Source organism: Amblyomma mixtum, chromosome 3 (genome assembly GCF_055824585.1).
Source record: "Amblyomma mixtum isolate Tamu chromosome 3, ASM5582458v1, whole genome shotgun sequence".
In the NCBI taxonomy this organism is placed as follows: domain Eukaryota; kingdom Metazoa; phylum Arthropoda; class Arachnida; order Ixodida; family Ixodidae; genus Amblyomma; species Amblyomma mixtum.
This window is the reverse complement of record NC_143014.1, coordinates 386112262-386184350: the sequence shown is the minus strand read 5'-3', so window position 1 is coordinate 386184350 and position 72089 is coordinate 386112262. Positions and strand designations below refer to the sequence as shown.

The following is a 72089-nucleotide window of genomic DNA, read 5'->3' as shown; positions in this document are numbered from 1 at the left end:
CCACGAATGCCGATCACCATATCGCTGCTTCAGAAAAAAGCCGCATGATGCCGCCACCATCGCTGGAATGACCGGCCCTTGTTTCTTATTGAAGGAGATGCCTCTGTAGGATGTGGGCGGTGCGGCTAAACGGCGTTCCAGAGCATGTCACCCGCACGGCTGTACGCATCAACGGCAAGGTTTACTCGTTCGACAGCTGCCACACGGCATGGAACTTGGTCCACGTGTTCATCTTTGACCCCGCATCGCTCCGGTGGGATGTGGTGCAGACGTAACTTCCCGACGCCGGGCCGATTACCATTTCCCTCCCCACAGTTGTAGCGTACGGCCACTGCGCGTATCTGTGGGGCGGCCCGCGCAGCTGTCCATTTCCAAGTGTTCTTTATCGCTTCGACCCAAACACGATGACAAGCAGCCGCCTGGCGATGTCCGGTGAGGTACCCTCATCCATGTACGGCAGCACATCTTGGGTTCTGGGTCACCGCAAATATATCTTCAGTGACTGTGATCCTTCTGCATATATGCGGGTTGTCGTGACCGTACTTCTAGCCACGTGGGCCCGACCAGCAGCAACCGTGAACAATCGACGTGGCCGATAACCTCGCGACGGCGGTGGTGAAGTGGGGTGCTTGGAATGCCGCCCTCCGAGCCTAAATGGATTAGTGTAGCGGAGCGCAGGTGACCGCGGCAGCAGCGGTGAAGGCAGGAGCCAATGTCAGCAGCAACCCAGCGGACGCGGAGTGCAGGTGACTGTGTCAGCAGCGACGAAGTAAGGAGATGCGCAGGGGCTATTGTCAGAGCAACCACAGCGAAGCGGAGGCGACGTGGCGGCGCCAGTCACGCTGGCTGTTAATTGAAGACTGCTGTGTTCCCGACTCGAGTTCTGGACAACAGGCGGGGAGGCAGGTTCATTCACCTGCTGGAAGACTGCAGGAGATTCCTTTCCAGCCGGGCTGGATGAGTAAGCATCTCCCCCTTGCCATCGACCCAGCTGCGAGAGAGTGGAAAAGCCCGCACCTGCCCGGCCGTGGGTGGTAACACCAGCCTCTACTTCGGTCCATCCGATTGGACAGTGCTCTTCTAACATTATTCCCCAGCCAGGGATCTGGGGAATCCGAACCATATCTAACTCGGCTGTGAGTGTGGCCGAGAGAAGCCTGCTAGCTCCAGTCGACTCCGGTCGACGAAGACGTTCCCTTCCGCTGAGAGTCATTCTCAGTCACCCTTTGTAAATAATGTGAATAAGTGTATAAAGTTTTTCGTTACCTTCCTCTAAACCCAGTCTCCCATCCGCCTCGTCCCATCACCGGTCCCCGGCCATGCTACCCGGGTCGCAACAACTGGTTGGCAGCGGTGGAATCGTCTGCGTGGTGTCCTGGCTCCGGTCTTGTTGAGTGTACTGCCTTCTCTCCTTGAGTATTGCCAGGCTTAGCATTTGTGCTGCTCTTCCTGGTAGTGTAAGTTGGTTGCAGTAGCCTGTTCGGATTTTGAACCTTGCTTTGCACCAACATCCTTGAGAGACTTGCGATCACATTGTTACCGAGCATTTAAGGGCAGTCATGGACTGGCGAAAGCTGCGTAAGATGGACCTGATCTCCTTATCTGGGGAATTAGGGATTCTTTTTGGGTAAAGTATGAAGAAATTGCAGGTTGTCAGTGCGATAGAGGACCTCGGTCTTGAGGATGATGAGATAGTGGAGCACTGGGAGGAATTGGGGGAACAAAAAAGAAAAGAGAAAGTAGCGGAACAAAAAAGAAGAGGGGAGCAGGAACGGCGTAGGCTCCGAGAGGAGCAAGAGAAAAGAGAACTGCTTCAGCAGCAGGAACGACGAAGGCTCCGAGAGGAGCAAGAGATAGAATGGCAGGAGCAATGTCGTAAGAGACGCGCTGAGCTCGAGGAACTACGTGAACGACAGCAGCAGGAGCTCGTACGTATGACTCGGCTTCTCAGATGGCGAAGGGCCCGGTATCGGTTGAGGACTTTTCGAAGAGGCGAGAGCTTCAGAACTTTTGTCGCGAGTTTTCTCGCGAGATGAGGGCGAATGGTCAATGATGTTGCTGGCTATCCTCCCTAGTGATGTCGCCGCCGTATTAGCGCGGCTGTCCGATTGATGCCCGCAACTACGACAAAGCGAAAAGTGCCCTCTTCCGATACTTCAGAATTCGTGTAGAGACCGAGTCAAAAGGCCGAAGTGATGGCAGCGGGCAGCGCTCCCATCAGTGCGTCAGCGACCAGCCAACGAGCCCCGCTTGGTCAGCTACGCACAAAATAGTTGCGCAAGACAGCAACGACAAGGCAGGTATAAGCGTAGAGAGAACTGCCAGTTCAGCAGAAACGGCAACAGGATCTGTCAATTTAAAGGCAGAGGAAAAGAATTGTAGCAATACCAGCCATAACAAAGGCACAAGCGATGATTTGTTTGAAAACGCTGGAAACGAAGAAATTTGTCACAGGGCAACATCGAACCCTCAGAGTAATGCCGATTGGAAAGGGAAGGACGAGGCAAAGGCAGCTCAGGGTCAGATAGACTGCGAAAAATCTCATCTGAATACAGCTGGTGAGACACCCGAGAAAGGTCCTTTGAAGGTAGAGGACGACAGAACGCCAGACAGTAAAGCACCGATCTCAGACAAAATCACTGAGGCGTGCGAATTTTCAGTGAGGCCGTTACCTAGCACTGACTGTAGGGCTCAGGTAGTTTTGTTATGCGAGGAAAATTCCGCACGTGACGAGCCTCCGGGAATTACTCTGTTGGCTTTTGACGCTGCGGCGAGGGCCGGCACCTTAACACGTGACGGCACCGCAATACCAGAAAGCAGTCATGCGGTGAAAGCGACGGCTGAAAGATCGATTGTAAGCCAGGAATGCGCATCAGCGCTGCATCAAAACAAAGGTCATTTCAAGGATGAGGGAACGACGGCCGCTCGCGACCGAACACCCGAAAACGAGTTGTGGTTGAATGAAATCGCAGGAGCGGAGGATTTTTCGGAGAGACCGTCGCCTAGCACTGCAAGGAAAGCGCAATTGGCTTCGCTGAACGGCGAGAAAAATCGTGAACACGACGGGCCTTTGGAAATTGATGCTGCGGCGAGTGCCGGCAGCTTAACACGCGACGGCGCCGCGATAACCGCAAACGCACGAAAAAGATGCGCTAGGGTAGCCTCGAGAAAGCGTCGGCGCGCAAGGAAAACAAAGGTGAACGGTTGCGCTGAAATGAAAAAGGTACGGGTCACAAAGCCCGCTAGTTTGAGGACCGGCCAACCTTGTAACTTTGCAAAATTGCAACCGCGGCGCTCAAGAGTTCATAGGGGTCGCATTAAAGCCAAGGTAACTGGGCGTGCGCAGTCTGGGTGTAAACCACCTGCTCCATTGTGGGACCGCAGCAGGGTTTGTCAGGAGACATGTGAACACTGCTGCTGCCTGAAGAAAGAAGCGCGCGGCTGCCGGACAAAAGGGCGTCGAAGAGCGCGCGCGGGTCAGACAGAGACGAGACATGCAGGGAACCGGGAGAGGGGGAAGCGCCTCTCTCGTGTAAAGCTTTTTCAGCGCTGCCCGGGCTTTGCATGCCAGTCGCAAAGAGACGGAACTAATCAGGCCCGCAGCTTTTTGGAAACCTTGGCTGGTAGAACGGCAGCCCGACCACGCCGGGCGCGACTGAAGTAGGTGTATTCTTGGAATACTTCTTTCTTGTATTTGATGTTTGTTTTTTTATTCATGTACGGCAGAAAGACGGAAGCGAAGTGTTGAGCTTTTATGCCTGTGCGGGATTTTGTACTTCGTGTTTTCTAGCCGTAATGATGTAAAAGAAGCTTGTTAATTCTCTGCGTAAAAGAGTTTTTTGTATGACAGCATTGGAGGTTTTGTAAGGGAGAGTTGCAGTGTGTAGGTTATGTATGTTGTTTGTTAGCCATAGATTAGCGCTTGAGAATACGTGAATAGTAGTGGAGCTCTACTGTCTCCTCCTCTAATCTATCGAGGGCCGTTGGTCTGTGAATCGCAACGGCAGCTGTAATTTCTCCAGAACAAAACCTGTTTCAAATTTGAAAAATGCGAAGGCATTTAATCGTCCGCATAGGTCCCGTCCGCAGCTCACCCAACCAGACCACCTGAGGGGGGGAGCCAAAAAAGGGAGTTAATTGAGCAGCACAGCTTGAGGCCTTGTTCTTAGTTTTGCCTGGCACGACTCGGGAGAAGGGTGGTGCTCTTGCCTTGCCGGGGGGGGGGCATTGTGCAGATTTGACCACTAATGCTCGACCTGAGACCCTTGGCCTGCAGATACCGACCCTTGGATCACCCAGGAAACAGAGGACCTGCCTGGCTGATGCGGCCTCTTCAGAGGACAGCGAGGAGCTGTAACCCCTTTCGAGGCCTCTACCTGGCGGCGGACGAGCTGTCGTGACCGTACATCTAGCCACGTGGGCCCGACCAGCAGCAACCATGAACAATCGACGAGGCCGACAACCTCGCAACGGCGGTGGTGAAGTGGGGTGCTTGGAATGCCGCCCTCCGAGCCTAAATGGATTAGTGTAGCGGAGTGCAGGTGTGACCGCGGCAGCAGCGGTGAAGGCAGGAGCCAATGTCAGCAGCAACCCCAGCGGACGCGGAGTGCAGGTGACTGTGTCAGCAGCGACGAAGTAAGGAGATGCGCAGGGGCTATTGTCAGAGCAACCACAGCGAAGCGGAGGCGACGTGGCGGCGCCAGTCACGCTGGCTGTTAATTGAAGACTGCTGTGTTTCCGACTCGAGTTCTGGACAACAGGCGGGGAGGCAGTTCATTCACCTGCTGGAAGACTGCGGGAGATTCCTTTCCAGCCGGGCTGGATGAGTAAGCATCTCCCCCTTCCCATCGACCCAGCTGCGAGAGAGCGGAAAAGCCCGCACCAGCCCGGCCGTGGGTGGTAACACCAGCCTCTACTTCGGTCCATCCGATTGGACAGTGCTCTTCGAACATTATTCCCCAGCCAGGGATCTGGGGAATCCGAACAATATTTAACTCGGCTGTGAGTGTGGCCGAGAGAAGCCTGCTAGCTCCAGTCGACTCCGGTCGACGAAGTCGTTCCCTTCCGCTGAGAGTCATTCTCAGTCACCCTTTGTAAATAATGTAAATAAGTGTATAAAGTTTTTCGTTACCTTCCTCTAAACGCAGTCTCCCATCCTCCTCGTCCCATCACCGGTCCCCGGCCATGCTACCCGGGTCGCAACAGGGCCCTTGACTTGGATACCCTAGAGTGGCATCGTGTCCCCACCAGCGGAGAGGCTCCGGTTCTACGTCCCTGCTAACCTGCGTCTGTCATCGGGACCCGCATGTATGTGTTCGGCGGCAGCCCAGAAGACCGTTCCCTCATCCTATACTATTTTGAAACGACCAACTCTTCCTGGGTGCGCCCACAGGTACAAGGGGTTCCCCCTGTGTACCGGCGAGGACATTCAGCCTTCCTGTTCAACGAAGAGCTGTACATTTTCGGAGGGTACAGCGATGTGCTCAAGACCTTAGCAGATGTGCACAAGTACGACCCCGCGACGTCGTGTTGGACCGAAGTGAACCCATGTGGCTCACCACCATCTCCCAGGTACTGCCATGGCTGCTCAGTGATGGGTGAAAGAGTGTTTATCTTCGGTTGCTTTGGGCCGGCACCCGACCAGGATGAGGAGCAGGTAGTTGAGGAGCGAAGATCGCTGACGGATCTCCACGTATTGCACTTGGCACCGACACTGAAGAACCTGTCCTTACTTGTAGTAATTGATGCACGGCTGGATCCAAGCCCTTTACCACCCTTCATTAGAGAAATGGTCCACGCCATCACTTCTCACCCATCGTAATCGATGGTTGATGCTGCATGCCAACCAAATGGAGTGCCTTCGGCGTAGCCAGCTTGGGGCTGCGGCGATGATGCAACTTCGGCGCCGCTAATTCACCCAGCAATAAAGTCTTTTTTATACGCAATGAATGCCTTCCTTCAGTGCTGGATTTTCGTGCAAGCAAGAAAGTCGCTAGTGTTTTGTTTATTTCATGCCAGTCTCAGGCGAAAGTTTTTTTGAAATATTACTGAGAACAAATTTTCCGAAAGAACGGTTCTCTGCAATTGTTTCCATTCCAGCCTGGTGGTTTCTTCAAGGGAATCGCATCAAAATTACTTCGGCGTGAAGCTCGCTATGAAGTCTGGGTTGCCGTGAATCCCCTGGTAGTCATCCTTTTCAAAGCAGTAGGCAGATTGAGATGCTGAATGTGGCGGTAGGCGTCGATTTTGAATCTTCTCCGGAAACAACTCTCGTCTTTTGTGATTACTTTAGAAAGCCGGACATTTATCATTTATTTCCGCATGTCTGAGTTCAGTTTGACGCTGCTTGAAATGTTCACTGATTTTAAAGCCTGCTAGTTATGGTTTAGTTTTCCCGATATACATTTTAATTTAAATCTGGAAGCACTCGAGCGGTATCTATGTCTTGAACATGAGCCGATAGAATTCATCAAAACTTGGGTAACTGATCGTTTCAGGTGGAGACCGTATTGAAGGCAATCGACTACATGCTGGCCAATATTTGAAGTTTTTCGGCAGCTTATCTATACGGATGTGAGAGCGCTCCGGCGCACCGCGCACGTCACATACCCTCTCGACGAGCGATCCAACGACGGCTGGGGTGAAATGTTCGGGAAATGTGTCGGGACACCAACTTGAATAGACAAAGCAATTTTGTGCCATGGCGCTCTGCAGCCGTAGATAACCTCGCGCCGTAAACATTCATCACAGTCAACAGTAAAAGCGAAAGTGAGAGTATAAAATGTGATATTTGTGAATAAAGTGTGAATTTTTTTAGACGAGCATTGGTGTTCGATTTTTGCTACATTCATTTGGCAGAAGTCATATTCTCTGAACACCGGACACTGACGAAAAGAAAGAATTGCGATAGGCAGATGGCTACGAAGCTCTCACGTTGTAAGGCGAAACTTTCGCCTTTAATGACTCACCGTTGGCAACACAAGGTTGCCAGCCGAGATGTCACGCTTTTCGGTTGGTCGAAATGGTTATGACGTTAGAGTGCGCGGATTCGAAGTAATGAGGTCACCCGTGGATGTCTGACGTCCCCTTTTAGAGCGCTAGACAGCTAATAAAATAGTTTTCATCCGCTCTGACAGCGGGCGTAAGGCGTCCGTGACTGACCACATTACATACCTCATTACTGCGAACAGGGCCATGGATACAACCGAACTCGTCGAATCAGAGAGAGAGTCGTGCCAGAGAAGCAGTCAAAGTGTGTACTTGTAATCTGTAGTCAAAGTGTGTAGTCAAATAAAGCACTAGTACACCGCAGATAGTCTTGCAGTCAACGCCAAACAGTGCGCCAGGAAAGGCTTTCGCCTTGCAGCACTTTGAAGATCCAAAGTGCCCCTGAATTTCTCACCTTGTTTATAAGATTTTGCTTGAGCTCTCTCAAATTGGCTACAACTTTCAATGCCTACTTTGAATGAACCTCTCCAAACATGTGGCTTAATTTATTTTATTTATTTATTTATTTCAAAATACTGCAAGCCAATAGATTGCCCCATGCAGGAGGGGCTATACAAGGCATTGAAAATGACAAATACTAAAAAAATACATGGGGTCACAAACAATGAGCAGAATAACAAAATACAACGCTCATTCACTCGAGAAAATGCTTCTCGAGAGCTTTACTAAAATTTTAGGACTGGAAAATGGCCTCGGGAAGAGAGTTCCAGTCGGAAACAGTCCGTGGAAAAAAACTGCGCTTGAATGAGTCCGTCTTTGCAAAAATGGGTTCCAGCGAATGAATTCGTGAATGGTGTGTTCGGCGCGACAATTGTTTGAGAATTACAGGGCGGGGTATGTTTAGTTTATGTGTTAAAAGGTTATGCATAAACAACAGACGGGAAATTTTTCTGCGTACTTGAAGTAATGGAATATGGTTGGTTTTCATTAGTGTTGTAGGTGAGTCTAACCTCCTGTATTTGTTATAAATAAACCTAACCGCATTCCTTTGCACCATCTCTATCTTCTATATGTCTTTCTTTATGAATGGATCCCATAATACCGAAGCGTACTCTAATTTGGACCCAATGAATGTTGAGTATGCAAGGAGTTTAACTTTACTTGGGGCATCTTTAAGCTTCCGCATTAAGTAGCAAAGCTTAGAAAAAGACGAGGAGCAAATGTCTGCAATGTGTGAAGTCCATGTTAAGTCATGAGTTAACGTTACCCCTAAATATTTATATTGTTTAACCTCGTGTATTACATGATTTTGCAGGGTGTAAGAGAAAGAACTAAAATGTTTTTTGGGCGAAATGCGTAAGAGAACAGTTTTAACAAGGTTTAGTTGCATATCCCATTTTACGCACCACTGATGACCAGCTAGAAGCGCATTTTGCAAGATGTAGTGATCATTTTGGTTATTTATGGTCTTAAAAAGTATGCAATCATCTGCAAAAAGCTTTACAGAGACATTTCCGGGGATGGAAGAGGACAGATCGTTTCTATAGATTAGGAAAAGCAGTGGCCCTAAGACGCTGCCTTGAGGTACAGCTGAAGTAATTGGAAGATTGTTAGATCTGCAGCCGTTAACGTCTACGTATTGTTTCCTATGTTTAAGATAAGCACGAATCTAGTTGACAAAATAAGTAGGGACGCCAATACCATCTAATTTAGAAATGATTTTGCCATGAGAAACAGTGTCAAAGGCTTTGCGGAAGTCTAAAAAAAGAACATCAACCTGCCCGGATTTATCAAGAACAACTTGGAATTCATTAACCGTAGAAACCAACTGCGTCACGGTGGACATACCCTTTCTGAAGCCGTGTTGCAAAGGGGATAAAATGTTATTTTCAGCTAGAAACGAATTAAGGTACGCAGAGACTATGTGTTCTATTAACTTACAACAAGAAGAAGTAATTGAAATCGGTCTGTAGTTAGAAATACTTAGCTTATCTCCTTTTTTATGGATTGGTAAAACGCGGTTCATTTTCCAGTCCTCCGACACATCACTAGAAATTAAAGAGACTTGAAATATCTGTGTTAAAAACTCGGATAAATCTGTTGCAAAACGTTTAAGAAAAGCATTTGCAAGCCCATCAGGACCAGAACATTTCTTACCATGAAGTTTACGCAGCATCGATAGAACACCATTAACAGAAATAGCCGGTACGTTACCAAGCTCTTCACCTCGAATTCTAGCTGTGGTTCCCCTCCCCGTCAGAAATACGCTTTTAAAGTAAGAGTTAAAACCTTCTGCAATCACTGTGCAGTCGGTCACAATGTCGTCATTAATTCAAACCTTACTCAACTGCTCGTTCTTTCGACCTAAAAAATTCCAAAACTTTTGGGATTACTTCTGATAAATTCGGGGAGCGTCATGTTAAAATAATGAAACTTTGCTGATTTTAACCTTAAGGCAAGTTTTCGTTTCAGTAGTACATGGTGCGTACCGTGTTGAAGTATTGCTGTGGTGCTCACGAACAATTACACAGGTGCAAATCGACCCGGCAAAAGGCATTTGATCGCGTGTGTTTACCGTTTCTTTATTCTGTTGTAAACCACATCAATCTTGGTTAAGGTCTTCCGACTGGGATGCGCCTTTGCCACAAAAACTGTTCTTCGTGTTTTATTGAGAATCGCCCTCCCCCACAAACAGTCCGCATACGGTGCTCTCTGAAACAAGCTTGCCCGTTCTCCCTGCTCCTGTTTGCAGAAGAACTGAGGATTGGGCGAGTTGGTGGTGATCCATCGTAAAAAACCAGCGCCTAAGAACACGGACCGATGACAAGTTGAAACAAACTGACGGCGCTGTACTTACAACTGAATTTTATTCACACATAGGCAGCCAATTTATACATTTACACAAACATGCGCAAAGGCGTCTTGTTTGGTTTGGTTTGGTTTATGGGGTTTAACGTCACAAAGCGACTAAGGCTATGAGAGACGCCGTAGTTTAGGGCTCCGGAAATTTCGACCACCTGTGGTTTTTTAACGTGCACTGACATCGCACAGTACACGGGCCTCTAGAATTTCTCCTCCAAAGAAATTCTAGCCGCCGCGGCCGGGATCGAACCCGCGTCTTTTGGGTCAGCAGCCGAGCACCATAAGCGTCTTGTCCAACCCAGATACAATTATGGCACTCACAAGCGTAAAACTAGAGAAAATAAAGCAGCACCAATTATCCATTCAAGGCACGGGTGCCATTACCTCACCCTCCCTACCCAGAATGAAATGAGCTTGCTTCATTCTGGGTAGGGAGGGTGAGGTAATGGCACACGTGCCTTGCACACGTGCCGCAGTAATGGTCCTGCTCTCGGGTCCGGTATGTACGCCACAGAGCCGCCCCTGGCAACACCCGTAGGCAAAGGGCTGATGTCAGAAGTCTAGAGAGCATGTTATCCACCGCTGATACTAGTCATGTCCGAAGTCCTGGTAGCATTTTACACGTATCCTTCGCGGACGTGAGGCTTTATCTCATGGCAGTACATCAGAGGAAAAAGAGAAAGCGCAGACTACATACAATGGTTTCAATTAAATATAATATATAGTGTGGAAATATTGCATATTCGTAACACTATAATCAGCTGTTAGAGCACTTGTAAACGAATTAATATATGCTATTGGAACTAGCGCGTCATTATAGTGGTTCCAGTCCTGAATTGAACTAGGCAGGAATGAGCGATAAAAAGCATTCGTGTATCATTAAAAAAGTGCCAAGTGGCGCGATGTGTTAATGGGCCGCTGAATCAAAATATCGTAAGTTTTTTCTCGCAGTATATTTTATGGAGAAAACATAGCCGCAAGAGTTTGATTACGTAACTACAATAGCGGAAGGTACAAATTAGTTTTCATATTAGGGGTACTAGTGGTACGATGACAGCAGTTGAGAATGTAACGAGCAGACCAATTCTTATTATATTCGTAGCTTACTATAAAATCAAGACCAGGGTGCCGTGCTGAGGCCGCATTCTCACCTTTAGAAGGAACAAGTGATTTGTAACGTTGGAGGTAAAGGAATATAGAGACAAGAAATTTTGTTCCAAGTAACCTAGAGAACAGTTAGCATTACTAGTCATCAGCTAATGTGGCGATTCGAAGAAAGGTTAGAAAACACACAGAAGCCTAAGCAGTTATACGATGCTAATATAGTGGCCCGTGTAATGTGCGATAACTGTGCACTTTAAAGAACGCCAGGTGGTCGTAATTTCTGGAGCCCTTCTCTCCGGCTTCCCTCATAGCCTGAGCCGCTTTGGAGCGTTTAACCGACCCAATCTTAATCTTTCACTCCCACCTTCCTGCCTTCCCTCACGGCGCAGTTTCGGTGTCCACCTAGAAGAAAATTTCCTTTCCTCCAAAGCAACTTATTTAGAGGTATATATGGAAGGCACAGTGAATAAAAACATATGTTTCCAGTTCATCAGCAACAGCTGTAGGAATTGACCCACTTTAGGCAATTCTTGCTAGAAGATGAAATGCAAAGGTGAAATCCCGACCATCCACACCACATTTTCATCATTGTGGCCAGGTCGGTGGTTTGTCGGTTTATTGGGGTTTAACGTCCCAAAGCAACTCAGACTATGAGGGACGCCGTAGTGAAGGGCTCCAGAAATTTCGACCACCTGGGGTCTTTAACGTGCGCTGACATCGCACAGTACACGGGCCTCTAGAATTTCGCCTCCATCGAAATTCGGCCACCGCGGGCCGGGATCGAACCCCCGTCTTTCGGGTCAGCAGCCCGAAAGACGCGGGTTCGCGTCTTCGGGCTGCTGACCCGCAAGACACGGGTTAAACAGAAGGGTTGTTCCTCACGATGTGAATTGATGACACCGATACTACACACCGCTAGACGATAAGGCGGCAACCAAGCACGTGCTAAACGAAAGAAAAAATCTACAGAGGATTTAAGCAATATATATTTCACGTATCTTTTTAAGGCCGCAGTCCCTATCGATGAACTGGCATGTGCGATCAAGTAAACGATATTCTCGATTGGAAAGCGTTAACCACGTATATCGCGGCGTCAAGAAGGTAATTCGCTCTGAAACAAACCCGTAATGGCAGACTAGCCTCTTGACCACTTACGCGCACTTTATAACGGCTTTTTGCGCTTTTAATCTTGGTGACAGCAACAGTACATGTTTTTTTTTCGAACATTCATTGGTGTGAGTGTCATAAAATGACAAACGTATTCCACAATCTAACGAAAATAGTCACCCGTCGACGCACTATGTCCGCTCACGCAGCGAATGCAGATCACCATATCAAGCAGCCGTATGACGCCGCCACCATTGCTGGAATAACCGGACCTTGTTTCTTACAGAAGCAGGTGCCTCAGCGGGATGGGGACGGTGCGGCTAAACGGCGTTCCAGAGCATGTCACCCGCACGGCTGTACATATCAACGGCAAGGTCTACTCGTTCGACAGTTACCACGCGGCATGGAACTTGCTCCACGTCTTCATCTTTGACCCCGCTTCGCGCCGGTGGGATATGGTGCAGACGCAGCTTCCCGACGGCGGGCCGATTAACATTTTCCCCCGCCACACAGTTGTAGCGTTCGGCCACTGCGCGTATCTGTGGGGCGGCCCGCACAGCTGGCCAGCCCCGAGTGTCCTCTACCGCTTCGACACAAACACGATGACATGCAGCCGTCTGGCGATGTCCGGTGAGGTGCCGCCATCGATTTACGGCAATACAGCTTGTGTTGTGGGTCACCGCAAGTATATCTTGAGTGACTGGGATCCTTCGCCGTATATGAGGGTACTTGACTTGGATACCCTGGAGTGGCGTCGTGTCCCCACCAGCGGAGAGGCTCCGGTTCGACGTGCCTGCCAACCTGCGTCTGCCATCGGGACCCGCATGTATGTGTTTTGCGGCAGCCAAGAAGACCCTTACCTCATCCTATACTATTTTGAAACTACTACCACTTCCTGGGTGCGCCCACAGGTACAAGGCGTTCCCCCTGTGTATCGGCGAGGACATTCAGCCTTCGTGTTCAACGAAGAGCTGTACGTTTTCGGAGGGTACAGCAATGTGGTAAAGACCTACTTGGCAGACATGCACAAGTACGACCCCGTGACATCGCGTTGGACCGAAGTGAAGCCATGTGGCTCACCATCTTCTCCCAGGTCCTGGCATGGCTGCTCAGTGATGGGTGAAAGAGGTTTTATCTTCAGTGGCTTTGGGCCCGCACCCAACCAGGATGAGGGGCAGGTTGCTGAGGAGCGAAGGGCGCTGACGGATCTCCACGTGTTGCACTTGGCACCGACACTACAGAACCTGTGCTTACTTGCAGTGATTGATGCACGGCTGGATCTACGCCCCTTACCACCTTTCATTAGAGAAATGGTCCACGCTATCACTTCTCACCCATCGTAGTCGGTAGTAGATGCTGCATCTCAAGCAAATTGCGTGCCTTCGGCGAAGCCAGCTTGCTGGTACGGTGATGATGCAACTTCGGCGCAGCTACTTGAGACAGAAATAAGCACTTCTTTTATACGCCAGCAACGCCTTCCTTCAGTGCTCTATTTTCGCGAAGCAAGAAAGTCGCTAGTGTTTTGTTTTTATTCACGTCGCTCGGGGCCTCCTCGTTTTCGTAAATAATGAAGGGAACAAATTTTCTGAACGAAGAGTTATTCACTGAAATCGATTCACCTCCAGCCGGGTGGTTTCTTCAAGCAAGTCGCATTAACGCCACTTCGGCTTGAAGCTCGTGATGAATTCTAGGTTATCGCGTAGCCACTGCTGGCCATCCTTTTCAAAGCAGATGGTAGATAGAGATATGTGGTGGTAGGCATCGATTCCAGCTCTTTTCCGGAAACAATTTGCTTCTTTTGCGACGACTTTTGAAAGCCAAAAAGTTATCACTTATTTCCGCATGTCTGCTTTCACTTTGACGCTGCTTTAAAGGTTCACTGATTTTATAGCCTGCTAGTTATGGTTCTCTTTTTTCCTCTATACATTCTAATTTAAATCTGGAAGCATCCGATCAGTATGTATGTCGTCAACTTGAGCCGTTAGAATTCGTCAAAGCTTATGTAACTGATGGCATCAGGTGGAGATCGTATTGAAGGCAATCGACTGCATGCTGGCCAGTATTTGAAGTTTCCCGACAGCTTATTTACACTCATGCGAGAGCGCTCCAGCGCACCGCGCACGCTAGATACATTCTTGACGAGCCATCCCACGATGGTTGGGGTGGAATTTTCGGGAAATGTGTCTGTACATGACACCATCTTGAATAGACAAAGTCGATTTGTGCCATGACGCACATTAGCCACACATTACCTTGCGCCGTGAAAATTTGTCACCATCAGCAGCAAAGGAAAGATGAGAGGGTAAAACGTGACAGCCTCAGTGGACGGCCGAATGGGAAACAACGACCAACAGGAGTAAAAAGGCGATGATGGAGGATTGAAACATTAGATGATAGGTGAAAATAAAAGCAAGCATGACAGGAAGGTAACAAGGAAAAGCGTGTGTATGGGTGAAAGGAAAAAAACAGAATTATGGATTATAACACTGCCAGAAACGCCCTGGAAAAATTATTTTGCTCGTAAAAAGGAAACAAAAATACAATCAGCAACTGCAGCGCTTCTGTTCCACTACCGAGCGGAAAGAGACTGAGAAGAAAGAAGCGGTTGAGGTCATGCCCTACATTCATCGCGTTTCATGTAACGTCGAGGGGTCAGGATTGTTTTCTCTACGCTGCGTAAACATCGCAGTATGTGCTCGTTTGGTGATTAATGTAAACAGTAGGCCGCAGTGTACGAAGGAGCACGATAAGAAGTTCGCGAGTGTTTTTCAGGATTTGCGCAGAAGGTTGCCATCACTTCCGACAGGTTCTACATTGGACAGACTGGTGTATGTTTAAATGAAGGGGCATGTGAACACAGGCCGCAAATGCAGAATAATCCAGGAGGCCATTTAGCACACCATTGCGAGAGATTTAGAGGCAAAGGTGAGGGTAAGAAAATGTTTCTTGCAAACCTGTATTTTAAAACATGACCTTTTCTTCCCAACTAAACAGAATACAAGAAGGGTAGTCACAGAATCGTTTCACGGTATTAAAACGTGTGACAAGTGTGTCAGCACGCCGCCTATTTCGATTCTGCCAAAAGTTAATCTGATGTACGCAGTTTTTCTTGTGTTTTAGAATGTTTGCTACCAGTATGAAGCAACTGTCAAATGCGACGGGACACTGATTGCGTTAGCTAATCGTTCCCCCTCCGATAGCACCAAGAAATTCATTGAATATGCGAGTGGTGTTCTTCAAAGTGTTTCTCTTTTGAAACACAAATTTTAGTCAAGAGAACGGCAAGTTTCAAACGAGAAACATACTGAGGAACACCACTCACGTATTTAATGAATTTCTTAGTGTTATCAGAGGAGATAATCCAATCAGTGCCCCGTCGCATTTGAGAGTTGATCCATAATGGTAGCAAACATGATGGTGAGTAAAATCCTTGCTAGCCACCAGGGGAATGCCTGTGCTTTCAGTTGCGAAATACATCTCCGACATCAAAGGTCCTGTGAATATCCAAGCTAAATCTACAGGGTGCGAATGAAAACTTTTAGTTGCAGGGACCTGGTTTTGGACTCTTGTCTTAAAACCCAAGTACGCTTGCGTTCGTGCTATACCACTTTCCTAACTTAAATATGCGTGCCAATGTTCAGAGGACTATGATAGTTGGTAGAATTTTCTCGAGTATGACTTTTATTTCTTCAGTTCTTGATCGTGGATGCCGAATTCGTGTTCAGGATCCCTTGCGATTGGGCCCATTGGAAAGTATTATTTATCTGTTGCGCCACTCAGAAGTACAAAACTCGGGCAAGGGTAAGGGGAAACTGACAGGTATAATAGCGAGCACCTGATTATAGGCCTCCTGTAGGTAGCTAAGAAACGCATTTCCACTCTCGCGAACAAACGACGAAAGCCTAAAAACGGTCGCTGGGTTGGAAGACAAAAGGCGGTTCATCTGCTTAGACTACTACGGTCCTGTAGACGTTGATTGCTACTCAATCTGAGTGGGTCGGAAGGTTGGGAAGACAACGATCACGCAGCTCTCGAAGTTGCAGTATCTGATGACTTCTCCGACGTAGCTATGGTGACAACGAAGGTGAAGGTAAGTTCTCCTAAAATGGAGGATAGACATGAGCCGGTGACGACCTTGTTGCATGGTCCGCTTTAGAAATTCTCGGCTTGATCTGAGGGGGGCGCTGAACAATTCTTTTCGTGCGCAGAAAGATTGTGAAGTGAGCCGTGGCACCGAAAAGGCTTTTGGTAGTGAGCTTTTTGAAAACAACCATAAGATGGCGGAATAATTTGCTTTGAAATACAAGCGTTCGACCACTTTATCTCGCCTCCTCCCTCCCCTCAGCGTTCACACTCGAGAAAGTAAGCTCTCCTGTATCGGCAGCTACAGACATACATTATCCCGACGCCACAGAACCGACGAGCCAGCCTCTGCGCCCACACAACTCCAACTTGTAGCTTATGCGCGGGCTCCCATACTCCCTGCAACATGGTCTGGGAATGTGTGAGCACCCCTAACTCACCACCCATCCACTGAGCCTCGTGGAAGCAACGGCTGCCCCTCCCCCTGCCCAGACATCAACTTCTGCTGGCCCGCCGCACGCGCGAGATTATAGCCAGCGTGGTCCTTCGAAATAAAAGCCCTAACTTCGAAGGCCATAGGCCACTGCAATAATTTTTTTCTCTATCCGGTCCAAGTAAAATTCTAATTCCATATAATAAAAGCCCACAGAGGCATATCCCGCTCATTTGTTTTTTCCGTCACTACTTTAATGTTTGTTTGTTCCTTTGTGCCCGCGCTATTATGTGTCCTTTCCTTCTACTCTAGATCTTCTTTCATTAAATTACTTTCTCTTTCTCGCTTCTACTCGCTGTGCCCATCTCGCCTTCGTAGTCTTCTCTTACGCCGAATATCAGGTCACTATACAACTATTGTGCGAAATGTGTTCTTCCTTTTATAATTCGCGTTATAGTACACAGGCTTAGTAAGAAATAGTGCGAACAACGAAGAATTCGTGCCAGAAAATCTGTTCTGGTAATGTCCATGTCTCGTGACAGAAAGAACGCGGCTTTTATATCAGGCAGAGAAAGTGAATGATAATGAGGACGGTGGCAGCTCATGCCACGCGCAAGCCGCGCGATCCACGCCCAGAGAACAACATCGCAGTGGTCCTGGAAAGACGCACATGTCCAGTCTGCTATCAATGGGGACCACGGTGCGAATGTCATCACGTACGGCGAATGACAGGAGTCGTTCGGCGGAAGGCCGGAACATCCCCGAGGCCGCGAACGCCGGAGGAGTCCGCCGACGAAACGGAGCTGCGACGAGAGCCGCCGCGCAGTGGAGATGAGCCCCGCCGTTCGCCGCAGCCTTCCACCCCGGACGGCGTATTCCCTTCTGTACGGCGGGACGCGGTGAGCATGCCGCGGGCGTGCCTCATCTTCGCCGTCCTGGCGCTGATCGCCGCCACGTGCTACATCGTCGTGTAGCGACTGATCTTTATCGCACAGTGGCTGTCCACGAACGGCCTCCCCTCCTACAAGAATCACTGAAGTCCGGCCGCCCCCGGAGCCAAGTGGGGAGCCCCGCGGATATAGATGCCGGGCTTTCGGCACGGTACCGCACCAGGTGCCTTGCAAGGCGCCACCGTTTGGAGCCGCAGGGTCACGGCAGCCGTCATCGCTATTTTACGCCTCGTTCCTACGACTGGGACTGCTACGCTGATAAGCACAAAAGATGCGGTGAATAAATGTTACTATCGTACGCAACAAAGTTGGTACCGGCATGTGATTTGCACATAGCTACGCACTTTTGAGTTTGAAATGCTGAAATACGTTCTAAGGATGCCAAGTTAGCAAATATTTTTGCAGACCCAGTTTTGCGTCCGTACTGGAGCTCGGCTGGATGAGGCAGCGCACATTTCATATCATCTCGCACTACAAGAGAGCGAATTTCTTATATTAGATAGCCTTGTGTGACATAAACAGTGTGAATAATGCGGCTGCGAATAATGGGTGCGAACATGCGGCCATTCGGAAAGAGGTCAACGCCCTAGAGAAAGGCGACATCAAACGCGCTACGCGACAAGATCGTTCACATCCCGAGGTCCAAAATGCTTGCGCCCTCAACATCTGGGCAGAATGACGCAGACGCGAGTCCTCAGCTCGGCGGGCAAGTCAATCTGTCGCTGCAATTTCCGTTACTAGTGGTAACTGTTCCGCCAGTTTTAGTGCAGGAGTGCACTTTCGGCATGATTAAGGATTCTTACTTAAGAGGAAAAAAACTTCGAGAAACTTATCTTCACCTTAAGAGTATGTAACGATATCGTTAAACGGTCCCTACGGTCGGTAGGGTGTCTCCTGGCGCACCGCTTTGCAGACATCGACACACTTGGTGAAATCATACACTGTTTTATTGCACATCATCGTCCACATTATTTAGGTACGATAATCAGTAACCCTAATTAGCTATGTGGTTCTTTCATGTATTTTACCTGCTGTCAGCGGCGAGGGCAGTGGTGGCTTAGTTACGCAACGCTGAGCACTTTCCTGCTTCTTCACTGCAGAGAGCCTGTCTGGGAAGCTGCAAGCCGGACCCACCACCAGTAGAGCTGTTCGCACGTGCTCACAAGCAACTGACCTGGTGCGATATCAACAGTCATCAGGCGGCGCGGCCGTCAGCGATTCCTATCAACGGCATTGTAGACGGAAACGTCACAGCTTCGCAGCTACAAAAGGAGACATCCATGGTCCCACCGGTTCACATCGCAGCGGCGACGGCAGCGGTGGCTTAGTTACGCAACGCCACCGGACCTCACCTGCGCCACCAGGCGCCAACTGACCTCAGCTGCGCTTCCTGCAGATGTCAGGGACTTCGGCTGGCTGCCAGGCTGGCGGGTCCTGCCCACAAGAGACCGCCTTGCGGCATGGGGCGTGGCGCCCTCCGCCCGATGCCCGCAGTGCGGTCTCCTTGAAACTTTGCAGCACGCAATGTTTGAGTGTGTAGTTGCGCGCACCTTTTGGATATTAGTGTCACGCATGTTTTTAACCCCCTGGAAGCGCGCACTAGTTCTCCGGAAGTGTTTCAAAATATGCTCCTGTGTGTCGGCATGTCCGTTTTGTGGCGTCAGCGTGGAGCGGCTTCCTTAAATGGGCGTCCTCAAAGAACAATGTTTCCAATGTTGCAGCGCCTCCGCACGCGCCTCTTTGAACAAGCATGCGTGGACGCTCTGTCAATGAGCGAGGCTGAGTTCCTGCGCAAATGGTCGACATACTTTATCGTCCTGCGCGGCGGTCGAGTGTCGGCTTTCTTACTGCCATACTGACATGCTCAGTGCTGCGTCACTGCGCATGTGCTTGAAAGATCAGACTTCAGTTCAACTGTGTTGTTTCGTATTTTTGTTCCTTCAGAAAAAAATAAACTTCTCTTTCCACGCTGAGCACTTTTCTGCTTCTTCACTGCAGGTTGGTTATTCTTGATAACTTATCTTGTATATTTCTGGTTATCATTCTGCCGTCGCTGCTGCCAACTTTTTGTACTGAGTGTGTTATATTTTGATCACTTTTTTTGTACCGAGCATGACGAAAGATCTAGCGAAAATGGAAAAAGAACTAAAGGCAGAATTTGCTCGCTTTAAGGAAGAATGCAAACAAGAACTGAAATCCTACAAAGAAGCATTAGAAAGAGATCGCAGAGCTGAAATCCGGGAACTTAAGACCGAGATAAACAACATGAAAGACAGTTTGGAGTTTGCTTATACGTCAATTAACGAGCTGGAAACTAAGGTGAAAGCTCTAGAATCAGAAAAACAAAAGGTAGTACTTGAAAACGAGGCCCTGGAGGCCAAGTTCTTGGATCTGGAAAGCAGGCATCGAGAGCATGAATCTCGCATTGTTCACATGGAACAATACAGCAGAAGTAAGAACCTCGAAATTCAGGGCGTAACAAAGCTTGAGGATGAAAATGTTGTTAGCATTGTTTCACAAATTGGCCGTGCCATAAGTGAGGAAATCACAGAAAGTGACATTGAGGCATGTCATCGTGTGCCCACTCGGAACCCTGATAAGCACAACATTTTAGTTCAGTTTAAATCCCGGTCAAAGCGAGATGCTGCATTAACAAAAGCGAAACGCCTGCGTTTGACAAACGAAGACATCGGCATTGAAAGCAAAGAGCCATTTTATGTCAGTGAACATTTATGTCCGTCGCTGAAACGACTTCTAGGAACGGCAATACAGAGGAAGCGTGAACATGAATGGAAGTCAGTTTGGGTGTACAATGGCCAAATTTTTGCAAGGAAGTGTGAAGGCGCACCTGTCATTAAGATTCTGCGTAACGCAGATATCTACAAAATATGCTCTGTTACTGCGTGTAAACAATCACCATGAAGTACACTGAATTTGTCTTTCCCAATCATCTTAACCTTCAAGACCCCTCGCATAAGTCTGTTTTGCATTTCAACGCCCGCTCAGCTACAAACAAACACGACCAGATAGTATGCTTCCTAAGTCAATTCCAATTTTGCTTTGATATCATGATATCAGAGACGTGGTATCAAGAAAACTGTAATCCACTCCTCCTTGATGGTTACAATCATTATTTCATAAATAGAGAAAATAGGAGAGGTGGTGGTGTGGCAATTTATGCTAAAAAATGGGCGAAATGCACTGTGATACCAGAATTTAGCCTTATCACGAATGAATATGAGATACTGACTTTGAGGAGCAGAGGTGAAGTGATATCTCTTTTATACCGGCCCCCTGATGGGAATACTAACGAGTTCTTGAAGTTTTTCGATGTTTTTCTGCTATGTGTTTCACTAAACAGCTTCCATCTTATTTGTGCTGGTGACTTTAACATCAATATCCTTGAAGACAATAACAGAACATATGATCTTGTAACTACGCTGCAGTCATCTGGTTTTTCAAACGTCATTACGAGTCCCACAAGAATTACTGCCAGTTGCTCATCTGCCCTTGATCTTCTCATTACAAATATGGAAACCAGTATTTCTGACGCCGGCACTATAACTTCCGATATTAGCGACCACTGCCCGATCTTTATGTTCTACTCCAGTAACACCGGGAAAAATGCATTTCGTAATGAGGCATTCTGTTTCCAGCCTGTCTCTGATACGGCACTCGAAGCGTTCAAATAAGAGATAAGCTTACATGACTGGTCTACTGTTCTCGGCGAGAATGATGTCAACAAAGCGTATTCTAAATTTATTGAAGCCTTCGCACGTATTTACGCTAAGCATTTCCCTCTAAAAACTAGTAGGCGATCGAAAAAGCATGGAAAACCCTGGATCTCACACGAGCATATCTGCACGATCAGAAAAAAACCGTCTTTACTACAGATTTCTGCTCTCAAGGTCAGAAATGGCATTGAAAGAATTTAAGACTACTAGGAATAAGTTAAATTCTACACTATGACAAGCGAAAATGACCTACTACCAGCAGCTGCTCGCCGATGTTTCTTGAAAGCACCCCACTGCTATCTGGAAAATATTAAATAGGGTCTTAAATCGTGGAAACATTGATCAAGCCCCGAAATTCATATTACATGCCAACGAAAACTTATCTGGAAAAGAGCTTGCTGACCATTTTAATCATCACTTTGTAAATATAGCAGGGCCAATCAGTAATGCCACATACGTGCCCCAAAACATAGTCAATATTTATTTATTTTTATTTATTTGGTCATACTGTTAACCCTCAAATGAGGGTCGTTACAGGGAGGGAACAAAAACAAATACATAAATGAGCAATCATGAGTCAGAGTTCAAAATTTGTGCACCATTTCTCAAAAATGTATCAACACCTAGCTCAAATTGTTGCACGTTCATACTCTCCACAACATCACTTGGCAATCTGTTCCACATTTCAATTACATCAGGGAAGAAAGAATACCGGTACACATCCGTACGTGTGTTAATAGGCTGTAGTACCCTGCTGTCGTTTTTCCGGGAACCACGTTTTAGAGGCGCTTTCACATAATGTTCTTTATTTATTTTTAATGTCCCTTGCATTATCTGGAAAAAAAGTTTGAGTCTATGTTTTATTCTTCTAATTTCCAGCGTTTCCAGTTCACACTGCTGCATCATCTTTGTAACCGAGTCAGTACGGCGATACTTTGAACATATAAAACGTGCTGAAATCCGCTGTACTCTTTCTACCTTCTTTTTTAAGCATTTTTGGTGAGGGCTCCACACAGCATTCGCATATTCCAGAACTGGTCGTATAAACGTTTTGTAGGCGACTAACTTAATTTCTCTAGTTGCGTTTGGAAGTTTTCTCCTAAGAAAGCAAAGCTTCTGGTACGCTTTTGAATAGATATTCTCAATATGAATACGCCAGTCTAGATTATGCGTCACTGTCACCCCTAAGTACCGGAAACTCTGCACCTCGACCAAGGTATTTTCTCCAATATTATATTCAAATCTGATAACGTTCTGTTTTTTAGTTACGTGAGTGTATGTAGATTTATTGTAGTTAATTACCATGCCCCATCTTTGGCACCACGAGTTTAATGATTGTAGGCATTTATTTAGTTTGATCTGATCTTCCGTGCAGGCTACACGCGTGTAAATTAGACAATCATCGGCGAATAGTTTAATTTTTACAGGTGGGTTAATATTAGACGGAATATCATTAATATACAATAAAAACAAAAGTGGGCCTAAAACAGACCCCTGCGGCACTCCAGACACAACTTCGCACTTCCCCGACTCACTTTTCCCGATTCTGACCCTTTGATAACGGTTTTTTAAATATGCCTGAATCCACAATACTACATTTTCACTAATTCCTAGGCTCCTCAATTTGGAAAGTAGTTTATGATGTGCAACTTTATCGAATGCCTTCGCAAAGTCTATACATACAACATCTACCTGTTGGCATTCATCTGTAGCTGTACAAAGGTCATGTACAGTTTCGATTAGCTGTGTCACCGTCGAAAGGCCAGATCGGAAACCGGGCTGAACTGGGCATAATAAATCGTTTTTTTCTAAAAAATACAGAATATGTTTTGCTATTGCATGCTCTAGGACTTTACAGCACACAGAAGTGAGCGAGACCGGTCTGTAGTTGTTTACACATAGCCTATTGCCACTTTTAAATATCGGAACAACAGTGGCATCGCGCCAGTCCTGAGGTACTGAATGATCCCGCAAAGATTTTTCGAATAAAAGCTGCAAATAATACGACATCCATTCAGCGTACCGTTGAAGAAATACCGTTGGTATTTCATCTGGGCCACACGATTTTTTTTGCATCCAACCTAAGCAAATGCTGGAACACGCTCTCCCTTGTAATGCGTAGGTCTTCCATTGGGTATTGTATTGCGCAGACTAAAGGATCACCGTCACTGTCACATCTATCCTTCGTGAAAACTGATTGGAAAAAATGATTAAATACGTTTGCAATATCTTTCTTTTCTGCCACGACTGCATCGCCATCCACTATCTGTTCTATTTCATTCTTTCTATCTGCGAAATATCGCCAAAACTTTTGTGGCGAGCTTTTAAGGAAGTTTGTAAGCGTTTTATTGAAGAACGTTTTCTTCGACTCCACCAATGCAGATTTTAGCATTTGTTTGGTTATTGAAAGTTCTGTTGCCCTGCTTTTTTTCTTCCTTAACCTTTTTATCTTACGCTTAAGGTGTATGATGCTCCTAGTTATCCATGGATTTTTTTGCTGTGATTTCCTTATACGTGTGGGGACAAAATGATCTATGCAATATTTGATTATGCCTTTAGGTATATCAGTAACGTTCCTTTGGGAAGTATTTTCTTCGAACCAACAAATGTATCTGAAGTTTTCAGTTCATTTCTGAACCTTAGAAACAGTAGAGCCCTCGATTTTGATAACTTGCAAATCAAGCCAATCAAATATGTCCTTGAATATATTACTCCTGTGCTTGTCCACATATTTAATTTGGCAATTGCAACACACACATTTCCAGACGCTATGAAAGTAGCCAGAGTATCGGTAATTTACAAAAGCGGCGACAAAATCCTAATGTCTAACTATCGTCCAATTTCAGTGCTTCCCGTCTTTTCAAAAAGACTTGTAAAAATAATTCTTTTGCGGATAACAAAATTCATAGAAAAATTTCATATTCTTAGTGATGCGCAATTTGGATTTCGAAAGGGTAGATCAACAGAATCAGCGTTATTGGAAATAAAAGAAGAAATTGTACAAAACATTGACAGCAACCAATTTACACTAGGCGTTTTCATTGATTTTAGTAAGCCCTTCGACTGCCTAAGCCATAAAATTCTTCTTGGCAAGTTACATTCATACGGTATTCGCGGAGAACTGCTAATGCTGCTTGAGTCCTACCTGAGTAACAGAAGACAATGCGTATCCCTAGACAGCCAACAATCTTTCTTGTTACCTATTCTCTGCGGCGTGCGGCAGGGAAGTATATTGGGCCCCGTTCTTTTTAACATGTACATTAACGACTCAGTGGAAATTGACAAAACAGTTAAATTTTTCATTTATGCCGACGACAGTAGCTTTCTAATTACCGGTAGTGACCCAAACACACAAGTTGTAAAATGTAATGAAGTACTCGGTAAACTATGCATGTGGTCACAGTCTAATTTTCTTAAACTTAATGCTACCAAAACTAAAGCAATATTATTTCGCCCCCGAAATAAGATTTTTAAGATGAACAGCGCACTACAATATCAAGGACAACCTATCGAACTCGTCGAACAACATAAAATCCTAGGCGTAACGTTTCACAGCGATTTGAGCTGGACCAATCATATCGGTCACATCTGTAAGAAGCTTTCTGTCGTTGCTGGCGCGCTATCCCGCTGTCGAATGTTACTTCCTGTAAAAGCTAGGCTTCAAGTATATTATGGCTTATTTTTCTCTCAAATAAACTATTGCAATCTAGTTTGGGCTACCACAACACACACCAACATAAGCAAAATCAGTGTCCTTCAAAAAAAAAAAATTATGCGCCACATAGCAAATATTGATCCTGGCTGGACCACCGCCGATAGTTTTGCTGACTACAATATTATCCGAATTCATCACTTTTATGAGTATCGCATCTTGAAGTCATTTCTCTTTTCCACAAAAGAGTTCCAATCTTTTTTTAAACATGTATCTTCAATGACAAGCCACGAACACAATGTTGCTACCCGTAACACCGACCCTTGGCTCGTTCCTCATTTTCGCACCAATAATAAATTGCAGCCCATAAAGCACAATCTACCTGTTATATTAAATCGCCATAAAGATATGAATAACTTTTCGCGTAAAAAGCTACACGAATACTTTAGTAAATTGTAAAAGCCTTCTTCCTCGCATTTTGTAGTTATATAACTCTGTATAAGTGTCCTCTTTTGTGTGCTTTGTATATATGTATGTACTTTTTATATGTGTATACTCTGTTTAATTTTTGTATTGTATAGTATTGCTCCGTATGCGCTGCCTGTCGCTGCTCTGTAAACGTCTCCGGGACTCAGTCAAGGCCCAGTCGGTCCTTTTAGCCCGGAGAACGTTCCAGTGTATAACTGGAGAATAAATTGAATTGAATTGAATTGCTATGGGAGGTACTCGTACAAGACCTCTATATATCCCACTTAACGCACGTTCCTCAGTGCCGGTTTCGATTCCGACTGACCACATTTTCTTTTTAATATAAGCAAAATAGCTTTCCTACTCCACTACCTTCTCGACCAATCAGGATTTTGCAGTGTCAACGATGCTGACGATGGGTTTCCGGCCGGACGGGACCTTTAATGCGGTCGCGTAAAAAAAATAGACGGGACACTTAAGCTCCGCCTGAACAGTACGACGCGATAGCGTAGTGGGTTAACTGCCATATATGCAGAAGTCCATACACTGTTTTACACTCACACATTGTTGGGAGTCCTCACACCCCTCCAGTCGCACTGGTGCAGTAGTTAAGCGATGGGCCTTCTGGGGTCGAGGTTGCTCTTCCCGGGCTACCAATAATTTATTTACCTGCCACAGTATGCAGTTTGCTCACTATCCGGTGGGTAGGTTGTGATGACGCAACAAGGACACGTGACCTAGGTGGCCCATCCAGGTTGCCCTCTGGGAACCACCTGTCAGAGCCATGGCCACGATTTCTCGCTCACAGCGCCGACGAGGACACCGGGGCCTTTGACGCTATTGCGTTAAAACAGCGCTATCAAGTCGATAGAAGGCAGTCAGATACAGTGTTAACGTCCCTCTTTCTGCTGCTCAATAACTAAGGAAATTATGCCCGGTAGTTCAAAAAGATAGGCGAGCGGTGTTTCCAAATAAAGCGTCTATTCCACTGCCCATTCACACAGTACGGGAAGCGTAAAACCAACGCAATTTATCAGACACCATTACTGCACATGAGTTCAGTAGATTAATATTGCCGCGAAAGCGTTTCAAACCCGCGGTGGAGCAAAGAGGTCTGCATCGCTGGCTATTGCACGAGGGCGCGATGCTATGCCCCCCCCCCCACCCCCCTTCCATTTGCAACGCTCCAGAAAAAATTGAGCATTGTTTCATCAGTCGAAAAGACTCGGTAGTCTTTTGGGGTATCATACAACGGACATTCCAAAAGAAGTTTAGACACCGCATTCTCTACGATATCACACTGCACTTTCATTTGCTAATGACCCTTTGTTGTTTTTAATTGGACTACACGGCTTCTCGAAAGCGCTCATGATATACTGGCATTGTGAATCTTGTTTCTCCAAAATTTCACTTAAGAATGATGATTGTTCACTTAAAGGGAGTGTAAACCCGAAATGTGTTCAGACCCGAGTGGCACTCGCTCTGATTAATGTGCTCTTCATTCTCGTTTTTCTATTGCTTGTTTCTTAGGTTTACCGTATTATGATGCGTTAGTCATGTGCTCTCTCCATCGTCTCTTTTCCTGTCTTTGTTGACTTGAGTGTGTCGTGTATCTGATGTTTTTTTTTTTCAAAATGTTAGCGCACAGTTCATATACGTAGGACATTGCTTGATAGTAATAAATACCATGTTGAAAAAAAAACAACCTGTCTGGGCTATGTTTTTCATCAAAAGCATAAAGTCTGCCTGGCCCTTTTAGTTGTGTTGCCTTCTGTCGTGGTAGCGCAGTGAAGCCACTAGCTGAGATCTTTGTAAATAATCTGTATCTAGATTATTGATTTCCACAATGGTTGCAAGTATCATGTTAGAAAAAAAAGCCTGTCTGGCCTAGGCACACCGTGCCTCACCCGCAACCGGCAGGTCAAGCGTTCGATTCACGAATTATGGCCTCAAAATTTGCTTTCAGCGCAAGTGAATTGCTTTATATACTTAGACGTCCAATGACATTCAAGTCTTGTATCCACCTTCTATACATTTGTTTTGCATTATTTTATCACTTCTCATTCCACGGCTCCACGTGTTGACGTCAGCAACCTCTCGACTAATCCGGTTTTCCGCGTACACCGGTTACGACGCCAACTACTCGGAGTTCTACGCTGAATGGCACCCTTACCACTAAAGCGTTAAAAGCAGTTCTATGTTCTTCCAACATGCCAAACCTGAACCCAGCTAAAGAACTGTTATTTCGCACAGAATAAAAATATCGAACGTCTTGACAAATGCCGTTTCCTCTCCCGGCTAATATACAGGAAAGGCAAGCACGAAAAATTTTCAGTAACCTATCAGGCCTGGCAGAGCGAGATACTACACGCGTCAAAAGCAAGGTTATGCGAAGTTGGTAATGCATAACGCACCAGATATATTAAATAAATCAAATAGTTACCGCCTGTACTGCGGTACGTAATCTCCTACAGTGCTACATGACATGTTTAAATATAACATCACTAAAGGTTAACTAATGGATCATATAGCCTCCAGAACGTCAAGCTGCTCGATTTGGCACAACGACACAGATGCAGCCTTATTGCTTTATTTCTTTTCCCTCCAAGACATTGTTTTGACCTACCTTATGTCGACATGCTCATTTCAGGGACGTTGGATGCACTGTTTTTAACGAATGCAGACTATGGAATATTATGTATTCATATAGAGCCGTGATATATTTCGTTCAGTATTTATTTCACATTAGTTTATTTATTTTACCTTCACTTCTTTTGCGCACCTCTTTGCAAAAGTGATTATAAGACAGGTTTAATGCATTTATAAACAGGTTCTGCTCTACGTTTTCTATTGGGTGCCATTCTTCGTGATATGTATTATGTTAATTTGTATGCTATTCAGCCTCATCTATGCACTCTTGTTCTGCCATTCGCTAGTGTCCTGGCCTTGTCAAGTGTTTCTTACAGCCGTTTTGCGACGGCATCCATCAGCATTGTGGAAGTTGAAAAAAGAAACTTTCAATTAGCAAAAGCAGTCGTTAAATGTATTCCTTGATTCAAAGCGATAACATAATAACATAGGGGCAAGGAGTTACTTCCAGAAGATACGCAGGGATAAATTTTTTTTTTCATTGGAGAGTGCCAAGAAATAACGATTCTGCCATGCCCGAAATTCCAGGCGAAGCCCAAAATCCCCAACTATTAACTACCTTCACTTAGAATTCAAGTCTTGGTTTTGACTTGAAACATCTACCTGCAATCGAAATCGTAGGCGTCAAGCCTATTGACTTTCTTCTGTTCTGTATGAGTGACTTCGAAAGGCAGAAAAATTTGCATAAAGGACAAAATCCAAATTGTAGTCTTTATTCCTATAAAAACAAAAAAGGAAAGCGTTGCGCATGTTAAACACTTTTGAATGTGTTCAATCACCATTTTAAGCGTATGCCGGATGATCAACCTAAGATGTTCCGCAATTTTTAAATCCGGCCTTTTTCAGTAGGAGTGGTCTTTACGGCTTGGCATTGTCACCGCTATAGCCCGTCTGCATACAGCTAAAATGTGCTAACCAGCTTGACTGAACTTGACTAGTTATTTTTTTTAACTCTCTGTGCTAGTCTCTATTAATTGAAAGGCACGTAGTTCCTTTTAATTATTGTCCATATCAGTTTTTAGAATTTCCAAAACGCAGTTACACACGGCCCAACAAATTTTGCTCGCACCGCGCCAAATTACGTGCACTTTTGAATAGCCCGCAGGTAAAGCAACAGTGCAGTTCAAGTAACCCGCCGAAATAGCCAAAACTGGTTGGGACACTGCGCCAAAGGTAACTTTGTATTCGAAGTTCTAAATATTGATAGGATATTACTCACGGTGATCTGCACACCTCTCAACACAGAAGGAGGCTAAAAGTAATAGTTGAAAAGTTCACTACTCACTATTTGTTCCCTAGCGCAGTAGTTTCTGTGTCTTGGGGGCATTTTGATGGGTTAATTTGAAATGCTTTGCCGAAAATGCGCTCTTCTAACTCTAAAAGCCTATGTTAAAACATTTCGGAACACCGTTGGTGAAGAAACCTGTATACCGTGTGCGAAGTCGTGATTACAACTGTTAGTCCTCCACACGCGCCCCCAGTGACCCTGGCGCTCCTGAACTTGGTCAGGCTTAGTCTGAACAAGTTATTTTGGCAACCACAAAATTCCTGTGCACTGAAAGTGAGCCCAGCGCTGCCCTTAACTGATGACATTCTATTTGACACCCTTATCCCGGGAACCCTTCCCAGACAGCTGCCAAAACGAAAGCGAAGTTCCACTTCTTCGCGTGGCTCCTCTTTTGTCACAGCCACAGTGAAATACACATCCCTAGTGTGCCACACAGTGACCTCGGCCGACCACCTGGGGTCTTTCGATCACCTGGGGTCTTTAACGTGCGCTGACTTCGCACAGTACACGGGCGTCTAGAATTTCGCCTCCATCGAAATTCGGCCGCTGCGGGCCGGGATCAAACCCGCGTCTTTCGGGTCAGCAGCCCGCAAGACGCGGGTTCGATCCCGGCCGCGCCTTCCGGGCTGCTGACCCGAAAGAAGCGGGTTCAACAGAATGGTTGTTGCTTATGATGTGAATGCATGACACCGATACTGTACACCTGCTAGACGATAAGGAGGCAACCAAACACGTGCGAAACGAAAAAAAAAAAACGTTCCGCAGGATTTAAGCAATATATATTTCACGTTTCTCTTTAGGGCCGCCAGATATTCAGTCCCTATCAATGCGACTGGCATGATCAAACAACTAAATGAAATTCCGATTGGAAAGCGTTAACCACGTATCTCGCGGCGTCAAGAAGGTAATTCGCTCTAAAACAAACCCGTAATGGCAGAACAGCCTCTTCACCACTTACACGCACTTTACAACGGCTTTTTCAGCTTTTATGCTTGGTGACAGCAACAGTACATTTTTTGTTTCAAACATTCATTCGTGTGAGTGTCATAAAATGACAAAAGTATTCCAAAATTTAATGGAAATAGTCACCCGTCGACGCACTATGTCCGCTCACGCCGCGATTACAGATCACCATATCGCTGTTTCAAAAAATAGCGGTACGACGCCGCCATCATCGCTGGAATAACCGGGCCTTGTTTCTTATAGAAGCAGGTGCCTCAGCGGGATGTGGACGGTGCGGCTAAACTGCGTTCCAGAGCATGTCACCCACAGGGCTGTACTCATCAACGGCAAGGTCTACTCGTTCGACAGTTACCACGCGCCATGGAACTTGCTCCACGTCTTCATCTTCGACCCCGCGTGGCGCCGGTGGTATACGGTGCAGACGCAACTTCCCGACGGCGGGCCGATTAACATTTCCCCCCACACAGTTGTAGCGTATGGCCACTGCGCGTATCTGTGGGGCGGCCCGCACAGCTGGCCATCCCCCAGTGTCCTTTACCGCTTCGACACAAGCACCATGACATGCAGCCGACGGCACGTGGCCGGTGAGGTGCCGTCATCGATTTACGCCAACACAGCTTGTGTTGTGGGTCACCGCAAGTACATCTTAAGTGACTGGGATCCTTCGCCATATATTCGGGTCCTTCACTTGGATACCCTGCAGTGGAATCGTGTCCCCAACAGCGGAGAAGCGCCCGTTCGGCGTGCGTTCCACACTGCGTCCGCTATCGGGACCCGCATGTATGTGTTATTTGGACGCAGCCTAGCAAACCATTTCCACCCAACTCGCGTAGACAACTCCTTATACTACCTAGAGACGACCACCTCTTCATGGGTACGCCCACAAGTACAAGGAGTTCCCCCTGTGTGTCGGCGAGGTCATTCAGCCTTCGTGTACAACGAAGAACTGTACATTTTCGGAGGGTACAGCGATTTGCTGCAGACCTATTTTGCAGATATACACAAGTACGACCCCGTGAAGTCGCGTTGGAACGAAGTGAAGCCATGTGGCTCACCACCATCTCCAAGGTACTGGCATGGCTGCTCAGTGATGGGTGAACGAGTGTTTATCGTCGGCGGCGTTGGGCTGGCACCCAACCAGGATGAGGCGCAGGTTGCTGGGGAGCGAAGGGCGCTGACCGATCTCCAAGTGTTGCACTTGGCACCGACACTGCAGAACCTGTGCTTACATGCAGTGATTGATGCGCGGCGCAATCCACGCCCCTTGCCAAGCTTCATTAAAGAAATGGTCGAGGCTATCTGTTCACACCGATCGTAGTCGGTGGTAGATGCATCATCTCAAGCAAATTGAGTTCCTTCGACGAAACCAGCTTGGTGGTACGGTGATGATGCAACTTCGGCGCCACTATTTGACGCAGTAATAAACTCTTCTTTTATACGCAAAGAACGCCTTCCTTCTGTGCTCGATTTTCGCGCAAGCAAGAAAGTCGTTAGTATTTTGTTTATATTCATGTCGCCCGGGGCCGCCACTTTTTCTTAAATAACAAAGGGAACAAATTTTCTGAACGAAGAATTATTCACTCCAGCCCGGTGGTTTCTTCAAGCGAGCCGCATTACCGTCACTTCGGCATGAAGCTGGTGCTCAATTCTAGTTTTGCCGCGCAGCACCTGCTGGTCATGCTTTTAAAAGCAGATGGTAGATAGAGATATGTGGCGGTAGGCGTCGATTTCAGCTCTTATCCGGAAACAACTTGCGTGTTTCGCGATGACTTCCGAAAGCCAAACAGTTGTCACTTATTTACGCTTGTCTGCCCTCACTTTGACGACGCTTTAAAGGTTCACTGTTTTTATAGCCTGATAATTATGGTACTATTCTCCCTAAGTACAGTCTAATTTCGATCTGGTAGCATCCGATCGGTATATATGACGTGAACCTGAACCGATAGAATTCGTCAAAGATTGTGTAACTGATCGTATCAGGTTCGGATCGTTTTCAAGGCAAACGACAGCATGCTGCACTGTATTTGAAGGTTCCCGACAGCTTATTTACACTGATGCGAGAGCGCTCCAGTGCACTGCGCACACCAGATACATTCTCAACAAGCCATCCCACGATGGCTGGTGTGAAATGTTCGGAAAATGTGTCTGTGACACCAGCTTGAATAGACAAGGCAGCTTTGTGCCATGGCGCTCTTCAGCCACAGATGACCTAGCGGCATAAATAATCATCAGAATCTCATTTGTCGGTGGACACCTAAACCTCGCCGGAAGGGAATGGAGGAGGATGAGAGTGAGTGAAGACACCGTATTCACTAGACGCGCTTTTGTTCATTCCAAACCATCGAGCTGGCATGGCGGAGTGGATAGCATGCTCGTCTCTCACGCCGAAGACCGGGGTTCGATTCTTGAGCTCGACCAATTTCTTAATCGGTTTTATTTACTTATACGGCCTGACTAGTAAAGCTAATTAGGCTAATTGGGTAATTAAGCAATTAACTACGCTCAGTCCCACTTCATTGGAGCATCACTATACGATCCCTTCAAGTGGTTGCATGGTTACTAGCCAAAGTACAATTGGCCCCGTTTGAAATTCGCGCACTGTGACGTCACGGCCGTTTCCACCCATTGAAAAGCGTGACATTTTCTGTCGACAACTGCTGCTTACAACGATGAGACATTAAAGGCTTCCGCCTTAATACAGGAATGAAATCCTACGCAGCCGATTCGGCGTATACATCTTCCACCCCACAACGTACAGATGGTGTATGCCGCTGACTAAGTTGCACCTCGACGACGATCCCCTTAACTTTGTCGTTCACTGCGTTGTCGCCTACGACCACTGCGCTTACATGTGGGGGATCCTATCGGATATAAGGTCGCGGATTGTCGGCATATATACCGGTTCGATACCCTCGCTATGACATGGAGCCGCCCGGAGAATCTGCGGCCAAGTTCCTACACTGAGCATCTTCTCTGCTTGCGTTGTGGGTGAACGGATGTACAGCGTTTGATTTCTTGGACCCTGAATCCTCACACCGTGTATATTATCTTCACCTGCAAAGCCTGACGTGGCATCGCGTTCCGACCAGTGCAGAGGCCCCGGCTAGCCGCTGCTTCCACACGGTGCCCGGGGTCGGAAACCGAATGTATGTTTCAGGTGGCCTGGCGTTCAACATAAAGGTCAACGACCGGTACGATAATTCCTTGCATTATCTGGAAACCACCACCTCGATGTGGGTGCACCCAAGAGGGGAAGGCGTGCGCCCCAAAGGTCGCAAACGTCACTGTGCCTTCGTGTATGAAGAGCTGTACATATTTGGTGGTGCAACGGACAGCTGGGTGCCTGCTGTGCAGACATGCATGAGTATGACATCCAGAAGTCCTGCTGGATCGAAGTGACGCCACGTGTGTTGAGCCCGTCTGCTAGGCGCTCGGCCGGCTGCAGCGTGATGGGAGAAAGGATGTTAGTTTTCCGTGGCAACCATTTGAACAGAGAACAAAACGGCGTTTCTGAAGATGAAAAGCCGATAACTGACCTGCACGTGTTGCACTAAGCACCTACACTGCAGAACTTGTGTCTCTCTGCTGTCATCGGCGCAGGTCTGGACGTAGGCGGATTACCGGCAGCTATTAGTAACGAGATCAACGCTACCCAAGCAGCACACCAACAATGGACCGACGCTGGCATAATGCTGGTCAAAACCGGCTCGAAAGTCGTACCGACGTCGGCATTGGGGCAAAAAGTTACTTTTTCCAACCTTGGCCTGATGTTCGGACCAACACTGAACCGACATTCATGCCGCTATCAGACCACTGTTCAGCCGCTCTACCAACACTGAACCGACATTCATGCCACTCTCAGACCACTGTTCAGCCGCTCTACCAACACTGAACCGACATTCACGCCGCTATTGTACCCACTTTCAGCCACTCTACCAACACTGAACCGACATTCATGCCACTATCAGACCACTGTTCAGCCGCTCTACCAACACTGAACCGACATTCATGCCGCTATTGTACCCACTTTCAGCCGCTCTACCAACACCGGCTTGACATACCACAATTAGGCCACTGTTCAGCCTTTCTGCTAACGCTTGCCCGAAGTTTATGCCATTGCATTTCCAGTTCAGCGAATATTCACATTCCAGTTAATGTTCGCATTGGGAAAGCCATGGGTTTTGGCATTGCAAAGCTGCAATCATCTCTTCTATACACATGCACAACAAAATGAGGCAACGAAAGAATCCAACTGAGAAACAATTTATTAAATAACTAGGCACCGTGGCTGGGGACGCGCGGTTGCGCGAGTCCTGCGAGGCAGCGAGGGCCGCGCAGGAGGCGGGACCTTGGGAAGGAGCCAGGACCGCGCGGGAGGAGGATTTCTGGGAGGTGGGGGCCGCTTGGGGAAGGGAGGGCACTGTGCTGGGGGCTGAAGCACAGGGGCTCGCAGTGGTTGCCAGGCCGGCAGCGGTACTTGGCAGAAACGCTTCGGCAAAACGCCTTTTGCGTCCGCCGCCACGGTCCACCGAACCTGGCAACCACTTCCTAATAAACCCCTGCGCTTCCACCACATCCGCCCCCGTCTTCTCACAGATGGCATCTGCATAAGATAAGCGTTCATTTTAGGCCAGCAGAAAAACTTTGCTCGTTAACAGAAATCAAGATTATTTCAGCAACAGAGAAAACAGAAAAGGCCACAAGTACATGTTAACTCAAAGTGCGTGCCAAAATGAAAGGACTACAGTATCCAAATACAACTTGAGGAGAAAATCCACCTGAAAGCTCTTCTAACCAACTGTATAAAGCTGCTGCGACATCACGGACGACCACTTTGCACTACTAAAATATGGGAGCACAAATGGCTGGCAGATACAAGGCACGACTACGATCCATGACAAGAGATGGATGTGACTGGTGGGAGGGCTTTCTTTGAAAGGCATCTGCTGACTCATATATCTTCAGATGCACATGGAAGAAAACTGCAGATGACTACCCCCATAAAAACAGTAACAAAATATTCACCTGTAATGAAAAAGAAAACTGGTAAAGTATCAACTGAAAAGAAGAAAAGAAAACAAAGCGCAGCAGAACCTGGTGCATGTTCTTCCACTCATCTTTTAAAATTCAGTTAAAAGCTACTGCAACAACATACCTGTTGCCACCTTGCATAACTTCAGGGCAATAAATGACCACTTGCCCTTGCGGCCATGGAGGCTGTACATCCTCTGTACAGCCACCCCCATGATGGCGGTCATTATGTTGGAGCCCACCTCCCTCAGGCCTTTGCCCCCCAGGCGGACCAGCTGCTTTCGCTGAAAAGAAACACCACAGGTGCACAAGCTATTAGGCACAAACATCAATTATAATTTCATTTAGTTTAGCAGAATCGAATAGCTAAGACAATTGTGTGACTACCTGTCAACAGCCCATGCGAGTACCTACAATCATAATGCATAATTTCTGTATGATACAATAGCTTGACTAGTTGCTACCAGCAGAAAGCACCACCACCAATATGGACATTCTTTTTTTTCCCAGTTTACTAAGAGCAGGGAAACTTTAGCGATTAAGCAAAGGTGGCCAACTCCTACCCATTATGCTTTGCATCTTGGACATTATTACGAGGGGGTACCCAAAAGAAACCGGACTAAATTTTTTGGTCGGCAACGCTTATGTGGTACCGCGTTTTGCCACTAGCAGCGCATAGAACGAACATTCCAGAGTCAGTAAGCCAAGTGCCGTCGTTGAAGGAGGTCAGACTAGTTTAGGCAGAGTTTTAGAGTGACGACTATTTTGTGTGAATGTCGTTTTTGCAATGGCTGATTTTCGTGAACAGCGTGCGCCGGTGAAATTTTGATTTTTGCTGGGAAAAAGTTGAATGGAAACTCTTGAAATATTAAGAAAGACATACAAGGACGATGCTATGGGGACAACTCAAGTGTTCCTGAATCGAATCCTGAATCAAAGCAACAGTCATGTCAATGGAAAACTTCAAATTCACCTCGCCTCAAGAAAGCTTGTCAGGTGAAACCAAACCTCAAAACAATGCTGATTTTTTTTTCGACGTGAGAGGAGTCGTTCATTGAGAATTTGTTCCGCAGGGTCAGACAATTAGCCAGGCTTTCTACTTGGATGTTTTGAAAAGATTGGGCAACAGTGTGCGGTGGAAGGGGCCAGATTTGTGGCGGTTGGGTGACTGGTTTTTCCATCATGGCAATGCCCCTGCTCACACAGCCTTGTCTCTACGACAATTTTGGACCAAAAATGGCGTGACCCGTATTCCTCAACCCTCATACTCTCCCGACCTTGCCCCGTGCTACTTTCTTTGTTTCCTAGAATGAAAAAATAGATGAATGCAAAGTGTTTCGCTGATGTTGCTGAGGTGAAGAAAAAAAACGACGGAGGCACTGTCAAGCATCACAAAAGATGAATTTAAAAGATGTTTTGAAAAATGGAATGAAAGTGTCGTGTCCGGTCGCTGTGTTGAATGCAGCGAAAGACGCACACGGTACTTTAAGACTTCGTTTATTTAAAGCCGAAGAGGGTGCGACCAGCGTGTCCGGTCGCTGTGTTGAATGCAGCGAAAGACGCACACGGTACTTTAAGACTTCGTTTATTTAAAGCCGAAGAGGGTGCGACCAGCGTCGACCGAGGCAGGAGCCGAACTGGCCGCCCGAAGAAAGGAGGGAGCCGAGAAGCGTCCACGGGAGGGAGTGGCTTCCCAGAACAGGAGGAGGGTGCGGGGGCGCACCGTGGGGGGGCCTCTGGCGACAGCGTGCGACGAAGGGCAAGTGGTCGTTAGGAGGAGGATGCGAGTGGTCGTTAGGAGGAGGATGCGAGTGGTCGTTAGGAGGAGGATGCGGGGGCGCACACACACAAAAGCAATAAGGGGACACAACACTTCCTTCCCCCTTAGAAAGTTGCCTGGTATCGTGCAGGGGGTCGGCGCTCACGCGTGGAGGCGCGCTGGCTTTGTGCGCTCGGGGGAGAAACACTTGTAGGCTGGCTGTTGTTCGCTGTGTCTCCTAGGTCTGTCCTGGGCGAAGTCTCTTCTTCCGGGAAGAGGTGCCAGGCTATGTGGGAAGATGGTGCACGTGTTCTCTCCGCTGGCGGACAGCTCTCAGACGGCGTCGTAAATCTACGCAGCTGGTTGAGATGTCGGCGTGCTACTGTGCCATGTATGTTGACGAGCCAAGAGCGCAGGCCTATGCGTCTGACAATTGTAGCTTCCTCCCAGCGTGGCTTTTTCAGAAACTGTCGGGCGAGGACGCGCTGCCCCTCATTAAGCGTGCCGCAGCGCGGAATTGCTTTTTCTTCCGGGAACGTCTCTGCCTTTGGCTCGGGGAGGATGGCTGTGAGCTGGGTTCGCATTTCACGCTCGAACATCATTTTCGAGGGGGTCTCGCCTGTTGTGCTCTGAACCGTCGTGTGCTGCTTGAAGAGAAAGCGCGCAAGGCGGCGCTGCAGCGAGCCTGTCTGATCTCTTTCAAGGGCGCGTTTTAGCTCGGCTACGTAGCGCTCGGCTTGTCCGTTTGTCGCTGGGTGGTAGGGGGCCGATGTAACTGATGAGATCCCGTTGTCGCGATAAAACTTGAGGATCTCCGCAGACACAAACGGTGTTCCGTTGTCCGACACTACCTTGCGCGGCAGGCCGAACGTTGCAAATAGTGATCGGAGGTTGTCAATGACTGCTGCCGAAGTCGTCTGTCCCATTCGCCTTATCTCAAGCCACTTTGTGTAGGCATCTACGACCACAAGGAAAGTGCAGCCCTCAATTGGTCCTGCAAAATCAATGTGCAGTGTGTGCCATGGTGTGTCTGGCTTTTCCCATTCTGGGACAGGAGCTTTCGGCGGGGCGCTCCGGCTGCTCTGGCAAGGCTTGCATTCTCGCACCACTGTTTCGATGTCGTTGTCAATGCCAGGCCACCACATGTAGCTTCTGGCACACTTTTTCATTGCAACGATGCCCCGATGTCCGGCGTGGATGAGAGACATAGCTTGTGCGCGTAGTTCTCTCGGCATCACAACTCGGGACCCAAATATGATGCAGCCGCGATGGGTGCTCAACTCTGTAGCTCGCCTGCGGTAAGCGTCGAAGTTGTCCCCTTTGAGTTTATGCACGTTGCCTTGTTGAACAGCTGTGTAAACTAGCCGGAGAGCTGCGCACTTCTGCGTAGATGCTGCAACTGTGCCTGCTGTAAGCGGAGGTTCTGGCAGTGCTTCGAACATCAGAACGTCTCCTGGTGGAAATGGTTCGTCAACAGTTGCGTCTAGTGGCAGACGGCTTAGCGCATCGGCGTTTTGATGTTTGCCGCATATCATCACGCCTAGTGGAGAAAACCAATCTCTCCCTAGAAGGCTTGATCCTGTGCCCTTCACAACAAGCAGAGGTAGCGTATGGGTCTGGCCGTTGTAGTTAACCTGCACGTTGGCAGAGCCCAATAGTGGCAGATTCTGTCCTGACCACGTTCGCAGGTGCGTGTCGTCTTGTTGCAGGGCGGGTGCGTCAGATGGCCATGAAGTTCGGAACGTGTCCTCACTGATCAGAGTACAGGCTGCGCCGGAGTCCACCTCGAACTTAATCAGCTGGTGATGTACGCTTACTTCTGTAAAAATCTTCGGTCGCGTGCCGAGATTCATGGTGTTCAGGTCGTACAACACAGGTGGTGTTGCTGATGTTGTTCCATGGAGATCAGATAGCGGCGTATTCTCTGAGGCGTTGACGCTGTGATTAGGCTGGGAAGGTGACTTTATCTTGGCAAGTCTCCGTTTCGTAATGCATGCTCTTTCGATATGCCCTCGCTTGTGGCAAAAATTACACGTGGCTGACTGGAATCGACATCCCTGGGGGTTGTGTTGGTCGTCACACCGCCAGCAGCGTTGTGCCTTTTTGACCGATTTTACAACAACAGAAGGCTTGCGCACCTGGTTGCTTGTCTGGTGTACCGGCTCGGTGTTCCGGCGAATCCCTCTCTGCTGGTGACCGGCGCTCTCCGCTCGAACGGCGATGTCGTAAGCTTTGCTGAATGTGAGGTCTTTCTCAGCGAACAGGCGCTGCTGCAGTGACTCGTCACTCAGTCCGCACACAAATCTGTCGCGTAACATCACGTCCAAGGGAAGCATGGTGGTGTTAGCAGAAGAAGCTGCGTCTCCCTCCTGCCCGGTAGCTGTTGTCGACAGCGTTCCAAAATTGCAGTCGGCAGCGAGCTTCTTGAGCGCGGCTACGTAGGCGCTCACAGTTTCTCCTCCCAGTTGATCTCGTCGTTGGAAGCGAGCCCGGCTGTAGACCTCGGATGGCCTTGGGTCGTAGTGCTTTTGCAGCGCTTTTACGATGTCGTCGTAAGACACTGCCGCTGGTGTGCTTGGCTGAATAAGGGCGCAGATAGTATCGTAGGTCTGCTCCCCGCACAGCGTCAGCAGGTTGGCCCTCTTCAAGGCTGGGTCTGTGATGTTGTTAGCTTCAAAGTAGAACTGAAGGCGTCCAACCCACGATGACCACGATGAGCCGTTGAATTCTGGTATCTGATTGGGAAACCCTCGCGTAGCCATGGCTTGTCAATAGCGTTGCGTAGCGCGGGTCGAATCCACTTTCTCGTCGCCACTGTCGTGTCCGGTCGCTGTGTTCAATGCAGCGAAAGACGCACACGGTACTTTAAGACTTCGTTTATTTAAAGCCGAAGAGGGTGCGACCAGCGTCGACCGAGGCAGGAGCCGAACTGGCCGGCCGAAGAAAGGAGGGAGCGGAGAAGCGTCCACGGGAGGGAGTGGCTTCCCAGAACAGGAGGAGGGTGCGGGGGCGCACCGTGGGGGGGCCTCTGGCGACAGCGTGCGACGAAGGGCAAGTGGTCGTTAGGAGGAGGATGCGAGTGGTCGTTAGGAGGAGGATGCGAGTGGTCGTTAGGAGGAGGATGCGGGGGCGCACACACACAAAAGCAATAAGGGGACACAACAGAAAGATTCGACAAGCGTATCATTGCAAGTGGGGAATACTTTGAAGGAGATTGAAGGTCTGTGCTTAAAATGTGAACAAATAAGTTCAAACAAAAATAAGTCCGGTTTCTTTTGGGTACCCCCTCGTATATTATAACTATAATGCTTTTTGCAGATATCTATGTGCTGGATGTGTTTTCTCTGCACAGCCGTTACGCTAAAATTGATTTGGTTTGTAGAACTTAAAGTTCCAAAGTGACTCAGGCTATGATGAGGGACACCATAGTGGAGGGCTCCGGAAGTTTCGACCACGTGGGGTCTTTAACATGCGCCACTGACATCACACTGCACACGGGCGCCTTGCTTTTCGCCTCCATGGAAAACTGGCCATCACGGCTGGGTTTGAACCTGAGTCTTTGGGTTCAGCAGTCGAGTGCCCTAACTACTGAGCCACCATGGCGGGGCTCACTACCCTGAAATTGAGCAGTCTAATTAATGCTATACAAAGGGCGCTTATTTAAATCCCCAAGCACCTGAGTAAAGCTGCGTGCTTAGCAACCACATTTAATTAAACGATGTTGCTTGTTTTTGGCAGCAGATTAAGTAATGAAATGTGCATAATGTGAGCAAAAGACAGGGAAGAGGTGGGTTAAAGCTGCCCCATTATTTGGGAAACCTAGCCGAAATTAAAGACGCGCTGAGAGAGGACCAACTTCCAGCTGTGTTCACAGCAGTTCATGCAACAGTATATTAACCGAAAGCTCAGCTTCCTGTAAAACAGACCTTACAACATCCTTAATGTTAGCTACAAAGTCCACTGCTGAACTAAATTAAAACAGCACAACAATAAATTACAAATGTAAGGAAAATGAGGGGCTCGTTATGAGACACATACGAAGAAAGGCAGCCACAGGCAACAAAAGCATAGGGGATTTTTTTTTGCTGTTGATCGATGTAAAACAATAATGTAATCACAGAAATATTTGACTGAGAAAAAAAATTTGTTGGAACCAAGTCTGTTATGCAACGACCGGCCACCGGCAGAGCTCTGGAAAACTACATCGAATGACATTGAGTGACACCATCTGAGAGCAACTGCCCCAAAAAAGCCTGTGACTGCACCGCCAAATACCAAGCTACTACAAGATGTGACAGGTGCAATGCTTCGCACAGAACCAGCATCAGTAGCTTGGTTTGCTGTTTAGCGCTCCTTCTCGCCTAAACGCTCTGATGCGACAGCAGTCTCGCAGGTGGCATTTTCTTTGCATTGCGTGGCTGAAACATGATGTGACAACTGGCACTTGCCGTAAGCAATATTGCGAGCGCCACATGTTCAGCACTGCTACTGAGCCCAACAAATTGATAGGAGCCAAAGAGCAGATAAAGAGAGTCCCCTAACAGCTGTCCCGACACGTGATGCAGTTTTTGCAAGCTCTGCTACCGGCTGGGCATTGCGTACCACTTTTGCTTCCAACAGTAAATCTCACCACACAAGGAATCGACAGGGCGTTCCAGTGAACACTCTCAAAAATTCCTAAAGACGCGCAAGTTCGATATGGGAAAACAATTTTTTTTTTGGAGGAACGATCTCTCAGCAGTGGTGGACATAATTTACTGCATAACTGTGCGTGTGTACCTGCAAATATTTCTTCTATTTTGAACTCCCTATTCTTAGGAATTCCTGAAAATGTTCACTGAAACAGCCAGTGTGTATATCAGCAAGCAACTTTCATGAACAAGACATTTACATTAACAAAACACACTGTGACAGCACACTCCAGCACAACAGTAGGAATTATACCGTATAAACGCGTGTAAGGGCCACACTTTTTTTTCCAGATTCGGGGGCCAATTTTCGGGGTGCGGCCCATACACGCGACGTACGAAAAAAAAAATTTTTTTAAAGCAAAAACACACCAATCAGGGAATGAGCGGCATTTATTCTACGTTCAGTCGTCACTGACGGAGTATTTCAACTCTGAGCTGGTGCTGTGCTCTGGTGCACGCTCATCCCAAAGAAGCCGCGCAGCATGTCCGCTGTCAACGCGTAGCGGTGTTTCCGCATTTCCATCACATAGCAGAGCAGCTCTTCCAGTTCAGGAAACTCGCACGGCGAGGGCTCGCCTCGGAAAGCGCGCTTTTTGCAGCTTGTTTTTCTCAATGCACCCTTTTGATTGCACGATCATCGGACGCACTTCTCGGCCAGGTCGAATTCCCTGTCCGCCGCACGCTTGCCGCATTCGAGAGCTAACTCCCAGCCGTGTAACTGATAAGGTGCTTGCCCATCGTGCTAAAACTGCATTACCCGGCGGCAGCACGCGGAAGCCACAACTACGGTGAACGTGAACGTGCTAACACGCCATAAAAGGCTGGAGCTGGCGATACTGATGCCGATGTAGATAACGCATGGAGGAAGGAAAGAAAGATGCCGATGTAGATAACAAAAGGAGGAAGGAAAGATAACGGGAAGCCGCGGGGGGGGGGGGGGGGGGGGGGGGGGAATTGCCGATGATGATGGCTGCGGCCTCGGGCGCCATCCATGGACGGTTTTTGGAAGCTCTTGTGCGTGTGCTTGGCCTCCGCGATCGAGCGAACCGTTGTCCACAGCCGGAGCCGATCGCGGAGGCCACGGCGTGTGCATTTAGAAGGCTATTCCCGCCTGGGTCAAGGAAAGTTCGGGTGCGGCCCTTACACGGATTTATTTTTTTTTTAAGATTTCCTTCGGGAAGACGGGGTGCGGCCCATACACGGGTGCGGCCCTTACACGCGTTTATACGGTATCTATGAAGAGCATGTTATTCACAGAGCACGGCATGCAAATACTCTTGGAGCTCAAGATTTCTTCACAAACCTCGGAATTACATTATGCATGCAATTCGTTAGTAGGCATTCATTTTTTCCAGACACGAATTATCAGAAACATTAAATCACCAGTCCAGCAGCCACGCTGTCGTCCTGGACGGCAGCTTCCACAGTGTCCAACTCCTCGGGGGAGAATGCGGGCAGTGCAAGGGTGGGAGGCGGTGGCGAGGGGGACACTGGCCGAGTCCTCTGCTCCAGCTGCCGGTCCGACCGCAGCAGCACATGATCCTCCAGCCTTTGTAACCGCTGCATTAAGTCGCGCTGCTGCTGTCGGACCTCCAGCACCAGGCACATCAGCTTCAGCAGGGTAGCTGAAACTGAAGCAATCAACAATTTCAGTGAGAGCAGGGTTAACCTGGGCGCAATAATATCATTTGCGCACTGAGGTACAATAAAGAACAGTATGAGGCTAACAGTAGGCAGCAACACACTCTGTACTATGCTCCTAAACTTCCACCAGTTTTTATCCTCCAGGACACTTCTAATTCATGTTCTATTCCTTGCTAGCCTAATTTAAATGCCATAAATGTCACCATGCACTGACAAACACCTAGGTGAAATGGAGCTGCTCTATGTGTGATAGCTAGCACAGAACCTGCAGCCTTGTTGTGTAAAGGACTTCTCAGTCTATGAGCTTCGCCAATTTTTACATTGCTTCATGGGCATTTCCACTGCTATTGCACCATGGCAGAGATGGCAGCAGTTAGTCGCAAATGGATTCTTCCAGTGTCATGAGAAGCATGTGCTAATAGAAGCGAGAAAGCAGAGCAGGCCTGTGCCCTTAATATAGCATTGCACCATTTGGAAAGTATTGCTCACGGCAAAACCCACATTGGCCAAAATGCTGGAGGTAGACATCTGTTCTAACTGCAAGTGCTGGCAGGGATCAATGCATTAAAACTGCAACAAAGATAGCCCTTATGGAATTATAGCCCTTAGCTGACAGGCGAAATGCAACAAAGAGGTGGACCAAATGTTTCTTGCTAGGCACAGGAGGTGCCAAACCGTTGAGACATAAAACAAGGTCACATTTATCTCTTACCACGCATCCATTTTGCTGCAGGCAAGACAAGACTAGGAGCCAGCTGATGTGCTCCACAAGGCAGTTAGGCTGTTCAGTTCTTTCCTAAGCAAGAGGTCCTCCTTCAGAGCATGCCACTATTATTGGCTGCTTATCTCCTTCAGCACCCTTTATGGGAGCTTTATGATAGCGCAATTAATTTTTTTTCAGCACATTTCGCTGCATCCAAGGCACTGCATTGACTTCCAACCAGTAAACTTCTAAAATACTTTGAAAGACAATGAAAAATTACAATATGGGCCTTGCTGACCAACCGCGACCAAGCGACCAAATTATGCTGGTAAGGAAACAAATGCACAGAACATGGGACTACTGTGTAGAGTGCAATTCGTAGGAGTGGCTTCCTGGTGGTGATGTAGGCCGAGAGAGGCAACAGAAATGCCAGGATCCAAAAGAACCCAACAAAAGCACAACATACAGCTCTTGGGAAGGGCACACAACAACCAGTCCACTATGAATCACAAGAGAAAGCAATGGAAGTACTAGGTTGTAAATTCCAGTACCACTTCAGTTCAATACAATCGTTTTTGAGAAATACATGTGATGATTTTCAGAGTGACCCCTTTCAAAGCACATAGTTTGAAACTAGAAATGTGCTCCTAGCACCGTTTCAAGAGCCACTGAGGAGAACTCCGTGCAAATATCTTCCTGAATAAGTATATTCTCTAGGTCTTTCTGGGCCCGTTAACTGCTGCTCGGCAGCAGCAGGTACAATGAGAAATTTTAAATTTGCTCTGTTTTTCTTTAAGGCAAAGCAGATCTAGCTTCTATATTTTGTTGTGTCACTTGATACTAGACAAAATAGGAGTGTAATTAAAAGAAAGGAACACAGTGAAAAGACGGGACAAGCAGCATTTGTTCTGTCCTCTCACTGTGTCCCCATGTTTGGCTTGCATTTCTCTTTTTGCACAAAAGTAAACAAAGTGAAAATCTCACCATCAACAGTCCCAGCTGTCGACCCCTCCAGCTTGCTGGGTGGCGCACTGTTTTCGTTCACGCTGTCCCCAGCGTGATTCAGTGGGGCTGGAGATGAACATGCGTCATTGATGGCAATCCAGGAAGTACAGAACACACTACTGTGTACAACCACAATGTCACATTTCTATCCTAATTGAATGCAGAAATGCTACTTCAGGATATTTTTCGAGAAGGGACAGAACAGTTGCATGGCCAGGCTGTTTTGCATACAGGTGATCTTTTTAAAACACAATAGACACAAAATTACGAAGTTCAGAAACAAATTCCAGGTTATATAGAGATGCCCCCCAGGCAATAGTAACACTTCCTTTGCCCGAAAAGATATTTTAATTTCGTTTCAATCACAGGCTGTACAAAGACTTCATAATTCAAAACCCATCAAAACCGACACCTCCATGACAAGTAGTTGACGTGACAAACAATGTCACATCATGCAGATACCTATGACACATAAAAGAACGTTGTGATCCGACTGCGGCGGCGCGTTTCGATGGAGGCGAAACGAAAGAGGTGCCCGTGTGCTGTGCGATGTCAGTGCACGCTAAAAATCCCCAGTCGGCTGAAATTATCCCAGGGTGCTACGGCACCTCCTTCTTCCTTTCTTCTCACACTCCCTACTTTATCCCTTCTCTTATGAATGTCCACCGAAATGCGAGAGAATTACTGCACCACTTTCTTTCCTGAAAAATCAGTTTTCAATTTTTTAAATATGTGTCTATAGTACTTCAATAATTACATTTCTCATGCACCAGCATGGTGCATTGGTACCGTATTTTCCGGTGTATAAGACGCGGCTTTTTTCAAAAATCTTGCTGGTGCGTCCTATACAAGGGTGCGTCTTATATGCGAATTTTTCGTTTTTTTTTAGAGTTCAGAAATTACTCACGTTCATGTTCAAGCCTTTTTTACCGAAAAAATATCACTAGCAATGAAGCGGTTGTAACGCGGTTAATACTTCAATACGGGGACCACCGTGCGCACTTTTTTTAGGTGAACTTTATCATGAAACGACGGGGATGACGACTTCCGGGATCACAAACACACCACCGTTTCGGAGGCCCCAAGCAAAAGTAATGTGAAATGCCAAAAGATGACGACAATCACGCTTCTCGCCATTGTCAAGACAAGCCAGGACAAGCCGGCGTTCTTTTTTCAGCCACCCTTTGCCACTTTGTTTGCTCCATGTACGTAGTGCGAAGAGAATATTTCAGTCGCGTTGCCACCAGAAATGGGCGAACTTTTTGATAGCGCATCCGAAGGTGAAGACTTCCAAGGTTTTAAGTAGAAATAAAATGTTCTTATGGACATGTGGGAGAGTTTTTTCGTTTTTCTTTCTTTTTTTCCAAAACGTGGGCAGGAATGGCGTGAGTGTAGCCTTTTTCGACCACTTAGCGTTGCTTAAGAATTTCTCACAAGTACGGTGAATTTCGTGATGGTCGCGCAAGCGTGTTTAATTGATCCTCACTAGCCCAACTGGGAAAACTGGGGTGCGTCTTATATAAGGGTGCGTCTTATATAGCAACTTTTTCAATTACAGCCTGCATATATGGCGGGTGCGTCTTATACACTGGAAAATACGGTACATTTAAGGACACAAAAGAAACTGTCATGGCGAAACCAAAAACAGAGAGCGGAATATATGTCATGTGAATAGAAACCTGTTCGCAGTACTGTTAACGTGGGTAAGAGAGTTTGCCACGAAATGGTTACTGGCAGATTCACTGCTGATCTGAGAGCATGGCAAATGTAAAAAGCTGATGCCAAGTCTGAGCACGTTCCATTTCTCTGCAAGTGCAATTAGCTACGGTGGAGTTTTTTTCCCAGATTTTGCAAGCATACTACCATAAATCCCCAATCAAAACTAACACAATGTCGACCTTACATTAAATAGAAATGAGAAATGGTGTTTTAGTTTTAAGGCGGTTAACATCCAAAGGCGACTTAGGCTATGAGGGACGCCGTAGTGAAGGGCTCCGGAAATTTCGACCACCTGGGGTTCTTCAACGTGCACTGACATCGCACAGCACACGGGCCTCTAGAATTTCGCCTCCATCAAAATTCGACCGCCTTGGCCGGGATCGAACCCGCGTCTTTCAGGTCAGCAGCCGAGGGCCGTAACCACTGAGCCACCGCGGCGGCTTAACAAATGAGAATTCATGTCTTACGTGGTGACGGCAGCTGTACAACATCGTTGTGGCCCTCATTTCCTAAAAAAGAATTGCACATGAACGTCTTGTTGAGTATGCAAAATAATTTCTCATCAATAAAGAAATATGAGAATTTCAATTACCAGAAACTGCCGAGCTTTCTAGGGCTGAAGTGAACTCGTAGCGCCGCACCTTTTTTTCGGCGCTCTTGTAGGATCCTGCAAACATTCTCAATATCTCGACAAAAACCATGTCATCTCCAAGCAACAGTACGGATTTCAAAAAAAAAACAAAACAACTGAGGCCGCCTTACTGGAAATCAAAGAAAAGCTAATTGAAAACATAGAAAATAAACTGCTAACAGTTGGCATATTCCTTGATATGAGGAAAGCGTTTGACTCGGTTAACCATAAGATATTGCTTGAAAAAATGCAGTGTTATGGAATACGCGGCGTTCCTTTAACCTTATTTGCTAGCTACCTTGACAACCGATCTCAAACAACTATCATTAACGGTATTTCATCTGGGATCGGTCAGATTGTGTCTGGTGTGCCACAGGGCTCCGTTCTAGGACCAACGTTGTTCTTATTATATATTAATGATATCGTCAACCTTCATCCAGCAGACAACATTATAATCTATGCAGACGATACTAACGTATTTTTTTCAGGGCATGATAGTAATATTTTGCAAGCAGCCTCCAATAGTTGGTTATCCCAATTGTCTGTTTGGTTAAAATCAAATAGGTTAGAACTTAATGTCAGGAAAACAAAGTAGATACTGTTTAGAGCCAAAAATAAGGAAGTTCCGAACAACTTCCAAATTCACTTCGAGCAAGCTCCTATAACTCGTGTCAGCTCTACAATGTTCCTTGGAGTCATTTTTGAAGAACATTTACTCTGGACAGATCGTGTAAACTACGTTTGCACTAAAATGGCTCGCTCTGTTGGTATCCTAAATAAATTTCGCACAATACTGCCTCGAAAATTCAAACTACAAATTTATTTCTCTCTAGTCTTTTCGCATGTACAATATTTTTTGTTGATCTAAGGAACGACTACCTCAACCAATTTTGTGAAAGTACTTACTTTACAAAAAAGAGCTGTACGAGCGATTGATAACTTACATTACAGTGAGAGCACGGGTCCTTCCTTCCTCAACCATAGACTGCTAACCATCACGGCCGCTTACCACAAGAAGCTTGCTGTTTATATCAGAAACCTTATGAAAGGAAACTGGCAGACTTTCGAGAGCACATATTTAATTGCCCAAACAGCATACAGTCTTAGGCACCCTCAATACCATGCACCAAAATCTCGTACAAACTATGGGTTTCAAAAACTAACTCACATAATTCCTCATAATTAAACACGTATCCATACTTAACAGAATTGTCACTACAAAATATGTCCGAGGGCTGCTTTGCTGACTTGATGCCCGTTCAGCTGCCTGTATAGCAACACTCAGGCCAACAGACTATCAGTTTGAAAGCCTGTGAAACACTCATGTGGCAGAGGCATTGTTTTATTTACAATTAAAAGTGTGATTCTGGTTTCTAGGATTTAACAGCTTTAAGCTATGAAGAATGACGTAGCGGAAGACTCCAGATTAATTTAGACCACATGGGGTTGTTTAACATGCACTGATATTACACAGCACAAGCGCATTCTGCACTGCTCCATTTCACCACAGACAGGATGTAACCTGGGCCCTCGGCTCAGCAGCATGGACCACTCAGCCACTGCGACAGGCTAACAATTCAAACTGAACTAAATGTAAACAGCTGGATGAGTTGGTTCTGAATTTGCATTATGAAACACTGTCTCAGTGCACAACAAACATGGATGAGGAAAGAGCACACAACGCAAAGCATCAATTGATGTCTGGCATTTGTATTGTGTGCTCTTTCCTTGTCTGTGCTTTTTGTGTGCCAAAAAATGTTTCATAATGCAAAAAAAAAATTACCATACTAAACCTTTCTGTACTAAATATTATTAAGCATACTGAGTGCAGCACTAATTCTGGGAACTACAGGTCTTCAAAAACAAGGCACTAATGAGTTTCAGAAGTAGTTCATCAGCTTACAAGTGCAATAGCTAACAGTTCATTCTGCTCCTCTTTTTGACAGCTGGCTAAGCGGTGGCTATCAACATGACTTCTTAGTCGTAATTTAGCCATGCAGAGGTGCAGACTCACAGAATCTAGCAAAGAGGCCTTTACAATCGCTGATGAAGCTACCATCAATATGTCTGCAATAAGACTACTTATGGCAAGTGGTAACGACGACCACTGGGCAACGCATCCACTCCCCTCCGAGAGCTGGCTCGGCCTCAGCTTTTGCGAGCCGCGTCAACTCCGAGCTCCTGGCCACAGGCCAGTAGCACTCTTCTTTTGTCTCTGTGAGCCATCCGACAGGGATGACTGCTAGGCAGTCGTCCTCAAGAGGAAACTTCACCACATCCAATGGTTTTGACATGCTGCACAGAGGAAACACGACAAAAGATTAATGGGGAAACAAGGATTTTTACCAGACACTGTCTGTGCCATACTCTACTGGCACTTGCGTGTTTGGATGCCGAAAACTTCACACTACCATGACAACTGACAGGTACTCTTACAACCATCTCGTTCTACTTCGCAACGCACTTCTGAACTTTCATGAATTGAGAGTTACAAGTGTCACGAGCGCCTGCAATTTGGGACTTATTTAAACAATATTTCTGTGCCTGCTGTCATGTGAACCAAGTAACAGCCAGCAATAGTGGCGTGCAACTTCACTGCATTGAACATCAAACTGAGTGCAGTCTACCAGGAGCATAGTGATGAAAAAAGAAACCAGTAAAACGCAAGATTGACCAAATGAGGAAGAGAGAAAACAAGCGCGTTCAATTAGCGAGCTCGAAACTAGCACTCGCTATATGTAGAGTCACACTGATCTAGACTTTGTAATACAAGGCTCTGAGTAGCGGGAAGGGACACACATAAATAAAAAGTACTCTCAATTTTTTTTCTGTAACCGATCACTGGCAGGAGCAGCATTACTTCTGGCAGTACAGAAGAATTGTGTTCAGTCATCCTGTTCTTGTCACATTTCTCTCATCGCACGGAGACTCGCAACGCAACAATGTCAACACTGCCATGGAAGCATTTGTCAATCAAGCACAAGGCATGCAGGCTGCGACTCTATGACGTCTGACATGCATGCCTGAACCAAGCGATTAGCCTCACAAAAGCAAAAATTGGCGATGAAAAACACTCAACTGCACCGCAGGTGGCAACTGGTTGGTCATGGGGGGCGCCGCAGAGAACGGCTCCGGAAATTTCGACCACCTGGGGTTCTTTAGAGTGCACCGATATCGCGCACAGTACACGGGCCTCTAGAATTTCGCCTCCATCGAAATTCGACCGCCGCAGCCGGGATCGAACCCGCGTATTTCGAGTCAGCAGCCGAGCGCCGTAACCACGTGACGACTGTCATTGCGATCATGATCATAATATCTATACACGTACATAAATGTACGATGTGCCGTGAGAAACAAACCCTCTCAGAAGCAATGCGCCAACAAGATTTGCCGGGATAGTGCGTTCACCCTGATGAAGGAACACACAAACACACACGACATTTAGAAGCGCTTCCCTTCGTGTACGTGTGTGTTACTTCATATTACCCCAACCCTTACACGCAGTTACACCTTGCAATGCGCCGCTGAGTTAATCAAAAGACAACTGCAGACAGATGCCTACGGACAAGTTAGATAAAGGGGCGACACACGAGGCGTGCTCATTGTCCTCACTCTTGACAAGTTCACAAGTAAATATTAGCTGACAACTAACATGAAAGGGAAAAAAGGACAGAATGTATACTTACGCAAGCAGTGCCTCCTGGTTCCCCTCGGTGACTCACGCGTGCCGCCACCAAACTTCAAAAAGCTTGAAGAAATAAAAATTCACAAGCGCGCGCTTTGCTGCCAAACGTCCAAACGAAATGACCACAAGCTATGGATTGGGATTGGCTTGGGACGCACGTGGGAGCGAGAGCGGATGCCTAGGTTTATGCGTAAAGCGGTGGATAAATACACGTTTAGTTTCGGAAAATTTCTTTGAAGCTTAGTGTTGACAACACCGCCAAGAATAATTTTTATCAATTTTTTTACACTTCAATTTATTAATGAGCAAAACATCGTATTTTACGCGACAGCTAAGATGGAATGGCATGGCTACTTTTGACTACTTTCAGCTCAAGTTTTGGCTCCTTTTAAAATGTTCCCAACGGCAACCCTGCCCGCGAGTCATGCCGCGAGTGCTCGCGCTTGTTTTTCTTTTGTGGTGTGGAGGTGTTGGTCGTACTGCCTGTCTGCTGTCTCTTTGTGCGGCTGTTGCGGTCCTCGTCTTTCACCGCAAAGCTTCTGCATTTCGCCATGAATGCAAAGCAACGCAAGTACCGTATCATTGAAAAAGAATACCGTGAGATCTTGCAAGATCTCGGTATTTCACAACGGCCGGTCGCATCTACGTCTTCAAGCTTGGATCAAGGCGGCAGGAAACGATCGCACTCCGAAACATCAGTCGACGTACGCACCCCCCAACTCTTGCTACCATCCGAAGCAACCACGCGACGCAGAAGCGAAGTGCGCGCTGAAGACGCGTGATTGAAATCTATGACCGTAATCAATATGAAGACGATTAACCGATAGCGATTAATACGTCCCTCTCGAAAAATCTCGTATATATGTGTCATATGTGTCTGGTTCATACGAGATTATGGAATATCTCGTATGATTATGGAATATCTCGTATGTGTCATATGACACATATGTGTCATATGTGTCTGGTTTACAATTTTTGGGAAAGGAAAGGGAAGGGCTGGGGTGGAATTATAAGGCAATTAACAATAAAATAGCTTCCATTGAAGTTAGTAAACTAAAGAAAGTAAAAAAAAATTCGGACGCGAAAAAAAAACTACGCGCCGTTCCGGATTCGAACCACCGATCTAGAGATCTACAGCTCACTACACTACCCACTACACCACTGCTGGCATGGCAAAAACTGCTTTACATTTCGATGACAAGACTTATGCTATGCTTCCCACTACTTTAGAATTCGACGGTTAGGTGCGAGGACAAATGTTTATTTTTAAGGTATAAGGAGCTGAACTACAGCCGATTGCACTTCCACTGATATTGTGGATCTTGATGTGCTCTGTGATAAGCACTGAAAGATCTGATATTTGTATGTATTTTAATTTTCACAGCGCCTGCACCATTGATCGTAGTACTCTCATTGCGCACATATTGTTAACTACAGTCGGAGCTCTTGCATGAAAATGCCTGGCGTTATTAGCTCAACTAAGCACAGAAGGCAACATTTGCCTTCTGGCTGAACGTTTGTCCAAGCACATTGGAAACGCCTAACGTCATACTGTTTGGATAGGCGCGGTTTACAACAGGAGGGCACAAGCAGAGAATGAAGGAGAAATATATTTGAAACAGGCCAAGAGTTTTTTTTATGCGTTGGTTGGGCACTTGTTAATCGCTTGTTCATCCCTTATTTTCCGCGTGTTTCAAACAGCAAGGCCCACTCTATGAGAGGCACTCATCAGCGGCTATGTGTTTCGCACGAGATTGATGTAAGCTGATACGGTGCATATCGGAGCTCTTGTGTACGCACGAGTGTCGCGTGTCAGTTAAGGTATGCCACATATGTAATCCATACAAGTCACCTTTCCGTAGCGCGTGAACTACTATATATGCAGCAGATGTGTTCATCTGTGACATTTGTGACGCGTATGAGCTCGTACGCAGCCTATACGCGTTCATACGAGACACATTAATTTGTGACACACATGAACTCGTATGAAGTATATGTGCTGATACGAGGCGCATTTGTCGACACATATGGCTCATATGCTGCCCATATGAGTCAAACGAGGCACATATGAACTCGTATGAAGCCTATATGTGTTCATATGAGGCACATATACTGACACATATAACTCATATGGGCTGCATACGAGGCAAAGGGAGAGAACGAGTACCGTGGAGGCGCAATGCCTTCGCATTCTTCCAATTCGAGTTCCCGCAGAGGATGTAACGTTTTTTTCTTAAGCTATATGTATCTCTTATATAAGCGCATGGTCAGCGCTGTCCTATCATGGAGCAAACGCACGTTATTGTTTACCCATTCCTGCTTTAATGGAGTGCTCGACACGTTGTGCCATGCATATATGTTTTGGTGCTGTTCTGCAGGTATACCGCATTAACTGCGACGCCCAAGCACATCAAGGTACAGCGTATTTAACGTTAGAGTCGAGAAGTTATTTTTATAAAATGCTATTTATAGTTTTTGAAATTCAGGCCTGAAAATCGGTGCTGCATATATGTTTCTCCGACTCGCATTCTTTCATTGCACGACTGGACTTTTTACATTTACACAGAACGAAGACCACAACCTTAAAGGGGGAAATAATCGCATGCATGCATGCAACTTTGCATATTTTAGTTTAAAAAACTGAGATTTAAAAAATCTCACAGGAGGTTATGCGGGTTTTTACGAAGCTATCATTATCTACGCCCCGAACTATATATGCTTATAAATAATTAACAATGTGCGAGCTATATATATATATATCGCGCCTATCGCCGCAATTGAGAAAACTAAGAAGTCACAATAGCAACTGCATGATGCTCCATAGCAGTCGGCACTTCAAAGTTGCGTTGCCTATTGCAGGAATTGGCCAGCTTCTAAATATGGCAAAGTCAATGCAGGGGAAACATTCGAGAAAGTGGTCCAATACTGCCAACTTCTAAAAATGGCTGAGCCAAGGCGGGTGAAACGTCCGAGAAATTGGTCCAATACTACCAACTTCTAAAAATGGCTGAGCCAAGGCGGGGAAAACGTCTGAGAAAGTGGTCCAATACTGCCAACTTCTAAAAATGGCTGAGCCAAGGCTGGGAGAACGTCTGAGAAACTGGTCCAATACTGCCAACTTCTAAAAATGGCTGAGCCAAGGCTGGGAGAACAGAGGCAACGCGGGGCCTTCACAGGGCTGTCGTTTGCCAACTCAGATCCTACATTGGACCGATGTCATGTGCTGCTTGGGTATCTCTTCTGGCTCATCATAGACAGCGGACTCGTGCGGCACTTCGAACGAATGGCGCGCCTTCAATGGAGTCACAGACACTGGTGCGGTGACCACAATAGTGATATAAATGCTTCTAGTTGAGTAGGACATTCTTTGTTTCTGAGAAATGGCCTAAAAACTGAGCCACCGCGGCGGGCAAGCAACGGCGTCTTACCGCATAGGAGCGCCCTACTCTGCGATCAGCGCTCCGTCCTTGGCAGCCAGTAGAACCGTGACTGTGGTCCGCAGCTCTTGTGCGTATTCAGCGAGACCATCGAACGCTTTGCAGAACGCGGATGTGTCAATAGCGTGCAGTGATTGGCGGGTCGCTGCGGCGTCGTGGGAAACCAACGGGATGACGAACTCGCCACCCCGCAGACCAGCTGTCTCCCAACGACACCTCGTTCGAATTTGGGGACCAGCGTGCGGTGATTCGCGGTCAACTAACACTGGCAGAACTGCGCTTCGCACATTGAGAGCGCGGTTTCATCGCCAGCGCACGCGTTTAGAGTTGGAGCGCGCGTCTTTCTTGCGTGCCCCGTGGAAAGGCAGGTGCCCCACGGACATTCTACGAGCTACGCAGGCCTCGATTGTGGAGCACAGACCTTTGGGCTAGTTGGTTCATAGCAAACACGTACAAGCGCTAAAAAACACGCACAGAGAAGAGACTTGGACAACACGAGCGCTTACTTTCAACTGAAGGTTTATTGATACACAAGCACAATTTTATACACCTTGCTGCATGACGTCAAACTGATAGCCCTGCCGACATCACGTGGCTGCTCCCAAAAACATTATTTCCTTTTTAGTCAGTGTGACAGATGGTGCGCTGACGCAGGATGGACCGGATTTTCTAATCAAATCTGCCTCTATTATCTCTCTCACATCCTGACAACGAAAGATTACTGGAACACAGGAGGAAAGTAGGCAATTATAGAGACGGTAATCTTTCTGAACATTGTCATGATTGTGCTGTAAAGAATAATAAACCATGTAAACCTGTCTTCAGCGCATGCAAGATTGTGGCCAAACATAGTTGTCAGGATGTGAGAGAGATAATAGAGGCAGATTTGATTAGAAAATCCGGTCCATCCTGCGTCAGCGCACCATCTGTCACACTGACTAAAAAGGAAATAATGTTTTTGGGAGCAGCCACGTGATGTCGGCAGGGCTATCAGTTTGACGTCATGCAGCAAGGTGTATAAAATTGTGCTTGTGTATCAATAAACCTTCAGTTGAAAGTAAGCGCTCGTGTTGTCCAAGTCTCTTCTCTGTCCGTGTTTTTTAGCGCTTGTACGTGTTTGCTCGATTGTGGTACCGCGTAGCTCGCCGTAGCTCGTAAAATGTGGCAGAGTTTTAACGTGCCTCAGCCGAGTAGTCGTGCGAAATCATTTGCTTAGCCTGGTTGACTCATGGTTTTGTTTTTCTCGGTCGTTGACACCTCTGGCTATAATAAACTTAGGTTAAGTGCCTATGAGGTTAAGCTGGTCTGTCTGCCCGCGCCGCAGGTGAAAGTCGAAGACGACATTGTGCAATGCGCAGCGCGAGGTTTTGTAGCAGTTAAACACGAGGAGTGATCGCCTACGGTGATAGCATATAGTGCCCTCGTGCAGTGACGAGAGAAGCTCATTTGTTCTCGCCACTAAGGGTTCGAAACCCAGTCACAGCAATTTTTATTTTATTTCTGCAGGGGCTGAGCTATGCTCGGCTTTGTCAAGCTCACCTTCAAGGTCGAATTTAACGCAAACTCGGTGAGCAAGTTATACATACTGAAAAAATTTGCGCAGAAAAACGAGGACAAAGCAAGACAGACAAGAACGAGCGCTAACTAACAACTGAAGATTTATTCCGAAACATAAGCAGATATAAATAGGAAAAACAAAACGAATCATACCAATCTGACATCAAGAACATCATATGTCACCCCCTGTGTACATCAGTGATTTTGCCAAAAATCGGAACTCCCTATCAGAGAAGCGGACGGAAGTCTGGCTGATGCATTTATCTCCGCTGATACGCATATGAAACGCCTCCATGAGTTCCCGCACAAGTTGGTCCCTATGCCTGAACAGAATTGTTGCTTGGTCAAAGAGCGGTTTACACCGCAGCTTCTTATCACCGGCATTACAAGTGCGGCAATGTTTTGGGAGGTTGTCAAGGGAATCTCCCCTGAGTAATCTTCGGAGTTCACCTGATCGTTCGTTGACACATCGCCCTGCAGGCAGATGTACATCGAACCACAGGATAGCGGCAGCTTATACACAACTCCCCTGGCACAGGGAACGAACGGGGCTGTGTGCTTGATACTGCACTCATTTTTTCTTCCTTTCCTTCTGCCGCCTCCTTCCTTCCGGCTGCTCACCTGGGAACAGATTGAAGCCAACTTTCTAGGGGCGGAAAACACATCAGAAACGTTGTAACGTCCGGCTAGGTTCTTCAGCCCATGCGCCAACCTGTGCACGTACGGTATAACGGCGACCCTTCGCCGATCTGTTTCCCGGAGTTTGGGCCTCGAACGTGCGTTGATCCACCTTGACAACCTCCCGCAGGCTTCCACGATTGTTTGCGGAGGGTACCCACTCTGTCTCAGCCTTTGCAACTGAAATGCAACACTTTCGTTCATGACATGTGGGCACGACTTGAAGACGGCCGCCTTAAGACAGGAAGTGACTATCCCATTTTTTACGACTTTGGAGTGGCCAGATGAGTAATCAAGCAAAGATTTCTTGGCCCTGGGAGGGTATGCCCAACATATGTGTTTTGGGTGAAAATGCAATGACAGGTCTAGAAAGCTAGCTGCACTTCGCGAAGTAATGCTTTCGCAATAAAACTTTGACGCACAGAAAAGATGAGACGAAAACGCATTTTTGTGGTAATATTGTAGTCATGTCAGATCTGCTAGCGCAACTTCATGCGCTGATGAAACGTATGTCCTCAGGTCACATTTCCTCAGGAGTGGTGTCGATACAAGTTGTAACCCGCTTAATTTGTGCAGCCGGCCGCCGCGGTGGCTCAGCGGTTATGGTGCTCGGCTGCTGACCCGAAAGACGCGGGTTCGATCCCAGCCGTGGCGGCCGAATTTCTTTGGAGGCGAAATTCTAAAGGCCCGTGTGCTGTGTGATGTCAGTGCACGTTAAAGAACCCCAGGTGGTCGAAATTTCCGGAGCCCTCCACTACGGCGTCTCTCATAGCCTTAGTTACTTTGGGACGTTAAACCCCATAAACCAAACCAAACCTATTTTGTGCATCCATATCTGGAAAGCAAAGCAGATGCAAGATTTACTGATCCGGTTCCGTATGCACGATGATTCTATTGACTTTGTCTCTTCGGATATCGGGACTATGCGGCACATTGTACCATGGCACTGAATCTTTCAATTGTTTTATGCACAGCCCTCTTTTTAAGGCGAGAGAAAAGGTGTCAGTATTTTGTGTAAACATGAGAAAACTAAGAAAAGTTGTCTGAATCGAGATGACACTAGATTCTTTTGATTACAGGCTTCACTTCTTGGCTTTCACGGACAAATGTTTGCAGGCCGAAAGTAAATTAGTATCGTGGGATCTAAAAAGTTCAAGGGTTTGACCGAAAGTGTCGAATGTGAGGTGAGAGTTTATGCTAAAGTTGATCTCTTGTACGCAGTTTTTCCTGTGTTTTCGAATGTTTGCTACCACTATCGATCGACTGCCCGATGCGACGGGACACTGATTGCATTAGCTTATCCTTCCCCCTCTGATAGCACCAAGAAATTAATTAAATATGTGAGTGGTGTTCTTCAATATGTTTCTGTTTTGAAACCTGCCGTTGTCAGTAGGTCAATATTAAATTCATGGTCAAGAGAACGGCAGGTTTCAACCGTGAAACACAATGAAGAACACCACTCACGCATTTAATGAATTTCTTGTTGTTATCAGAGGGAGAACGATAAGCTAAAATCAATGTCCCGTAGCATTTGACCGCTGTTCCATAATTCTAACAAACACGATGATGAGTAAAATCCTTGCTAGCCGCCAGCGGAATGCCTGTGCTCTCAGTTAGGAAATACTTCCCCGGCATCAAAGATCCTCTGAAAATTCCAAATAAAGCAAAGGGGTGTGAATGAAGACTTTCGGTTTGAGGGACCTCGTTTTGAAGTCCTGTCTTACAACCCAGGTACCCTTGTGTTATACAGGGTGTTTCACCCATGAGTTTCTGCAATTTTTAAAAATAAGCTATTTGAATTAGATCCGCACTTTTTCTAGCATAGCATTGTCAGTGGTGTAGCACATCATAATGCACATAAGACATGCTAACTAGCAGGCTTGTTAGCCAATGTTTAATAGTTAACTTTTAAACTATTACCGTTGGGCTCCTGAATTATTGAGACGCATGTAGCCCACCGTAAGTGATGTCCATATCCGTTTTTAGAATTTCGAGAACGTAATTATCCTCGGCGCTGTGGCCCAACAAATTTTGGCTGTTTCGACGAGTTACGTGCACTGGAGAGGTATCTTTGCCTGCAAGCTTCTCAAACCGCATGTATTTTGGCGCGATGTAGGTGAAATTTGTTGGGCCACAGCGCCTAGGATAATCCCGTTCTCGAAATTCTAAAAACGGATATGGACATTACTTACGGTGGGCTGCATGCCTCTCAATAATTAAGGAGCCCAACGGTAATAGTTTAAAAGTTAACTATTAAATATTGGTTAACAAGCCTGCTAGTTAGCACGTCTTAGCTGCATTATGATGTACGACACCACTGACAATGCTATGCCAGAAAAAGCGCGCATCTAATTCAAATAGCTTATTTTTAAAAATTGCAGAAAGTCTTAGGTGAAACACCCTGTATAGCGCTTTCCTAACTGAAATATGCTTGCCAATGGTCAGAGGCTATGATTGTTCGTAGAATTATTTCGGGTGTGACTTTTTTTGTCAGTTCATGATCATGGATACTGAATTAGTTTAAGGTGATCTCGTATTCAGAATCCCTTGCGATTGGGCCATTTGGAATACATTATTCATCTGTTGTTCCGCTCAGAAGTAGGAAACTCGGGCGAGTGTACGGGGAAACTAAGAGGTAGAGAAACGATCACCTGATGATAGGTCTCCTGTAGGTAGCTAACAACTGCCTTCTCACTGTCGGGAGCAAACGATGAGAGACTCAAAACGGTCGCTGGACTGGAATACAAAGGGCAATTCATCGGCTTCGTCTACGATGGCCCTGCATACGTTAATCGCTACTCAATCTAAGTAGGTCGAAAGGCTGGGAAGACAACGATCACGCAGCTCTCGAAGTTGCAGTATCTGATGACTTCTTCGACGCAGCGGAGGTGACAACGAAGGTGAAGGTAAGTTCACCTAAAATGGAGGATCGGCATGAGCCGGAGACAACCTTTGTGCGTGGTCCGCTTTAGAAATTCTCAGCTTGATCTGAGTGGGGCGCTGAACGATTGTTTTCGTGCGCAGAAAGATTGTGAAGCGACCCGTGGCATCGAAAAGGCTTTTGGTAGAGTCAGGTTATTGAAAACAACCATGAGATGGCGAAAATATTTGCTTTGAAATACAAGCGTTCGACCACACTGTACCTCGCCTTTCCGTCGGTAGAGCGGAACAGGTCCTGCACAAACATTTTTTTTTTACGGGAACAACTGACCTGAGGACAAAGCAGCCCTTGCGCAGGGAAAAACAGGAGTGCGTTTGAAACTGGGCTCGGCCTGCGAGGGCCGCAGCGGGGTTTACGGAGCTTGTCCCAAACGTACAAGAATCACCGCAGTCCGGTCGCCCCCAGAGCCAAGTGGGGAGCCCCGCGGATATAGATGCCGGGCTTTCGGCACGGTACCGCACCAGGTGCCTTGCAAGGCGGCACTGTTTGGAGCCCCAGGGTCGCGGCCGCCGTCGTCGCAATTTTACGCCTCGTTCCGACGACTGGGACCGCTACGGTGATAAGCACAGAAGATGCGGTGAATAAATGTTACTATCGTACGCAACAAAGTTGGTACCGGCACGTGATTTACACATAGCGACGGACTTTTGATTTTGAAGTGCTGAAATACGTTCTCAGGATTGCAAGTTCGCAAAGCTTTTTGCAGACCCAGTTTTGCGTCCGCCCTGCAGCTCGCCTGGATGAGGCAGCGTACATTTCATAATCATCTCGCGCTACAAGAGAGGGAATTTCTAATAGTATAGCCTTGTGTGAGATGAACCGTGTGAATAATGTGGCTGTGAATAATATGTGCGAACATGCGGCTGTTGGAAAAGGAGATGAACGCGCCAGGAAAGCCGAACTCAAACGCGCCACACGACAAGATCGCTTACATCCCGAGGTCCAAAATGCTTGCGCCCCTAAAATCTGGTCAGAACGACGTAGACGCGAGTCCTCAGCTCGGCGGGCAAGTCAATCTGTCGCTGCAATTCCTGTTACTAGTGGTAACTGTTCCGCCAGTTTTAGTGCAGGAGTGCAATTTCGGCATGATTAAGGATTCTTACTTAACAGGAAAAAACTTCGAGAAACTTATCTTCACCTTAAGAGTATGTAACGATGTTGTTAAACGGTCCCTACGGTCGGTAGGGTGTCTCCTGGCGCACCGCTTTGCAGACATCGACACACTTGGTGAAATCATAAACTGTTTTATTGCACATCATCGTTCACGTTATTTAGGTACGATAATTAGTAACCCTAATTAGCTATGCTGTTCTTTCATGTAATTTGCCTGCTGTGCTATGGGAGGTACTCGTACAAGGCCTCTATATATCCCACTTAACGCACGTTCCTCAGTGCCGGTTTCGATTCCGACTGACTACATTTTCTTTTTAATACAAGCAAAATAGCTTTCCTACACCACTACCTTCTCGACCAATCAGGATTTTCCAGTGTCAACGATGCTGACGATGGGTTTCCGGCCGAACGGGACTTTTAATGCGGTCGCGTAAAAAAAAATAGAGGGGACACTTAAGCTCCGCCTTAAGAGTACGACGCGATAGCGTAGTGGGTTAACTGCCATATATGAAGAAGTCCATTCAGTGTTTTACACTCACACATCCTTGGGAGTCCTCACACCCCTCCAGTCGCACTGGTGCAGTGGTTTAGCGATGGGCCTTCTGGGGTCGAGGTTGCTCTTCCCGGGCTACCAATAATTTATTTACCTGTCACAGTGTGCAGTTCGGTCACTATCTGATGGGTAGGTTTTGATGACGCAACAAGGTCACGTGACCTAGGTGGCCAATCAAGGTTGCCCTCTGGGAACCACCTGTCAGAGCCATGGCCACGATTTCTCGCTCACAGCGCCGACGAGGACACCGGGGCGTTTAACGCTGCCGCGTTAAAACAGCGCCATCAAGTCGATTGAAGGCACTCAGATACAGGGTTAACGTTCTTCTGTCTGCTGCTCAATAACTAAGGCAATTATGCCCGGTAGTTCAAAAAGATAGGCGAGCGGTGTTTCCAAATGAAGCGTCTATTCCACTGTCCATTCACACAGTACGGGAAGCGTAAAACCAACGCAATTTATCAGACACCATTACTGCACATGAGTTCAGTAGATTAATATTGCCGCGAAAGCGTTTCAAACCAGCGGTGGAGCAAACAGGTCTGCTTCGCTGGCTATTGCATGAGCGCGCGATGCTATCGCCCCCCCCCCCTTCCATTTGCAACGCTCCAGAAACAATTGAGCATTGTTTCATCAGTCGAAAAGACTCGGTAGTCTTTTGGGGTATCATACAACGGACATTGCAAAAGAAGTTTAGACACCGCATTCTCTACGATATCACACTGCACTTTCATTTGCTAATGACCCTTTGTTGTTTTTAATTGGACTACACGGCTTCTCGAAAGCGCTTATGATATACTGGCATTGTGAATCTTGTTTCTGCAAGATGTCACCTCAGAATGATGATTGTTCACTTAAAGGGAGTGTAAACCCGCAATGTGTTCAGACCCGAGTGGCACTCGCTCTGATTAATGTGCTCTTCATTCTCTTTTTTCTGTTGCTTGTTTTCTTAGGTTTACCGTATTATGATGCGTTAGTCATGTGCTCTCTCCATCGTCTCTTTTCCTGTCTTTGTTGACTTGAGTGTGTCCTGTATCTGACGTTTTTTTTTCAAAACGTTAGCGCACAGTTCATATACGTAGGACATTGCTTGATAGTAATAAATATCATGTTGAAAAAAAACAACCTGTCTGGGCTATGTTTTGCATCAAAAGCATAAGGTCTGCATGGCCCTTTTAGTTGTGTTGCCTTCTGTCATGGTAGTGCAGTGAAGCCACTAGCTGAGTTCTTTGTAAATAATCTGTATCTAGATTATTTATTTCCACAATGGTTGCAAGTATCATGTTAGAAAAAAAAAGCCTGTCTGGCTTAGGGACACCGTGCCTTACCCGCAACCGGCAGGTCAAGCGTTCGATTCACGAATTATGGCCTCAAAATTTGCTTTCAGCGCAAGTGAATTGCTTTATATACTTAGACGTCCAATGACATTCGAGTCTTGTATCCACCTTCTATTCATTAGTTTTGCACTATTTTATCACTTCTCATTCCACGGCTCCACGTGTTGACGTCAGCAACCTCTCGACTAATCCGGTTTTGCGCGTACACCGGTGACGACGCCAACTACTCGGAGTTCTACGCTGAATGGCACCCTTACCACTAAAGCGTTAAAAGCAGTTCTATCTTCTTCCAACATGCCAAACCTGAACCCAGCTAAAGAACTGTTATTTTGCACAGAATAAAAATATCGAACGTCTTGACAAATGCCGTTTCCTCTCCCGGCTAATATACAGGAAAGGCAAGCACGAAAAATTTTCAGTAACCTATCAGGCCTGGCAGAGCGAAATACTACCCGTCAAACGCAAGGTTATGCGAAGTTGGTAATGCATAATGCACCAGATTCATTAAATAAATCAAATAGTTACCGCCTGTACTGCGGTACGTAATCTCCTACAGTGCTACATGACATGTTTAAATATAACATCACTAAAGGTTAACTGATGGATCATATAGCCTCCAGAACGTCAACCTGCTCGATTTGGCACAACGACACAGATGCAGCCTCATTGCTTTATTTCTTTTCCCTCCAAGACATTGTTTTGACCTACCTTATGCCGACATGCTCATTTCAGGGACGTTGAATGCACTGTTTTTAACGAATAAAGACTATGGAATATTATGTATTCATGTAGAGCCGTGATATATTTTGTCTAGTATTTATTTCACATTAGTTTATTTATTTGACATTCACTTCTTTTGCGCACCTCTTTGCAAAAGTGATTATAAGACAGGTTTAATGCATTTATAAACAGGTTCTGCTTCACCTTTTCTATTGGGTGCCATTCTTCGTGATATTTATTATGTTAATTTGTATGCTATTCAGCCTCATTTATGCACTCTTGTTCTGCCATTCGCTAGTGTCCTGGCCTTGTCAAGTGTTTCTTACAGCCGTTTTGCCACGGCATCCATCAGCATTGTGGAAGTTGAAAAAAGCAACTTTCAATTAGCAAAAGCAGTCGTTAAATGCATTCCTTGATTCAAACTGATAACATAATAACGTAGGGGCAAGGAGTTACTTCTAGAAGATACGCAGGGATAAATTTTTTTTTTTGATTGGAGAGTGCCAAGAAATAACTATTCTGCCATGCCCGAAATTCCAGGCGAAGCCCAAAATCCCCAACTATTAACCACCTTCACTTACAATTGTAGTTTTGGTTTTGACTTGAAACATCTACCTGCAATCGAAATCACTATGCAGTGATGTTGGCCTCAAGCCTGTTGACTTTCTTCTGTTCTGTATGAGTGACTTCGAAAGGCAGAAAAATTTCCATAAAGGACGAAATCCAAATTGTAGTCTTTATTCCCATAAAAACAAAAAAGGAAAGCGTTGCGCATGTTAAACACTTTTGAACGTGTTCAATCACCATTTTAAGCGTATGCAGGATGTTCAACTTAAGATTGTCCGCAATTTTTAAATCCGGCCTTTTTCAGTAGGAGTGGTCTTTACGGCTTAGCATTGTCACCGCTGTAGCCCGTTCGCATACTGCTAAAATGTGCTAACCAGCTTAACTGAACTTGACTAGGTAATTTTTTTAACTCTCTGTGCTAGTCTCTGTTAATTGAAAGGCACGTAGTTCCCTTTAAATATTGTCCATATCAGTTTTTAGAATTTCCAAAACGCAGTTACACACGGCCCAACAAATTTTGCTCACACCGCGCCAAAATACGTGCTCTTTTGAATAGCCCGCAGGCAAAGCAACAGTGGAGTTCAAGTAACCCGCCGAAATAGCCAAAACTGGTTGGGACACTGCGCCAAAGGTAACTTTGTATTCGAAGTTCTAGATATTGATAGGATATTACTCACGGTGATCTGCACACCTCTCAACACAGAAGGATGCTAAAAGTAATAGTTGAAAAGTTCACTACTCGCTATTAGTTCCCCAGCGCAGTAGTTTCTGTGTCTTTGGGGCGTTTTGATGCGTTAATTTGAAATGCTTTACCGAAAATGCGCTCTCCAAACTTTAAAAGCCTATGTTAAAACATTGCGGAACACCGTTGGTGAAGAAACCTGTATACCGTGTGCGAAGTCGTGATTAAAACTGTTAGTCCTCCACACGCGCCCTCAGTGACCCCGGAGCTCCTGAACTTGCTCAGGCTTAGTCTGAACAAGTTATTTGGAAACCACAAGATTCCTGTGCACTGAAAGTGAGCCCAAGCGCTGCCCTTAACTAATGACATTCCATTTGATACTCTTATCCAGGGAACCCTTCCCTGACAGCTGCCAAAACGAAAGCGAAGTTCCACTTCTTCGCGTGACTCCTCTTTTGGCACAGCCACAGTGAAATACACATTCCGAGTGTGCCACACAGTAACCTCGGGCGGTAGGCGCCTCTCGTTTTCAGGAGGGCTGATAATTCTGTCAAAGTTGTACACCCTAAACAGATACGCAACGCTGCTGTCGGACCTGCTGTCGAAAAAGACTTTTTCCGCACCATCCGCGCATTGCCTCGAAGTAGAGTAACGACGCCAAAGGCAAATGATGGGGTATTTCACGAGTGGAACAGCTGCTTGGCTCGCATCATCGAAGTGAGTGAGTGATATATCAACAAATACTTCGAGCTTTCGAACAATGTGTTTCTTTTCCGGGCGCCATGGAATGGGTGTCTTACGATACCAGCTTTCTTCCTCAGCCGAGGTTGAGCGCAACTCAGAGATGAGCTCTTCTGTTTGGGACCGCAGTTCACCGAGTGATGAGTGTTGGCCTTGAGCTTTCCTGGACTCTTCCTCAATTTTTCGGAGTAGGAATCCTTGGCTCGCCACATGCTCCATGAGTTTGTTGAGCTGACTCTGCAATGCGGGAGGCTGGTCTTCGCGTGGCCCCATCAAGGGTGGTCTGAATTCATTTTGAGCTGCCCCGACTTCACGCGTCTAGACGACGCCATTACCTTGCGATGGCTGGTTGATGCCTGCCGGGCAAGTCGTAATGTCGGACCATCCGGACATGTAGAGGATTGCGTGGAGGATGTTTCCACCGCACCGGGGACAGTCCACAGCGTGGAAACAGCATTCTTCTTCGTAGTGTCGAAGGACAGCGTCTAGTGTTCTTACGAACGAACAACCTCGCTCTTTATTCCAGCAGTATGCCTAGGAAGGAGAATGGTAAGAAGTACCCTGACTGTACAAAAAGGTTTAGTTGGAGCGAGCATGTGAGATGGAGCGTTAAACAGAAATGCAAAGATAGCTGTAAGGTAAACACTATCGACGTCACCTACTACCGGTGACCTAATAACAACGGTGGCACGAAGCTTGGGTTTTATGCACAAATTAGTCACGTGATCGCCGATGGTGGAAAAAATTGAAGTTAGCGATAGGTGCATGTGCTTGGCCGCCGACCTCCATTACTCGCAGCTTTTGGGCTTGTTCCCATAACCCATTCCCATTAACCCATTCTTATTAACCATTCATGATCTCATCACTCCTGCCGAATGCAATGCACTCCATTCATATTCTCCTAGTTATTTCAATCCTGTGTGTCAGATCTACGATCAATACCTGCCATAAGTAGGAGTATGCCCTTATTCCTTCCAACGCTCCGTTCCTATCGTAATCTCCTGTTCACTTTCGAGAACTTCCAGCATTACTATAGCTTTGTGCATAATAATTTTGACAACCACGGCTCCGCTTTGACTCACTGGGACTTCCATCATGCTTCGGAGATTCTCCTGTCAGTTACTGCTGCGGCAGTTCCATCAGCGAATAGCAGATTGCCGTGGTGCACTCTGTAAACGTTTATCCTCAACACTTCGAAATCGATATCTCTGAATACCAACCGTAAACTCGCGATGAAGAGTGAACAGCCGGGCCGTCTGTTTATTCTTCATTCGGCAGGTGGCGCAGCCTCATGGATCTGCTGTTCGGTTAGCCTGGAATACTCGCAGCCGACTTCAGTTCATCAATCATTACAAACATTCGAGGAATGTACCGATGTCAGATTACTTCTCAAACAACATAGCATCAATGTATTGCTTTTTGAGTGATGTATGCACCTGAATAGGTCAGTACTCAAGCAAAGAAAGTTATTTTAGTTCTGACCGCTCCATATGGAAGTCTTTACATACCATGATTTCGCTAAAGTCCACTCCACCCAGAGCCATGAAAAAATAAAGGCAAGTGAACTCACTTTGAAGATATCATTTTTCTTTGCCGGCAACGGCAGCTTCGCACACTCTTCTTCGTCGAAACGCTCCCAGTCCAGGGGACAAACGCCACCGGCGCCATCTTGGAAACTACCCGTCTTGCAGGTTCCGCAGAGGGAGTGCATGCAGGGCAGCATAGTCCTGGTGCTGGAAATCACCCCGCACCGCGAACGCGCGTAGCGGCGCACATTGTCATTTGTGAACCACGTTGGTCGCCATTTCACGCCAGCGATGCTTCTACCGTTCAGCCCCTGTAATCGTCCTGCTCTTGGGTGTGGCATGTTCCGTCACAGAGCCGCTTCTGCCAAAATCCAATTAAACGGCGGATGTCAGAAATCTAGAGAGCGTGTTATCCAGCGCTGATAAAAGTCATGTGCGAAGTCCTGATAGCATTGTACACGTATGCTTCGCGGACGTGAGGCTTTATCTCATGGCAGTAAATGAACGGTAAAAGAGAAAAAGCAGACGCAAATACAATGGTTTCAATCAAAAATAATTATAGTGTGGAAATATTGTTTATCCGTAACACTAGAATGAGCTGTTAGAGCATTGGAAACGAATTAATATATGCTATTGAAACTAGCGCGTCATGAATGTGGTTCAAGTCCTGAATTGAATGAGGCAGGAATGAGCGATAAAAAGCATTCGTGCATCATGAAAAAGGTGAAACTTTTTCCCGGTGATGCAAGTGGCGCGATGTGTATATGGGCCGCTGAAGCAAAATATCCTAAAGTTTATTCTGGCAGTATATTTTATGCAGTAAACAGAGCCGCAGAATTTGATGACGTATTGACAATAGAGGAAAATACAAATTAGTTTTTATATTAGTGGTGCTGATGGTAAGATGACAGCAGTTCAGAATGTCACCAGCAGACCGATTCTTAATATATTCGTAGCTTAGTAGAAAATCAAGGCCAGGGTTCTGTACTGAGGCCGCATGCTCAGATTTAGAATCAACAAATGATTTGTAACGTTGTAGCTAAAGGAATTCAGAGACGAGAAATTTTGTTCCAAGTAACGGAGCCCTGGTCTGAGGGCAACCGACCACTGATTAGAGGCGGACGACTTCGACAGAGAAGGCTCCTGGGGGTAGAACCAAGACGTCTTTGAAGTTGCCCCCAAACCGCAGGAAAAACCATTAGTGTAAATAAAGTTTTCCCTTCCTTCCAAGTAACCTAGAGAACGGTTAACAGTTAATGTGGTGATCCGAATTAAGGTTAGAAAGCACACAAAAATCAAAGCAGTTATACAACGTTACTATAGTGGCCTGTGTACTGTGCGATGTCAGTGCACGCTAAAGAACCCCACGTGGTCAAAATTTCTAGAGCCCTTCTCTACGGCGTCCCTCAGCCTGAGCCGCTTTGGAGCGTTTAGCCCCCACAATCCAAATCTTTCACTCCCACCTTCCTCCCTTCCCTCACGGCGCAGTTGGGGTGTCCACCTAGACGTGAGAAATTTCCTTTCCTCCAAAGCCACTTATTTAGAGGTATATTTGGAAGGCACAGCGACTAAATGGATGGAAAACTTTATTAAGCAAGTGAGTTTGGACCGTACAAGGTCTCAGGGCCACCGCACAGCCCTCACATTACGCGCATGTGTCCAGGCCACGTAGGGCCATGGCACTGGCACCCCGGTTCACACAGCGAAGTTGCGTGTCCGGGTCCTGCGACGCAAGGAGGGCCTCCCATTCCTCCCACGTACCGATGGCGGGCTGTCCCTGCGGGGGAGGATCGGCAGGGCAGCCGAAGAGGATGTGGTCGAGGGTGGCGTGCGGTTCTCCGCAGAGAGTGCACTCTGGGGAAACATGGCGGAAGTAGGAGAGACGCTGAGGGGTAGGAAGAGTTCGGGTCTGGAGTCGCCTCCAGAGGATTTGTTGGGAGTGGGATAGGCGGGGGTGGGGAGGGGGATAGAGTCGACGGGCAAGGCGTGCTTGTTGAGTTAGTTCTGAGAACGTGTGTGCCCGCTCCCTCGAGAAATCCCGGCTGGGGTCGCCATTTGCCCGGCAAATAAGTCCTCGGGCTATGTTATCGGCGGCCTCATTTCCGGGATTTCCAGAGTGAGCCGGCACCCACACGAGCTCAATACGCGTATCGGGATTTAGGGTGCACATTCTCAATATCTGCCACGCGAGGGGATGGACGCGTCCGCGGGCGAAGTTAAGAATGGCTGTTTTGGAATCGCTTAGTATATAAGCCGCATTGGTTTTGGCAATGGCTATTGCTATAGCTGCTTCCTCTGCTTCTTCCGTGGTACAAGGTGGGTCTATGAAATGGGTAAATGGGGGGCTGATGGATGGTAAGCCACAGCTACTGAACGGTCTGGACCACACGCGGCGTCCACCCAGCGCACATCCTATGAAGTGCCATAATCTTTATGGAGAGCTTTGCTCGCGCGACTCGGCGGGATTGATGGTAGAAATGCACAACACTATACAGCGACTAAAATCGCATGTTTCTAGTTCATCAGAAACAGCAGAAGCTGAAATGCAAAGGTGAAATCCCGACCTCCACGCCACATTTTCATCATCGCGGCCAGGTTGGTGGTTTGTTGGTTTATTGGGGTTTAACGTCCCAACGAAACTCAGACTATGAGGGACGCCGTAGTGAAGGGTGCCAGAAATTTCGACCACCTGGGATCTTTACCGTGCACTGACATCGCACAGTACACGGGCCTCTAGAATTTCTCCTCCATCGAGATTCGGCTCTGCGGCCGGGATTGAACCCGCGTCTTTCTGGTCAGCAGCCCGAAAGACACGGGTTCGATCCCAGCTGTGCTTTGCGGGCTGCTGACCCAAAAGACTCTTGTTCAACAGAAGGGTTGCTGCTCACGATGTGAATGCATGACACCGATGCTATACACCTGTTAGACGATAAGGCGGCAACCAAACACGTGCGAAACGAAAGAAAAAAGTTCCGCAGGATTTAAGCAATATATATTTCACGCTTCTTTTTAAGGCCGCCAGATATTCAGTTCTATCAATGCGACTAGCATGACCGATCAAAGAAACAAAATTCTCGATTGGAAATCGATATACCACGTATATCGCGGCGTCAAGAAGGTAATTCGCTCTGAAACAAGCTCGTAATGGCACAACAGCCTCTTGACCACTTACGTGCACTCTATAACGGCGTTTAGCGCTTTTATTCTTGGTGACATCAACAGTACATTTCTTTTTAACATTCATTCGTGAGAGTGTCATAAAAGAACAAACGTATTTCAAAATCTATCGGAAATAGTCAACCTTCGACGCATTATGTCCGCTCACGCAGCGGATACAGATCATCATATCGCTGCTTCAAAAAATAGCCGCATGGTGCCGCCACCATCGCTGGAATAACCGGGCGTTGCTTCTTACAGAAGAAGGTGTCTCTGCAGGATGTGGACAGTGCGGCTAAACGGCGTTCCAGAGCATGTCACCCACAGGGCTGTACACATCAACGGCAAGGTTTACTCATTCGACAGTTGCCACACGGCATGGAACTTGGTCCACGTGTTCATCTTCGACGCCGCATCGCACCGGTGGGATGTGGTGCAGACGCGATTTCCCTACGGCGGGCTGATTAACATTTCCTTCCAGATAGTTGTAGCGTACGGCCACTGCGCGTATGTGTGGGGCGGCCCGCCCAGCTGGCCAGCCCCGAGTGTCCTTTACCGCTTCGACCCAAGCACCATGACATGCAGCCGCCCGGAGGTGGCCGGTGAGGTGCCGTCATCGATTTACGGCAGCACAGGTTGTGTTGTGGGTTACCGCAAGTATATTTTAAGTGACTGGGATCTTTCGCCATATATGCGGGTCCTCGACTTGGATACCCTGGAGTGGCACCGTGTCCCCACCAGTGGAGAGGCTCAGGTTCGACGTGCCTGCCAACCTGCGTCTGCCATTGGGACCCGCATGTATGTGTTCGGCAGCAGCCTAGCAGCCCCTTACCTCATCCTATACTATTCTGAAACGACCACCACTTCCTGGGTGCGCCCACAGGTACAAGGCGTTCCCCCTGTGTATCGGCGAGGATATTCAGCCTTCGTATTGAACGAAGAGCTGTACATTTTCGGAGGGTACAGCGATGCGCTGAGGACCTATTTGCCAGATATACACAAGGACGACCCCGTGACATCGTGTTGCCCTGTGGCTCACCACCATCTCCCAGGTACTGGCATGGCTGCTCAGTGATGGGTGAAAGAGTGTTTATCTTCGGCGGCTTTGGGCGGCACCCAAACAGGATGAGGGGCAGGTTGGTGGTGAGCGAAGGGCGCTGACCGATCTCCACGTGTTGCACTGGGCGCCGACACTGCAGAACCTGTGCTTACTTCCAGTAATCGATGCACGGCTGAATTTACGCCCCTTACCACCCTTCATTACAGAAATGGTCTACGCTATCTCTTATCACCCATCGTAGTCGATGGCAGATGCTGCATCTCAAGCAAACTGAGTGCCTTCGGCGAAGCCAGCTTGGCGATACGGTGATAATGCAACTTCGGCGCCGCTACTTGACGCATTAATAAAATCTTCTTTTATACGCAACGAACGCCTTCCTTCTGTGCTCGATTTTCTCGCAAGCAAGAAAGTCGCTAGTATTTTGTTTACGTTCTTGTCGCCTAGGGCCGCCACTTTTTCTTAAATAACAAAGGGAACAAATTTTCTGAACTAAGAATTATTCACTGAAATCGATTCAACTCAAGCCTGGTGGTTTCTTCAAGCGAGTCGCATTAACGTCACTTCGAAATGAGGCTCGTGGTGAATTTGTTTTCCGCGCATCCCCTGCTGGTCATACTTTTAAAAGCAGATGGTAGATAGAGATATGTGGCGGTAGGCGTCGATTTCAGCTATTATCCGGAAACAACTTGCGTCTTTCGCGATGACTTCAGAAAGCCAAGCGGTTATCACTTATTTCTGCATGTCTGCCCTCTCTTTGACGCTGCTTTAAAGGTTCACTGATTTTATAGCCTGCTAGTTATGGTCCTGTATTCGCTATATACATTCTAGTTTCAATCTGGAAGCATCCGATCGGTATCTATGTCATGAACCTGAGCCGATAGAATTCGTCAAACATTGTGTAAGTGATCGTATCAG

General features: G+C 46.9%; 1 protein-coding gene across 1 annotated transcript; it reads right to left on the bottom strand.

The window, feature by feature from the left end:
* Nucleotides 1-33522: 33522 nt before the first annotated feature.
* LOC149357090 (uncharacterized) lies at nucleotides 33523-47935 on the bottom strand. The gene is made up of 7 exons (XM_089576503.1): nucleotides 47386-47935; nucleotides 47261-47302; nucleotides 45054-45140; nucleotides 43106-43353; nucleotides 35397-35556; nucleotides 34458-34844; nucleotides 33523-33584 (listed from the first exon to the last, which is right to left on the bottom strand). Exons 1-7 carry the CDS (start codon nucleotides 47492-47494, stop codon nucleotides 33523-33525), a joined length of 1095 nt encoding a protein of 364 aa, XP_089432629.1. The 5' UTR covers nucleotides 47495-47935.
* Nucleotides 47936-72089: the final 24154 nt, after the last annotated feature.

Coding starts and splice junctions, on each gene's coding strand:
- LOC149357090 (XM_089576503.1), bottom strand. CDS start 47,494: ATGGTTTTTGTCGAGATATTGAGAATGTTTGCAGGATCCTACAAGAGC. Junction 45,141..47,260: donor TGTACAGCTGCCGTCACCAC/GTAAGACATGAA, acceptor GTTCATCTCCAG/CCCCACTGAATCACGCTGGG. Junction 35,557..43,105: donor ACAGCGTGGCTGCTGGACTG/GTGATTTAATGT, acceptor GTTTCTTTTCAG/CGAAAGCAGCTGGTCCGCCT.